The sequence below is a fragment of the Brachyistius frenatus genome, unplaced genomic scaffold (assembly GCF_029030835.1).
Source record: "Brachyistius frenatus isolate BFR_SWC_R1_liver_20210118 unplaced genomic scaffold, ASM2903083v1 Contig_28, whole genome shotgun sequence".
NCBI classification, from domain to species: Eukaryota; Metazoa; Chordata; class Actinopteri; family Embiotocidae; genus Brachyistius; species Brachyistius frenatus.
The window spans coordinates 4,564,747-4,616,457 of record NW_027210627.1 but is presented as its reverse complement, the minus strand read 5'-3'; the positions used below and the strand labels follow the sequence as shown (position 1 = coordinate 4,616,457).

The following is a 51,711-nucleotide window of genomic DNA, read 5'->3' as shown; positions in this document are numbered from 1 at the left end:
TTACTTCTTGGCCTAACAGTAAGCATACAATATTCCAAGTTCCCTTAAGCAAGCAAAATACTTATAATGCGGTTTGTTATGTAAAATCTTAACAGTTTCTTGTATTGAGAAGATAAACATAATAGTCAAAATGTTTTTTTTTAAAGATTTTTCAACATCTCTGTTGGAAGCCTTTGCAAAACGTGCGTTTCATACTGGTGTTAAAGTTGCAACCTTGTTTCTTTTAACTGAGACAAAGTCAAAATGGTGACATTTTACATAAATAAAGAATATGCAATATAGCAATTAGATTGTCCCTGCTATCAAATAGATTTATGTAACAGAACTTTCTACTGCTATAGTCTGCATATGCCTGAGAAGAACCTATTCATTTGTATATTTATTGAAAATAAATGTAACCTAGAGGCATATTTTCTCTGTCCTACTCCAAACAATGCATAATCAAATTTATAATTGTCTGCATTAATATTTTTTGAGATCAGAAAAAAGGTAAGCAGGTTTTTTTTTTTACACAATGTACTAAGCTAATGGACACAAGTGTTATTAAGCAAAATTGCTTTAAAAGTTTTTTCTCAATATCCAGACCCACACCGTTCAGCAATATCAGGAAATCAAAAAAAGTAAACATAATTTGTCAGTAACGCATGTAGTCTAACTTGGTTGAGGTTAAAAATTATGATTATTTTGTCTCTTAATCTCATTTGAATGTACGACAGCACCAGTGTTGTCAGTCTCTCAGACCGAGTAAAACAGAAAGGAGGGAAAAAAAAAAAAAGAGTGAAGACACAAAGATAGATTGAGAAAGAGAGGAAGCGAAAAGGGGGCAAGAATCTACCAGCAGAAGACAGACTCGCAATTAATCATAAATTCCTGGCTGTCTATAAGTGAGGCCAAAGTGCTCTCTCTGTTTTGAAGCCTTTGTCCTCAATTACTTGGATCTGCTCTTAATGGCTGTTTATCATAGACTAGTACCAGTAAATGTCGAAATAAAAGGGCCTTTGTATTTAATGTACTCTCTCTCTAAGTGGTTTACTTAACCTCACCGACCCCTATTTAGAGATTTTGTGATACTTCATTCTTACAGAATATCCTGATGACACGAGTTTTTATTTGCCAGAAAATGTCATAATCAGAGTGAAAACTGCTGCAGTCTGTGATTTTTAAGTCCATTCATTTTTGTGTCCGTGTGTGTTGCAGTGCTTGAGCCGCATGCATTGTCGTTGAGTTTTCTCTACTTTTTTTTTTTAAACCACTAGTCAGTTTCAAATAGCACATGTGGTGGTACACACGATATGTGATGAAAAATCTGCCTTACTTCCTCTTATCGTTGAAGTATTGAGGCAGTTGATAAGAAATTGTCAGGGGACTATTATTGGAATGCATGATCTTATTTTAACTCAATGTAGCAATGTTTCATAAGTAACTTTGCATGTGTACATAAGTTACTTAACACATGTTGCGTGAGTTAAATACGTTAAGTTATATAAGTAACTGCTATTTAAAGGAAATCCCAGCTGAGTTTGGTTTTCAAACAGACTTGAACACCGGCCGTCCAGTTCGAAGTCCTGTGTTTGTATCGTCATTTATTGTGACATCACCAATTGGTTTCTGAGCTGCCATTTTGAAGCCTTGAATTTGGCATTTTGGCTATCTTGGTTTTTTTGGGAGCCAGAAGTGAGAATAGTTGGACAAGCTGCAGGGGTAAGTGGTGGATCTGACTCCATCTATAACTGTCAACCTGAAAACACTACACAAGCCCAACTGTGTCGGAACCTGACAGCACCCCTGTCAATCAAATCGACACGCCCCAAAAATATACCTCTCCTTGAGGCCGAATATTGAATAATGGAATTATTTTCAGAATGATCACCAGAACACTAATGAGCAAATTTAGCGAATGACTCCAAAATTTTGGGACTTTGTATTTCATGACAATTTCAAAGGGAGCCTGCAGAGCAACACGATTTTAGGAGCCAACCCCCAGTGGCTCTCAGTGGCATTGCACGTCAAGACACGTCCGCATTGGCTTTACTTTTCTATGGTTCCGTCCAACCAAGCCTGACCTCCTCCCTATTTGTACATTATTACTCTTTGCACTTTATCACACGATCTCTGTTACGTGACCTTCTTCACCCCTGGTCAAACATGTGTGTACTTTTCATGCATAGGCAAGTCAAAACGTGGTACTGACACGGCGTCCTCTACTGGACTTACAAGTGTATTACAGATTTTGGTGTGAATTTAGTTTCACTCCCACCTGCTGTTTGTGCACTGGGGGCTTCTTCTGGTAACTCATCAAATAAAATTCACATAGTAACTCACTGAAAATATTTTTTTTTTTAAAGTCCGATAGAAACTGACTTGTAGTTAATATAATTTTTATTATGTATATTTTTTGTATATTTTACTATTTTTATTTCAGCTATGGTTATTTCTGCTTAGTGTTCTCCATTAGATAGCAGCCTTTTCATTGTACATTTAAAAAAAACAAAAACAAAAACAAAAAAACATTAATTGCTTGGTGCCGTTCACTGAATTTCTTTTCTTTTGCCCTGATGAAAATTATTTTTGACTGAAATCAGTGGCAATGAGTTTAATTTGTCTGTTTGTAACACAATGGTGCCAGAACATAATCCTTTTTCCTGTTTACTTGCCTGATAGAAAAGTGTTTTGCTTTGTATGAAGTTAAACAGTCACATAATCCTGTTCACAAATAATCTAAGTGCTCGGTTAAATAGATGTTCACGATGATGTAAGCATGTACGACCTGCTTTGTTTTTGTACTACTTTAAAATGCATTTCGAACCGAGGATACTTCGCTGTGAGTTTGGGATAGGGTCATACAAGACAAACTCCTCCAAACTATACAGTGAAAACGCAGCAACAGGGCATTAGGTTCTGGAGAGCAACTAATCAGGCTGAACCATCCTGTTTTTTGTATCCCATTTCTGCGGAAAAAGATCAAGCTTTCTTCACCTGCTGTTCAAACATAAATCTTGCAGCACTCGTGTCATGTCAAGTGTTTCATTAGACAACTTTCCTCAGAAATGGGATTAAGTCTGTGACATGTTAAAGAGCGGCATGACTGCTGTATGTCAACATGTTTCTGAAGAAGAAACAACTGTAGCTTGTCAGTAGAATAAGAAGATTGAAGTTAAAGTGAGTCTGTGTTAATTACTGTGCAGCCATCTGGCCATCTGTGTTTGTGTATTTCATTCTTCATGATGTTTTAGATGATTAGAATGATAATGTCACATATTTAGCTCTATCGAAATTAAATAACAACACAGCAATGTACCATGCAATGTTTACTTTTTGACTTGCGTCAGGCCAGCAACAATTTGTGTGGAAACGTATATGTGTGCGTCTGCGGTTGTGTGTGTGTGTGTGCATGTTTATATAATAGGGGTTTTAGTTGATTTCACAACATCACTGAAACACTGCCATTTCACACCTTTATTGCGACAAGTGTGAATGAATGAACATGTCGACACAAGGACTCATTTTGCATCTGAATCAGAATGTTCTCTTCTCTGGACGTGAACCTTTCACATGGAAAACAAGGTCAAATTACTTCTTCTTTGTCATTAATTGCTGGTTATTATCCTCTTTTGGTTGATCTCCGCTCTGTTTAAATAACATACAGACCCTGGAGCGGTCAGGACTCGCCGTGTGAGCCAGCCTGCATGCAGTGATGCTGGTAATCACATAAGCGATGCTGCGGCTCTTCTTTGAAAGTCCGATTGTGTGTGTGCCAATGTGTGTGTGGAAATCTGTACTGTAGAACAAACAAGGACTGTTGCTCTGGGCTATGCCGTGGTTGCACGTTAATTAAACCAGTTGTCAATCATGTCAAAAGTTTTCGAATTTTCTCATTAATAATCTTCACTGGCAGACACACAGAAACAGGTACCGCCATGTTTACATGTTTGCTTTTGTTTTTAGTCAACTGGTATTTAAAGTTAATTAATATAACTATCATGGTTTTCAAATAATATGTGATAAAGAGACGCCATACATAAATAAAAAAGAGATGTTCAAAAGGACCTGAGGACAGTCATGACTATTCTGAATAGATCTAAGGGAAATTAGACCTGATCCAAAACATGGTTAACTTGAACAGACCTTCTTGAGGGACAATAACTGTCAACAGCACAATGGAAGCCAACAATTACCAAGGAGTCATGGTATGAAATAGTCAAAACACTTGTTTTTTTCTGCACGTCACACTCACTGTAGTGCCTCAGAAAAAAAGAAAATCCTCCGCCTGGCGATCGTGACGCACCAGCTGATCAGGGCCTATTGTGTGGTTTTCTCAGACCCACTTGAGTATAAAACATATTATGACACAATACTGCCCAAACTGAACAGAGCAGATATATATGTGAGGAGACACCTTCACCGACATGCTTACATTGGTTGGTATGTTGTTTACTGCTTGGTTAGTTTTGGCGCACAAACAAAAGTCAGATGGGGGTCAATGCTGATTGATTAAAGTTTAACCTTTAAAGGCTGCTACATCACCCTGAGGTCTATATGCCCATGAGGATGCAACAACTGGAAACAGTCCTCGATGCAGTCTGGCCAGACCCTTATATTCAGGCAGAAATTTGGGCTTGATAATATTTGGCTAGCAGGTGTCACCAAATGTGTTTTTCAAACTTTGCTTTTCTGCACTGTAAGGTCTTTGTCTCTGATCTAACCTACCTGAACATGATTCTATCACTGGCTAAAAGTTGAAAAGCTATTAAAAGAATATGTGCTAAATCCTGCAGAAGGGCCTTTTGGAATTAGAAGCAGACGTAGACAGGCCCAGACACCCACCGGCTGAGAATTTGTTTGGAATTCATGTCTCCGAGGAAAATGTGAAGCAGGGTGCCTCAAATCATCAGATTTTTGATAGCTTCTTTTACTCTTCTTTCACTCTCCGTTAACCCTCTGCTTGTTGTTACTTTCTCTTTCTGTGCGTTGTTTGTCTCTCTCACTCGCTCAATTTCTTTGCCCAGTTTTAGAGGCATGATATTTTGCTCGTATTACCAAGAAAGAAAACGCAACTTTAACAAATATCAACATGACATTTGCAATATCCACATTTCATTGACTAAATGCGGTCTTTCGTTAGTGTATTTAAGGACATGTGGACAGCCTTCCAGCTTGTTTGAATGCAGCTTGTGTTACCATCAGCATAGTGTACTGATAATGACTTCTTGTGCGCTGGTGTTTCACATACGTGTCTCTAAATAGATCCAGGGATGTTTCAGAGATGACACACCTTGATTTGGGTATGCTGCGGCTCCTAAAATCTCAGCCCTATTTTACCGAACAGCAGGAACGATAAGGTGTGGCCGATATGAACTGTAACAAGGGCATGTTGGACACACACAGTTGGAGAAATGCTCGACATGTACAACCACACAGATGTAAAGGGATATATTCACATGAAATTGCACTGGACAAAGTCACTCCCAAACAAATGACCACATTAAGAGCACACAAGCTGACTGTTGGTAAAAGTTATATGCTTTCAAACTACATAGAACAATACTGTTCACACACACATGCACACAAACTTATACAAATTGCCCTGCATTGAAGACATCTCTGGGTGTTGGGGTGTACAGCTGGTATTGATATCAAGGCGTGCTGGGGTGTGCAGGTTTCGTCGCACGCCACCCATTCTGTGTGTGTGTGTGTGTTACCCTTCCTAATGAATCCCATTCACTGAATCATGTGATATGGAGTTGGCAGTGTTGACGGTGGTGACTGCACGCTCACAGCCTTCCAGCTCTTAGAAATAAAAGTCCTTTCGCTTAGTCTCCACACACCATGCAAAGGATGGAATATTCTTTTTTTTTTTTTTTTCTTAAACGCTCTCACAGTCGTGTTTTGTTCACTATAGAAGACATTCATTTCCTGGTGAATTAGCCTAGCTCTAACCATAACTCCAATTTGCCTGATTGTAACCTTAACCTTAATCTAAATCTAATCTCACTCTAACCGTTGACCAAATCTTCCTACTTAAATATGATTCGTTTTATGAAGACTTGCTTTTTGCGAATAGTTTTATGTCCCAAAAACATGAATAAAATGTTACTCACATGGACTCACACAAATACAGCCCCAAGTGTTTCATCTTTCATCCTGACAGAATTTTGCCTTTCAAATCATCGAGGTCCCCAACGATTCCTACTGCTTGCTTGTTATGTTCAGGCTGTATTGATTGGATGGTAATGCTGATTTGTTGGTTGGTCCACCCCTTTGAACCAGACTGAGTTATCTTAACAACTAATGGATTTTGGTAATCGACTGACTTTTGCTCTCGCACAATCCGCTGGTTGACATTTGTGGATTTGACTGAAATGAGTGAAATATTTCACCAACTATTGCACTGATTGTCATAAAATTTTGTGTATGACCAAATACGGACAAAAGCAATGATATCCCCAACACAATCTGCTTTACATTGTGGTTGGCGCTAGTTACCACATGTTTACATGCTACGATGCTATATTAGCGTGTTGAACATCTCAAGTAAACATGTAAACTTCAGCACGCTGGTGTTAATTTGTGAGAAAGTTGCCTCAGAGCTAATGTTGCTGTAAATGCTTTGTCTGGTTTCTTATTGTCAACAAATCCCAAGAAAAGACCAATATTCAGCAAGACCATCTTCAACACCCCTCAAGATCTTTTGTTCCTACTTGAGATTTCTATAAAAAGGCTCGTTAATTTCCTGAAACAGCTGGGCAGTGTGGTTTTGTAGTAAAACCTTACCAAACAGGAGTAAACTGAATTTAATAAGTGCTTTTTTCCAGCTAAAGATAAACAGACATTTGGGACAATTATGAGTATCCACCACAGCAAATATGTGGGCTTGACACAAAATAAACTGAAAAGCTCATGTTGTTGGAACATGTCACTTGTACGGTGTGTCATGTAATAGGTTTTAGACAACTATAGAGGCACAGAGCAGTATGCTTTATTAGGCTTTGGCTAGCAGGATTTTTTTTTTTTTTAGGAGCATCAGTTTATACATTGTTGTAGTTTTGTGTTGCTTAAAATTGGAAAAAGAATGATTATTACAATCCTTGTTTTGCAAACTTTAACAGCAAAAATATACTAATTCTACAGTGACAGTCAATGGTACACAAATGTACAATAAAAACAAAGAAAAAGAATAATTAAGACGTGTGTAGCAACGTCTACTTATTTCATTCCAGTGAGGTGATTTCATAACAGCTCTTTTCTTGGAGAGAGAATGACATTAGCCGAGAACAGAGTGTTGAGCTGAGGGTGAGAACGGTGCTCAAGCCACTGGGGAGGACATACGATCAATTTGCAGTTGTGGTTGGACATGCCTTTAGTCAGAAGTGTTAAGCTCTGCACCCAAAATAAACCAGCAGCTGTGGTGTGTGTGAGTGTGCGACTGTGTGAATGCATGTGCATGAGAGAGAAATAGCCATCCTCTCAGCACCACAAATCCAGTGACGCTTGAGATTGTAGTAATGAACCAGGACAGAGTAGAAATTGCTTTCATCCTGTTCCATGCTGCTGAGATATTGACTGACTGGGTGCAGACGCTGATGTCTGGAGGAATAGGTGGATGGAAAGTAGATTATTTCACTGGACGCACTGCCATTTATTCCTCGTCGTTGTCCTTCAATTGATTGTGAAGGACATGAGGATGTCCATTAAAGAGTATGTCAAGAATATAGTGTTGTGTAATATATAGATATTAGTTTCATGCATATATTTTCACTGTGAGGGAATTTTTGAAAGTGGAAAGCCTGTGATGCCCGTGTGAATAAGATAGATAGCTCAATCAACAAGGTCCTGAACGCAGTAATGTTCATGGAGCAAGTGGACACAATAGCTTTTACAACGTTGAATTTTTAGGGAACAGAGTAGTCAGAAGGTGTTAAATCTGTAGGGGTGGTACAGAAGGGCGATTGTAATTGGGAAACTTGCAGGTGAGCGGGTGCGTTGTCAAGCTGTAGAACCGGAGTGCAATGGCACCACAGTTCAGGTTGTTTGCATTGAATGTTTTTGTGTTCAATCTTTTTAATTGAATAGAATACAGCTGAAAGGCACAGTCTGACATAATTAGTCTATTGGGAATAGACTAATATTGACTTTACTGCCAGTAGTTTTATATTTAGTTGACAAAGAGGAAAGTGGTAATAGAAAATTATAAACTTGTCGCTTTAACAATCAAGTCAAAGAGTGAAAGAAAGTTTCAGTCATGTGTTTTAAATTTTGGCAATGGAACTGTTTAAAGTATAGATTTTTCTACAGGCCTACGCATCTGATATTGGAAAATAACTGAAATGACTCTCTGCTCTGCATTTTGGTAACATTTTATGCAAACCAGACTTAAATAAAAGTCCAAGCAATCTAAAGTAAAACTCCTCTTTTGCTTTTACATGTTATTGTAGATATCCGGGAGACGGCGTTCGTTTATGCCATCACGGCTGCTGGCGTGACGCACGCTGTGACCCAGGCCTGCAGTATGGGAGACCTGCTGCAGTGCGGCTGTGAGGCGACCAGGAACAGAGCACCTCCGAGGCCACCTTCAACCCCCTCCACTGGGGACGGGGTTAAGTGGGAGTGGGGCGGCTGCGGAGACGATGTGGAGTTTGGCTATGAAAAGTCAAAACAGTTTATGGACGCCAAGAGGAGAAGGGGCAAGAGCGACATCAGAACGCTCATTGACCTGCACAATAACGAGGCCGGGAGGCTGGTAAGAGATAATTTCACAGGTTTCCGTTTACATTTTGTGGAATACAACATAATGCATGTGTTAAATTTTTTTTATTATATCTGCTACTGTGTTCAACACAGGTCTGATGTTTCACTGTAGGTGTTTCACTAAAGGTGTTGCTTGTCCTTTGGAATGTTCCTTCATTCCACAAACACGCAAAAGAGAAAGACATTGCCTCCAGCCATATATGTGTCGTGCCGTAAGCTGATATTCTAACAAGAATCAGGTTTCTGAAACAAAAAAACAAGAGCGTGCCACACATTTTGCTTTTGAGCCTGAGAGCAGGTAGCTTCTAACATTTCCACAGTCCCTGTAGAAGTTTAACGTTCTTCTTTGTTGCTTGGGTGAACACTGAGTGAGTTATGGCTGTGATAATTCAACATGCTACCAAAAGAGCGGAGATTAAGTTGCAACTTTATCAGATGAATTAATTTATAATACCTCTTAGTACGTCTTTCAGAAGATGCTTTACTTTATAGCTATCATTATTTTGTTGATCTCCGCTTGTTGTAGCTCAGAAATGTTGACACATGTGCAAGCGTCACATGGAGACACTAAGCTCACTTTGGTTGGGGTCAAAAGCAGGTAGAGAGGAAGAGGGGAGGAGGAGGATTTTTGGGATGTAGTCCAAACCATTTGAACATTAGAAGAAACCTACACACAAATTCCCAGAAGATGAGAAATAAGCACGCTGTGATGTGCCCAAATGTCTGTCTACTTGTATACACATTTTGTATGCGTGTGTTTGCATGTGTGTGTGTGTGTGTGTGTGTGTGTGTGTGTGTGTGTGTGTGTGTGTGTGTGTGTGTGTGTGTGTGTGTGTGTGTGTGTGTGTGTGTGTGTGTGTGTGTGCGTGCGTGCGTGCGTGCGTGTGTGTGTGTGTGTGTGTGTGTGTGCGTGTGTGTGTGTGTGTGTGTGTGCGTGCGTGTGTGTGTGTGTGTGTGTGTGTGTGTGTGTGTGTGTGTGTGTGTGTGTGTGTGTGTGCGCGAATCTGTGTCTGTGTGTCTGTGTGTCTGTGTGTCTGTGTGTGTGTGTGTGTGTGATGGGTTAATTATGTGCAGTATAAGTGAATGATCTGTTGTCAAGGCTTGTTAGATGTAGGAAGGCCAGAGGCAACATTGAGGGGAAGGGGGGTTGGGGAGTTAAATTCCTTCTGAATAGCGTCTGCTTTTATCTTACCTATCTATCAGTGCGTGTGTGTGTGTGTGTGTGTGTGTGTGTGTGTGTGTGTGTGTGTGTGTGTGTGTGTGTGTGTGTGTGTGTGTGTGTGTGTGTGTGTGTGTGTGTGTGTGTGTGTGTGTGTGTGTGTGTGTGTGCATGATCTGGTGGCTTTGTCTGTGATATATCATGAAAACACAATAATAAATTATTCTTTAGTGAGCTTGTCATTTGTCAAAAGCAGTCCTGCTTCACTTCAGGGTAAAAGTTCTGTCCCTTTTTTCTCCCCCTGTGTGATTAACCCTCTCTCTCTCTCTACTTTTTTTTTTTTTTCACCTGTTTGCCCTCCTTCACCTCTCTTTCCCCCTCCACCACCCAAAACCCTACATCCACACCTTCTCCACACTTTCCCCTGCTAGGCAGTAAAGCTCTACATGCGGACTGAGTGCAAGTGCCATGGACTGTCGGGCTCGTGCACCTTGCGCACGTGCTGGAAAAAGATGCCTCATTTCCGCGAGGTAGGCGACCGCCTGCTGGAGCGCTTCAACGGCGCCTCCAAGGTAATGGGCGGCAACGACGGCAAGACCCTAATCCCTGTCGGCCAGAACATAAAGCCGCCAGATAAGCAGGATCTGATCTACTCAGACGAGTCTCCAGATTTCTGCCTCGCAAATCGGAAAACAGGTTCACTGGGAACAAGGGGGCGCATGTGCAACAGCACGGCCATGGACATCAGCGGCTGTGATTTGTTGTGCTGCGAGCGAGGCTACCGGGAGGAAACGGTGGTGTTTGAGGAGAACTGCTTGTGTCGTTTCCACTGGTGTTGTGTTGTCCAGTGCAAGAAGTGTTTGGTACGAAAAGAGCTGAGTCTCTGTCACTGATGAACTGTGGTTGAGAGCAGTCTAATTACTAATTATTACTACTTCTGTTACTTTTCGAGGATCTTGCTTTAGTTTGGCTACTGTGAAAGAAGGAAAGGATTTAGACTGTCATGGTAATCCTTCATATTTTTGTTTTTCACAGTATGATAATGTCCTGAAAATCTTTCCCTTCAAATACTAGTCAGTCTTTTTTGGCTCCCAGAATAATTTAAAACATGAGTGCTACTGGCCAAAAGTTCAAAAGATGCCACATGCCAACAACGTCAGAAAGCCAAATACTGTATGTTCCTTTTCTGAACTACCTATTTTTATATTTCTTGTTTATACAAAAAAAGGACCAAAGAATGTTCCATTTCAGTTAAAAAAGAGGCCCTATGCATGTTCAATCTAGGTTTGACTAACTATATAGTTTGTATGTCTTCTCCCGTCGACTACCTGTTCAACAACACAGCTCAGTGTGAATCTAAAACCAAAGAGGGTTAGGCATCAACATATAGTGATGTGCCTGATTTACCCAATTTTATAAACTGACTACTCATCTAAAAGGGCTACACTGACTATGATTAAACCTTTTAAGCCTAAAATAAAAAAAATAAAAAAATTGTACTCTGTTATTTAAAGTCCTTGAGAGACATTGTTTTTATTTTGGTTTTATTTCTCCAATATGCTGTAAAATCATATATTAAGGATCTCAGTAAGGCCCAAATTCTAGTACTTTCATTTTACTTTGACATGTGAGTTCACAGTATAAGTGTTATCTAACAGTGTAATCATATTCTTGATTATGCATTACCAAAAATCAGATCATCTTTACATTTTAACCACCCCACAATACTAAAATCTTTAAAAACGTTGTTATAAATCTGTTTTTAATAGAACATGAACACACACACACAAAAAAAGATAAAGACACTGGTCTTGACTCTTTTTTTTTCTGCTACTGTGTCAAAATTACTTAAAAAACAAAGGGAAATGGAATCACATTATTATATTTGAAGAATGCTGTCAACACCGTGCTTTACCTGCCAGCAGAGACTCTTATTTATGTAAAGATATGATGACAAGACTACTCACTTCCAACTCTCTCAGAGGCACTTTGGATACAACAGCTGCCGCGGACTTCCTCAACAGCTTGGCAATAAAACCTTCTGGGGTAAATAAAGAGAAACCTTTATTTCCGTGACTTTGTTTGGCATCAAGAAAATGTACATGATGTATTTTGTTTATCTATTATGATATACAGGGCTAATAATGCACTTTGGATGTTAGCTTTTATTTGATACTGTAAGTGCATGTGTATGTGTGTGTGTGTGTGTGTGTGTGTGTGTGTGTGTGTGTGTGTGTGTGTGTGTGTGTGTGCGTGCGTGCGTGCGTGCGTGCGTGCGTGCGTGCGTGCGTGCGTGTGTATGTGAGAGAGCGAAAGTATGTGTGACTCTGTGTTTGTGCAGGTTGGCCAGTTATCACCATATCCTTCAGTTGACAGTAATTTTGTATGTATCTTTATTTAGTTGCTGTCTGATGTAAAACTGCATTATGCTGGTTATTGAAAGCACACTGTTTGTCGACGCTCTGTCTCCGACTGGGACAGACAAGATCTTTTTATTGTTGTTCATTTTCGGGGGACGTATGTTTCCCATAAACCTATCATGTCATCTCATTTACACTTTTAACTTTTATTATCCAACAATGTACAGTAGTATACTGAACTGTAACAGCATTGCTTCAACTTGTTCTGTTTTGGTCTTTTGAGTCAGCTTGTTTTGATCTCTCACATGGTGGTCTACAGTATCATGACTCAGATCTGGATGATGTTCCCAAAGTCTGTTACTGTTCTATGTGACAACATTTGCAGAGCCTAAATCAAAATGATCAACTTTGTTATTGACTATTGATTATTCTGCCATGAAAGACCTTTTTTTTTTGTCCAAATGTTATTGTTTGCAGTAACTTCAGGTCATGATAACAACTGCATCTTAAACTGAGATTTTTAATGCATATTTTAAGACAGAATATCACTTCTTTTCTTTTTTTTTTATCAGAACAAGGACAAAGTTTAATTTTTTTGCACTTAGGATATACAATTAAAAAGCAAAGAAGAAAAACAGAAAGAAAATGAAAGTGGGACTAAGAAAGCAAATTGAAATGAACTATAAAGGCATTTTTAGCAAAATAGAAATGTGGCAGAAGTGACAGTTTAACAACACTAGGTAAAAGCTTATGGCTGGAGTGTGAATAAAATGCTAGAGGGCTTTTTGTTTGAAACAGATACAGGAATTTGTGGCGTTCAACCGACCAATGGTATAACTTGACATTTGCGTATACAACTGGCTCGCTGTGGTGCTCCAGCCCAAACATTTCACTGACACTAACTACTACTAAACCAAACCCATCCATATCCAGCAATCCAACACAAGTCATCTGTTTGTCATTTATTTAAATGCTGTTTGTCATATGTTGCTTTTGGTTTCCTTCTGCTCTCCATCCTTGTATTCTTCAGAAATCATTTCATATTTGGATGTTACACTGCAATTTCATTAAACATAAATGTTTCAAAGTGACTACAGCGACTCACATTCAAAACATGAAAAAATTCACATTCTACAACGTATTTTCTCTGTAAGCAGTAGATGCTTATATTAGATTTTGAGAGCTGCCTTTTGATAATTAAATAGTGTTACATGTTGCAATGTATTTGGATAATGAATTTAACTATGTTGACATATTTAGGTGAACTAAAAACACTTAAATACCTAAAACACTTCATTTAAATTCCAATATCATGTTTTCCCATCAGGACTCCTCCCACCGTATTTATGTGAGTTGTACAAGCTTTCTTCATTTTATTTTCATTCTGCAGGCTCCAGGTCTTGGAGGCCAAGATAGGTTTTGACTTCTGTGATGATTATTGCCAAACTACATCCTTTCTGCACCTCTGTCTCGATTAGATCATTTCTGCCACTCTGCAAGAAGAGGTATTGTTTTGAGGTATTTATGCTGTAGAAATGAAAAGACAAGTGGGGGGAAAAAGAAAAGTGGGCCTGTATTAGTTTGAGCTGCACAAGTTGACACAAGTTCATATTTTCCAGGAATTTGTGTGTAGCACTTGAGCCAGAAGTTGTGTTTAAGACATGGAGGGGTAGGCCAAAGAGGAGGAAAATGCCATGGGGCATTCATCTCCTTCTCGAACTCTTGTGCCCTCTCCTCTCCTCTCCTCTCCTCTCCTCTCCTCTCCTCTCCTCTCCTCTCCTCTCCTCTCCTCTCCTCTCCTCTCCTCTCCTCTCCTCTCCTCTCCTCTCTCTCCTCTCCTCTCCTCTCTCTCCTCTCTAACCTGTGCAGGCATTCAGTACTGCATGGGCAAAGCCAGAGAAAATAGACAAATGAGCAGATAGATTTATTGGAGCATTGGTATAAATATAGTTGCCTGTCGACATCTGTGTGCATGTGGGTGCATGTGTGTGTGTGTGTGTGTGTGTGTGTGTGTGTGTGTGTGTGTGTGTGTGTGTGTGTGTGTGTGTGTGTGTGTGTGTGTGTGTGTGTGTGTGTGTGTGTGTGTGTGTGTGTGTGTGTGTGTGTGTGTGTGTGTGTGTGGCCAGGTTAGAATGGGTGTATTTTTCCATGTGTCCCTCAGAGCGCGAAATAATGCCTGAGGAATGTATCGTCGCTAACAGGGATGAGTTTTGGTCTCCACCTACATTGACTGTACTTGCACAAATACATATAAAGCCTCGCACAAAGCATTAATGAAGGGTTGCCACGGTTAATGGACCTACAGTGTTACTCTGCAGACAGTCATTCCTGTAGATCAGTCAGCAAAATAGTGTCCTGTCATTGCTGAACTTCTACTGTAGAGTCTTGGTGGTCTTCTGACTATATTCACCATGCATATACTGTTCAAAATGTGTGTTTACTTGCAGTAAAACAAAAGGAGGGCTAGAACATAGATAAAAGGTATGATATTATATAAAAGTGAAAATTTAATGGGCCACTAGAGGGAAATGAGCGACATGGTCGGAAAAATTGATGAGGAAGATAACGAAAGTGAGAAAGAAACACAGACAGAGAACTTCGAGGTAACCTGACACTATAATGCTCCTCCATTTGTGCGAACTCTCCTCCGATCCTCTATCAATCTAGCAGTGAGATGTTGCCAACACAAAAGGGCAGAGCAACTCAGTGTGGGGTTTCATCTGATACCAATGACTGTAATTACAGGAGTGGGAGAGACAGACTCACAGAGACAAACACGTTTAATACAAAATGAAGCAATATCGCTTCTTTTAAGATGAAATATGCACTAAAAGTATAATTCATCATGATTTCAAAATACGGACGTGCACGTTTCACATATTCTCACATTTGCGCACATCCCCATCAATGCACACACACATCTATGTTGGCTGAGTGTATTTGGAAGAGACAGTGATCTTTATGAGTTAATGCAGGCCCTGGAGGTGGTGGCTCAGCTGCTGCTTAAGTTCCACAGCCCACCCAACAAGGCTGCTTGTGCTAAGAGATTTAATAGTCCATCTCGTTCACAACATCACATCTTCACCATTTAGGCAAAGCTTGCCTCAGGATGCCTAAATGACATTTACTGTACAACAAAACACATCAGGAGGATTTGACTTGACTTATCTTGCACAGGGTTGGTCCTGAACATGAGCTGAGTGCAGCGCTAAGCCAGATAAATTGCTCTGCAGATAAAGCCCGGAGCTAGGGTAGTTTCATTTTAGACTGTATTTTGGCAAAATGGCCCGACTCCTTGAGAAATATACTATATGAGAAAATATGAGTGCTTTCCTTGAGGAACCTGTCATCATTGCAACATCCTGAAACAACACTCGCTGCCTTGAGAAAGACTCACTGACCCACATCATTGTCGTGGGTGGATAAACATTGAGATGACCTCGCAATGTACTCATCTTTCTCCTTCACCCCCACTCCCCTAAATCTCCCATACCTCTGTTTCTCTCTCTTCTTCTCTCTCCATCAGACACACACACACACACACACACACACACACACACACACACACACACACACACACACACACACACACACACACACACACACACACACACACACACACACAGTGCTGCTTGTGATTGTGTCGTTTATCAAACTCTCTAACAGTCTCTCTGCCCCACATCCTCTCCTTCTTCTCTGTTATCTCTGGTTGTGAAAACATGGCTGCCAGAAGTTGGTGGGAAACGGGGGGTCTTTTGTGGCTGCTTTGGCTCATGATCTGTTCCTGTGTGAAGACGGGGGCCGGCCTCTTTCTCTGTAAGACTGTGATAACTGTAATAATGGTTGTTTGTACGACGACGGTCAGGGAATGCAATGATGGAAACAGACGACAAAAGTGTGGTCAACCTGTGATGAGTATACAGCATCTGTAACATGCCAGTGGAGTAGATAGGTGAGCAAGAAGGGCCCAGAGCTCAAGACAATTCTAAACCGCAACAAAGTGCAGCTGCATCTGTCCAGTACAACGTCCCATTACTGTGAACCCTCGCTATAACGCGGTTCACCTTTCACGGTCTCGCTGCTTCACGGATTTGCATCGTGCATTGAAATCACATTACGACTATATGTAACGTAGATATATTTAATGTCCAGTTCTATTTATTTCAATTGTAAAATAAAGGTTACTACTTCACGGATTTCGCCTATCACGGTTTCTATTTGGAACGTAACCCCCGCGAAAAACGAGGGTTCACTGTACTGTCAAATACTGAATGTTCAGTTCTATTTAGATCCAGTACGGTAATAATACAGTAGAACAGGTCCATGCAGTTACATCTGTTCTGCAGAATACTACACAGTGGATATGCTGAACGGAGATTTAGATTCATTTTAGTGTTTGGACACAAGATGGCGTCCTTGGAGTAGAAAGCTGATTTACTCAATGGTGTTCCTCCCTTCTCTGGATTCACGGATTTCACTAAAAGGACTGATGACGATTAATAAATATTATCATGTATTAGCTAAAGTGACTTAGAGGAAACTGCAATTAAGTAAAATATAGCAAGTACAGCACAGCATATATAAAATAATTAAAATAAAAGAATAGAAGGAAATATGGTGCAACACATACATTTCATCCGCTGTGTTTGGTTTATGGTAAAAGTGAGTGCCATTTGTTGCTTTGATCGCATTTTTTGCTCCATTTTTTTCATTGACATTTTTAGTTTAGTAACCCATATAATTATCCAGTTGTTCCTTATACGGTCGTTCTCCTCTGAAGCAATGATAAGGATTAAGGACACATTCTTGGACCCGCTGCGACTGCTACCTTGCATACCTCCCGAGTTGAATTACACACTCACAGAAACACACATTAAGCATGCAAACAAACACACACATGCACACACACACACAAACACACACACACACACACACACACACACACACACACACACACACACACACACACACACACACACACACACACACACACACACACACACACACACACACACACACACGGACACAAACATTTTGAGACAACAATAGCATGCAAACATGTCGTAATCATCCTAAATTAGGGATACCCAGGGGTAAGTGAGGCAATAAGGAAAACAAGCACACCTGATTCTTCAAGCAAAAAGGTTTGTTGTGTGTGTGTGTGTGTGTGTGTGTGTGTGTGTGTGTGTGTGTGTGTGTGTGTGTGTGTGTGTGTGTGTGTGTGTGTGTGTGTGTGTGTGTGTGTGTGTGTGTGTGTGTGCGCATAAATCCCTGCTCCATATTGCATTTGTGCATGTATCTGTTTTAACACCGGCATGTTTTCACTCTCCTATACATGCTCCTGCTTTTCCAACACTCTTACTGAGTCGGCTCCTTAGTTTCAGATTAGGGAACAAAACATATTATTAACACGGGTCAGAATATAGTGCATGAAAACGATTTTGTTCCCATGCGCTATATTCTTGATGGGGCTTCTGCACTGCTATGGTGTATCAAGCAGCTGTTTGAGACCATGTTTTTTAGCTCAAGCGATAAAGTTTCCTTTTTGGCCATAAGTTTGTAGTGAAGAAAGAGGAAATCAGAGAGGAATGAGGTTCTACAAAGGTTGTGAATGGGGCTGAGGACATCATGGTGTGCAAAACTTTGTTTCTTATTGTACTAATGGTTCCTTTTTGACACCTCTTATCAAGTTTGGGGAACAAAATAAGTAGAATTACAGAAGTAAGCTAACTCATCAATCTATTATTGTGACCCCATTAAAATGCCATGTGGGCTGGTCATTACTAACGTACTGTATGCTGTGCACCGAATCGTGGTTCGAAGCCACTAAATAAATAAAGTTCTGAGTTGCAGCCCAAAGTTACCCAAGATATCACATGTCAGGCTATATGTTGGTGAAAATATCTAGGTTTCCGATTGATGGCACATTCATGTAAGAAAATTTGATTAGAATAAGATAGGTGTGTTCATTCCTGATGGAGAAAGTGCAGAAATATAAATCAATTATTAAAGCATTAAAAAGTGAAAATCCATAAAAGCCTGTACAGTATTTGAATATTTAGAACTACCTGATAGTGTTTCGCAGTGATTAATTGCATGATTCAGTAATGTTAAAGCAACACAGGGGAAAACTGTATGTTAAGGGATCAAAATAATAATAATTAAAAAAAAATGACATAGGTACCTTTAGACTTAATCTTTTACTTTCTCCCTTTCCCCAAAAATATTTTCTTTTCCATTCTCCAGAAGAAAAAAAAGATTTGCATCCCACGCTGGTGCCTGTTTTTTTTTTTTTTATTTAAAGGATCATCTGTGAAGTTATATCTTCCCTCCGGCATCTGTAAGTTCTGTGAATCTGGGATCATCTGAAATGATGCCCGTTCTCACTAGCCTTGGATATTTTTTTCCCCCACAAAGACCGGTTAATTAGTTCAAACCACACAGTCTCGGACTGGGATTGTGACACAGATACAAAACATTACAGCGAGAGATAACTTTGTTTCTCTTCTAATAACATGCAGGTGTTACTGGTACTGCACCGCTACAACACACGTTAGATCTATGACAAAGCACGAGTGGGTAAAATAAAGTGAGATAAAGTGAAAGACAGAATACTTAAGATGATATTAAATGGCAAGTGTGGTAAAACATAAAATCAGATCCCTGCTGGTTTAAAATGATATCCTTTTTCTCGTGTAGGATAAAGCCATACGATGTTATGCTGTTGCTTCAGTCAAAGTGTTCAAAAGGACTCAGAAAGAAGGAAAATGATGTCATGTGTGTGGTGAAAGGTGAGCAAAAATACTTGAATATGAGTATTTTATGTTTTCAACGTTCACTTTTTCAAACCAGGACTTTCAGTCATATGCGATCGATATCTATTGCAGATTGTTTAACAGGGAGCCTTGTCATTTGTCCCAGCATGATATAATTGCACAGCTGTTCCTTCCTTTGTGCTGTTTGTCCTCCCTTGTCTGCTCTCCACATTTCACACAAAATCACTCACAAAACATGTGTCCCTTCATGCAAAAAAATATACAAACACTCATGTGCCTCATGCAATCACACTGTTTTTCTGCCCATCTTTCTGTCTTCTGCACTCTCGCAAACACACACACGGAGCCAAGACGTTGCTTGTTAGAAGTTTGTTACAAGAGTTGAGCCTTGTAATTGACTAACCTCTGCTCTGCCGCGTTCCTCTGCTTTACTCATTTTCATCGGCTCAGTCCAAAACTCTCCAAGAAATGTGAACTTCACTTGAACTCCCTTGTCAGAGAGACAGTGAGAGCGAGGGTGTGACAAACATAACTAATGTTAGTTAATATACTGAACAGTTTACTGTCAGTGTTATTTGGTCCATGTGCTGAGGTAAAGAATGAAGACGCAGTAAGAGAAGATGAGGGATTTGGCAAAAATAGCCACAAGCTATCTTTAAATGACTATATGTTGTAATTATTCCTGACCTTCTGTCATAAATCCTATCACAGTAAACTACCTTCTACTTAATTTGTGGGCTATCAGAGAGTTTGGGTTCATGATGGTTTTTGGTTCATGATTTGTCCTGTCCATGAATTAAGTGGTGAAAGTAACCAGGACACCTACTCTGCAATTTCTGGGCAGTCTTAATAAGTTCATGGCAGTAAAAAGGTGGAGTTACAGTGGGGTGGGTTGGTGGCTTCAAGCTAATGGCAGCCCATTACTCTCCAGTTCAAAAATGCAATGGAGTGAAGACACAATGGGAACCCTCTACAGTGTAAAAAGTAGTAATATATTACATTTCCATTGACATATCACCTTTGACTTTACAAGCGTGAAAGACGCAATCAGAACAAAGTTGCCATGGTTTTCAACCAAGCATGAAAACAGCCATTCTGTTGACCTTTGCAGTTAACAGGAAGGAAATGATGTGGCTGCCATACACATACACATACATTAAAGAAGCTTTGATTCAATTTAAAGCAATGGCACGACATTTTTGGGAAAGAGCACTTTTTTTTTTAACTTTCTTGCTACTACTTGATTCCACTCTATTTTTTGTAGGTTAAATATGAAGCGACAGCCTGTCACTACTTATTTGAGCTTAGCACAAAGACAGAAGCAGCCTGGCTAGACCGAAGGCAACTAAACCAACCCACCAGCACCTCTAAAGCGCACTAATTACCTAACAAGCTATCACTAAGCTAATGATAACTGGTGAAAGCTTCATATTTACTAGCATACACGAGACCAGTATTGCTCTTATTGTAATTTTGGGCATTTCTTATAAATGTCAAAGTGTTGCTTCTTGTTGGATCAAAACAGTTTCCTACTGTTTTTTTTTATTTTTTTTTTTTTTTTATAGCATTTCCTTTCTTTTAACTACAAACCTCAACTGCATTGGTGCTTGGCAGCTTTAGTCTAATTACTGTACACTTTCACACTTGTTCAGTCAGTTGTGATGTAATAACAGAATTTACGCCAAGCAACTTCGTCTGCATTATGTTTGACAAAAAAAGTTTCCATTTCAGCTAACATATATGCCGAATTTGATATATCTGTAGGCCAGTAGCGCATTATCAGCCGGCCGATACATCAGTAGGGCTCTAAACTAAAAATGCTGCCATTACAACAGTATAGTGGGTATTAATGAACTATCTATCTATCTTATCGTGTAAGTTGTTTTATACAGCAAGTACTAACTACGTGTATAAAGTATTTTAGAGAAAAATAATTTGTGCATCCTTTCAAATGTACAAATACTGCTTACCTTTTAATTACGTCAAACAATATGATCCATTTAACACCTGGAAAAAGGTGTGCAAATGGATTCTTCATTTGCTACGAGTGTTTTTATAATACATGACAATAAAAGTAAAGTTGCATTGCAAAGCATTGACTATTTATTCCAGGGGAAGGTCAATGAATAACTGTATGAAATACATGAACCCAAAATTTTACAAATGGATTTGTCTAGAAGACAAAGAGGAGACGCATAAAGATAAATTCAATAGATTTTACTGCAGTGATTAATCACTGCTATCCCTACCACACTAAAAGTTAACAATGTGATTGCACAAGACCATAAACTATATATTAATGAATGCTGTATGACCTAATGTGTTTACATGGCACTCGCCACTAGACTGTGAAAAGTTAGTCATGTCTCTCCCTGCAGGACAATAAAGATTCACTTTATACACTGCAACCTGACAAAAATACAGCCGCTATTGGGAAACCTCCGTGTTTTAGTTTATTATTGAATTAAATGTTCAGCGGTTTCATATTTCACGTAACAAAGCAAGAAACTGAGCAGTGCAAGATAAAAAAAAAAAAAAAATGTTTTCAAGGGCTACATGAAAATCATGTTAAAACAAAACTCAGGAACAAAACTGGGAACTCTGAAATTAAGCTGGCGGGAGCATTCGACAAAAATAAAGACTTTATGTCTCTAGACACAAGAGTCAAGTTGAGCTGAGAATAGCAATGTAGTGTTTCCCACATCATTTTTAATGAATGTAACGGAGCAGGAATATATTCACTGGTGAACAATGGGAAACAGTTAAAGGTGTGTGAGAGTGTGTGTGTGAGAGAGAAGGATTCTATGGCAAATGACCAGTCCAGATGTGGAAGTTGTCTGAACTATGTTTCTGGATGTGCATGACGTTTGTGCACACAATCTCCTTTTCATGAATATGTAATATGTGTGTCAAAACTGCTGCTGCCTGCTCGGAACTAAACTTGTCTTTTAAATTTGGAAAAATAGGCTTCAAAGTCATCATCGTTGACATGTTTTAAAAACGTTAAAGATTGAATAAAAACAGGTGACAATTTGAATTCCTAATGATATTTACTTAAACCCCGATGATTCAACCGTAGGTAAATCATTTGAGGTTCAATCTGAGCACAAACTTGACAATGAGCCTAAAGTTAGTCATTATAACAATAAAGATAACTGATTACTCATGATACGTCACACTTTGTCAGGAATTGTACCAGCTGTCTCATCATTTCTACTGCTAAGACAATATTTTAACTTCCTTTTACATAGTTCTGACTCACATTCTTCGTCATTCTTTATATCTATTTAAATAGCACTTTTTTATCTCAGAAATTTTTACTTGACTTGAGCATTTTTATCTTCATCAAAACTACATTTTACATGATCTTTCTCTGTTATCAATAGACTTCAATACATTCTAGCCTGTTTTACAGTACAGAAAAAAACCTCTTGGCACCTTTTCCTAATTCGGTTTATGGGACTGCTTAATGGTGTTACAATCATTTTCCGCTCTACTGCTGTTTTGGATTCTCTAAGTGGGAAGAGGGGGGTAAAGTATCAGTCATGTTTATAAAGAATTGTGATTCAGACAGCAATGTTATTATCAGTCATTATGAGAGAGACAGGGAGATCCAGATGACTCCATGCAACGTCCTGCTGTAGAACTAATGTCAAAGTCACATAACCACTAAGTCTACTCGCAATCCAGCTTTCCTTACATGCCTTGAAATAATTAAGCACAAATTTGCCATCCCTGCCAAATCTTCCAGATCAGGGTGCTGTTATAAATCCCTCTGGGAGAAAATTTGATGTGGGATTGTTTCCCTGATCTTCTAAATTTGTGTATGGCAACTTAATTGCGTCTGAACGCTAAACCCGTGTCGTGTTTTACTACTCTGGTGACTCCATGTTGGCAGAATGCTTGCTTCCCTCCACTGGTGGGGGAAAACCTTTTTATTTGTGGTTTCTGAATCTTTATTCTGAGCTACTCATAAAGCACCGAGATGAGTGATATCATGTGGTCTTCATCAACAAGGGAGCTTTTTGTTATACTTTATAGTCATTTAAATAGAAAGATTAAAGACTATGACACACAGGCAAGGTTAGACAGCAATGGGAACCGACAATTTTAACAACGCCTCATTTTTCTTCATACTCTTTGTACTTGCGGATCACGAGGGTTGTCACATTTAACAAATTCAATCTTTGCAAGCCCACATCCTATACACATCTTGAATTGTTTTCAAATAGATACTTGAGATGCTCCCGGTACAGAACATCACGATGTGTTAAAGGGCAAATACAACAGTTGTACACATCAAGTTGAGTTTACTTGTTACTGTTAGTGCTCACCAGCCTGCAAAAACAAAGGGTTTAGTTGGCTCTTATATCTGAGAAAATCATATACTGATGATGTCAGCAGGGGTTACCAGGCGGGGTAGGTCTAATAAAATTATGCTGCTGGTTGCATTATGGGAAGTATAAGGCATTTCAGGACTGGGGATCAAAACCTTTTTGATTTTGACCTTTTATTGTTAATATGTCTCCGGTGAGTCTATTAATTTTATAGAAGTGAAACACAAAATCAGCAGAGTGCCCCTTTAAATTCATCTTGAACCAGTGGGAAAAATAAGCCTGGATGTGCTAAATGATTTTGTCTCTGAAACAGAAAGTTTGAACTAAAGTCATGAGTGAGGTCATTGATTAAAGTATAATGTTAGGAATTAATCTTGATTTGTAGTTACCTAATTCGGTCTCTTCAGGATACAAAAAGCAAATGTGCCCTGTTGTAAAATTCCACACAAGCTGAAAAATCACTAATCTCTAAATTGAGAATAAAACAGGCTAAATATCAGTGATAACTTAATGTTCTTTCACCCTAATTATCTCATAAACGTGGATCTACAATTTTCTATACAACTTACAGCTTTCTTATTCTCATCCTTTCTTTCCCCCACTTTATTATCATTTTCATTATCATCATTTTAACTTTAAAAAACCTTAAATCAAGCCCAAAAAGAAAGTTTTTCTACTGTACTACTCTTCTCTTCATCGCCATCCTCCTCCTCGCCATCCCTCCTCCAATGAATATAAATGTTCTCCGTCGCAGAGGGCGCAGGCTAAGTGTTTCTGGTTTCCTTATCTAGAAGGATCTCTATCCTGCTTTAACGAGGCACTTGACCTCCCTCGGCGCTCCCCTACTCCCTGAGTGACGCAAAAAAGTGGGCTGGCGAAGCGCTAAGTGCAGTAGTTTAGAGGACTATCGGTGCGCACCGAAACATACTCAAGCAGACTTCATTTAGAGCGCCTATAGGTCAGCCGTCTCTCTCGGATGTTACACCAACGCAAACACCTTGTTGGCGGAGATACCGGCATGTGTACGGATGTGTCTGAGAGGGAAGACTTTTCCTCAAACTTGTAGCAGCCTCCTTCGTCCAGTAAGTTGGGAGGTTGATGAAACTTTTTCTTGAATGAGTATCCCGCCGCTGGCTGGCACATCTGGATTCGGGACAGTCGGAGCTGTCAAGTCCAGCGCGAAGTTTCAGCCGGACCTGACCCCTCCTCTTTTGTTTTTTTCATCGCTGAAGTTTGAGGCGGAATATTGGAATTGTTTGAATCAAAGTTTCCTCTCTTTATTTTTACTACTTTTTTTTATCTATTTATTTTTTTACTCTTTTTTTTTATTGTAAGGCAGAGAAATGGAACACTCTCTCCTCAGAGTGACGTGCGTCTTGGTGATTATCTGTCTCAAAAGGTGAGTTAAATTTATAAGTGATGTCTGAATTTAAACTAGAATAAAGTCCATCTCTGTGCTTATTTAATCCACTTAAAGAGCATGTTTGTCTCTTCACGACTTGTTTCATACATTTTTTTTTTTATCATATCCTCAATTGCAGTAGTTATTAATAGGATTTTGAGAATAAAATTAAATTATGAACTACAACAATAAAGTAATCTTTCATTCATGCAAGTACATGTTAAATAACCCATAGTTTTCAGGCAGCTGTAAAAATAATTAATTTACATAATGAAAAAACAGGCGAGAAATAAAACTATTTTTTTTCTATTGCAATATTATCATCTGTCACAAATGATCTGTTTCTCATTCAGCCCCCTTATTCACAAATAATACTGGCAATTGATAAAAAGTTGCCTTTCATAGAGTCCGTTGTTGCACCAGATCTCAGAGCAGGAAACCCAACAGGTAGCAACAGAAGCCTAACTGAAATTATGATTCACACAGTGCAATGCCACCCTGAAAGTATAGCACCACCACACAAACAAACAACATTTAATGCCATGACATTATCTATTTGTTTTAAATCCAATGCTACTGGCTGCTTTTCAGAAAAAGCAAAAAACCTGGTTTGTGAAAGTTTTTCTTTGATTAAAAAATACAACAAAGTCGTCTAGAAGAGACAACTTAAATTACACGTGTTGACGAAACTATAAAAGCAAGTAATATACAAAGTACTATGTGTGTCTGTGTGTGTCTGTGTGTGTGTGTGTGTGTGTGTGTGTGTGTGTGTGTGTGTGTGTGTGTGTGTGTGTGTGTGTGTGTGTGTGTGTGTGTGTGTGTGTGTGTGTGTGTGTGTGTAACTGCACATGCTTCACTGCACCTGGGTATTTGTGTGTGCATGTCGAGATGTGCTAGAGTATGTGTGTGTGTGTGTGTGTGTGTGTGTGTGTGTGTGTGTGTGTGTGTGTGTGTGTGTGTGTGTGTGTGTGTGTGTGTGTGTGTGTGTGTGTGTGTGTGTGTACGCGCGCTTGCTCAGAACTATGCATGCTCCTGACTGCATGCACGGTTGTGTGTGTTTCAGTCATACAAACACTGAAACACACAACTGGTGTTTTACTTGTAATGATAATGAAAAGACAAGTCGGGCACCTTTCAGCTCTCAAGCTATCATCAGCGCAGCATGTGTTTTCCTTGTTACTGCTGTTACGGTTTCCCTGTGAAGTAGAAAAGAGCTCAGACCGCGCTGTCAGCTGAATTACTATTGTTCACATGATTGATCTGCAACAGAAGCTTCAAAAAGTTGAGGGTAGAGACACACCTTAGAGCCAATAAGATATCATGGGTTAAAGTATTTCCTTGTGATTTTATGAGGCAGGTAAGTAGTTTTTTTTTCTCAGCGTGAGTGTATCCAAAATCTATGTCGACAATGGGCAATCATGCCAACAGATGATGGTCAGGGAACAAAATTAGACTTAAATTAACAAGAAATGCAAACATGTGTGTTTTAAGTGCATGTCTAAATCAACATTTTATTTGTGAAAACCCAATATGATCCAGCAGTCTTCTCTATTCACTCAATGTCAGTAAGCATTGTCTATTTTGTCACCAAACTATTTTGTTTTGGTAACAACTTTGTACGATCATAAACTGTATTAATCTGAAAAACTAAAACAACAGATCTGAGAGAGTGCTTGCCCCTCTAACCGCCAGCATCTGGAGATGGTTTTACAAACGTTAACCCACAGTATTTGTATTTTTGAGGTTTTAAAGGAATCAATTATATGGGGGACCATCAATCAGGGCATCTTTTTGGTACTGTGGGAACTCAGCATGGGGTGACACCCAAGACACTTGAACAGAAACCCTACTAGTCCTAATTAGGCTGTTTTGACCAACAAAAGTGAATACAGCAGAGACAAAAGATTTGAGTTGTGCGTTTGTCTTGTCAATAACCCGACCATGTGCTCCATGCAGGGTAGACTCCAATGAAATCTTGGGCCTGAAGCTCCCCAACATCGACCCTATCCTGAATGCCAACACGGTGTGTCTGACACTGCCAGGTTTGACCAGGCGCCAGCTGGAGGTGTGCATGCGTAACCCAGATGTGACAGCCTCAGCAATCCAGGGAATCCAGATTGCCATCCATGAGTGCCAGCACCAATTCAGAGGTCACCGCTGGAACTGCTCCAGCCTGGAGACCCGCAACAAAATACCCTACGACAGCATAGTCTTTAAAAGAGGTCAGTTTTATGGTCACTCTGCTTTTCAGTTTCTGCCTTTCTTTATCGACATTTTGCATCTCTTCCAGGAGGAATTTGAATTGGGGGAAGCAAAATGATACATTTTCAAAATTATAATATACACATCACTGAATACTTACAAGGCTTTTAAAGGGCTAAAGAGATGGTTTAGTAGGCTACAGAGGTAAAACTTCACCACAGGCAACAAGGCAAAAGTGTGGTCTTCAAACAGACTGTGGTTTTCCACCTCAAACACACTTCAATGAAGTTCCTTGAAAGGATAGGCTTAGAAAGATTACCTGCCACAGAGATACAAAAGGTCCCTAAACAAGAGTTAATATAATATAATTCTTCACACAAGAAAGAGATCATTTTCCCCATAGTTACAATTCATCAATGTTATCTTACAAGGCGTCCTCCAAACGGTCAAGTCATCTCTAGTCACTAGCAGCTAGGTATCTACTTTCTAATCACCGCACTGTCGCTTCTCAATAACCCGTACAAAAGAGCAGGTAGCTTCAAAAGCAGTTAGTCACCTCCAAATTACTAAACCTCATGCAGATCGGTTTTCCCTGATGCTTTGTAGTGTTTGGAGCTTTGGAAGTCAGCCACAAAAGGATGAAAGAGGATCTTTAGAGTTGGGAAGCCTTCAGATGGTCTCATCCCAGGTTATTGACTGGAAAAAAAGGCATACATTTCTTAGCAGCCTGAGCACCTGGATAGCTAGCACATCACAAAATGCGGTTGGTAGTTTGAGTGTTGAGTTTAGTTGCCTTTGATTTCGCAGGAAATGAGGGATACGAGAGTGCTCAAAACAGAATTATTATGAGCCCTCAATCCAAATGTTGTATCCAGCATCTTTGAAGCTGTAGAAAATTCGGAGAAATTAGACTTGAAACTGGCTTTGTTGTGCAATGGCTGAGATGTATATCCTTAATTTAGCTTTGGTAAGTATGAAAACCTGAAGATTATTGCTTTAAGACAGTGGCACTGAATTGTTGTTGTTCCCTCTCATTAAAGAAAGAATAAATAAACAAATAAATAATAATAATTTCTAAAATGTGAAAGGACGTTTCCATAATTTCTTTTCATTTTTAATCTTTGTGCAATAAAATCACAAAACTTTACTTTTTGTGACCCTCGTTGGGGACTATATCCCATCATGCCATTGAACTTATATGAGAAGAAACACCCACTTAATTCCAGTATATGCTTTCACACCAGTGGTCTTACTTTCACTCCTTACTGACTCATTGAAAGGCTGTTTGTCATTATTAGTAGAGGCAGTTGCTGGTTGTCTGGCATCCCTGGTTTGCCTCGGGTGCAGAAACTCCAAACCACTGACATAAACAACCTCTTTAAATCGGATGATTCATCTGTTACATGTTGATACGATCCTCTCTACAGAAGCTAAAAAACTGGATACAAGTTAACATGCTGCAGCCATTATAGCATGCAGCTACTGCAAACGGGCAGCACTTTCAACAGGACATGTTTACTGACGAGGATTAGATAGAATTGTTGAGATTAACCCACGTTTACGGTGTGAATGCTCATAGAAAAAAAATTAGTCTCACACAAGGTGTATGTATACCAAAGTGGTATTTTTGCTTTACAAATCATAAATTGTATCCAATTTATTTATGGTTTTTAAAAGCTTGTGCAGCAAAAAAAAATCCTTCTTATGAAATAGATTCAGATCTGGTGTTGGAAGTTTTCTGCTATTTAATTCCTATATCTGATCTCCTAACAAGTTTTTGTGTAGGCTGCAGGTGTTTTACAATTTAATGTTTGCTTTGATGTCTAATTTTACTGCATCAGATCCTGCTCGGATCCTCTCAGGCTCTGGGATCTCTGTGCTGATGGTCTCTGATAACTTTTATGGGCTGATGTTCATTCCCTGTTTAGCTTGCATTAAAACTAGGCTAAAGATGATGCCAGCCAAGACAAAAATAGAAGAATCGGTCCCCCTCTTTCTGTGTCTGTCTTTCATTTCTCCCTCTCCTTCTCTGTCACTGTGTCTGTGTCCTCCCTCGCTGAGCTGCTCCTAATGCTTTTACTTCCCTTGCCAGTGCAAGTGCTTGTGAATTTGCTCTCAGCACTTTCCCAACTCTCTGCGGCAAAAGCATAAACCTGTTTAGTCGGTTTCTGTAACACAAAGTGACAGTTTCCTTTGAATCTTTAATTCATTTTGCCACTTCCTCTGCCATCAGTTCAGCCGGGCGTGCCACAGCTGGTGAATTATTTGTTAGATTGATTTGCTTCCAGTCTTCCGGGGGCCTGCGTCGTGGAGCCCAGCTCAGAGCGGAGCAAGAGCTAAAACAGCCTTTCTATGTATGAGGATGTGCCTAAGTGCCATCCCTCTCTCCTCTCCCACATGGTGTGGGTCAAGGTGGGCGGGTGGAGGAGGGGTGCAGGTTGCGAGTTTGCAAGTCAAATTTGATATATATAGTCAGTGCATTTTCATAGTTTGTGTACACGCATTTCTTTTGGTATAACTAGACAAAGGAGGAAGTCTGGTGATGTATTATAAAGAGTGACAAAGTCTGAAGGAGGTCAGGGGCAATGGGATGGATCACACACAGAACTGTGCAAGTTAACTTACTTAATGTATTTAACTCACAGAACCTAAGTTATGTAAGTAACATACTTATCTTAACTCAAAGCATAAACCTAAACATGTGGTTTTGCTGCATAGTTTTGCTGCCTGAATCTGAAAAACCTGCAACAGCGTCCCAACTTTAACCACGTGTTTAATATTGTTACCATGATGATGAAGGCCTAACGTGCCTGTCGCCAATATTCCATCATATATGTCGTTGATAATGGCCCACTGAGCCGACCAGGAGGTAGAGGAGGGCCCTGCTAGACGTATCTATGGTCCTGATGACAACTGATAACGCCCATTTATTCAGTGGACTGACAACATTGGAAGCAGGTGAATGTGATAACATGTCAATGTGGTGTTTATAGCTTGTTTTCACAGCCTCCAGTTGGCAGCTTGTAGAGATGATGACTTAGCCTCCTTGCTGTCTGAAAATCATCCAGCATCTGGTCAGCTCACTGCCCCATTCTAAGTTAGAAGACGTTAAAACTGATACCATATAAAAATGCCAGTGAACACGACTTGAGACATAGTAAGAGCACATTTAATTGATTTTAAATGTGACAATTGTGAAAAGTTAGTTCAACTAGTTCTGCCTTGCCCGCAAGTAACTGAGCTAGATTTAGACAAAGCTAAATCAGAGCACTGCGGTCATCATTCTGAATGTGACAATTCCCTGACAATAAACTTTGTACTGTATATAAGTATGCCAGAACTACAGAATGTCTCTTGCAAGGTAGATGGATTTTTTTTTTTTTTTTTTTTTTACTTATGGCTGCCACTGGCTTTTTTAAGCACTCAGTGTTAAGTATGCGAAGGCAAAGAAGTGCAGAATGACGGCAAATGTGTCAAACATTACACCATATCTCCAGGTTTTTTTTTTATATATATATAAATGAGGAAGTAACATCAAACAGTGCTAAAAGGGGCAGATCCAGTTAATAGCTTTTTATTTGACTCTAACAAGCAGCCTGAATCATTTCCCCCTTCAAGCACTGTTCTATAAACCCCTAAGTGGTTTCTTTTCATGTTTTCTTTACAAGTTCCATTATAATCTCCACTGTTTTGTAACGCAGTGAGTGACTGCCAGTGGGGCTGCTTTTATGGAACCTGAGGGCACCTTCACAGGCAGTAAGTTGAGCTCTAACAACAAACAGAGGGTAGCACTGCCAGTGATTCTGTCGCACTTCATCCTTCAATATTCACGGATTCCACAATTGGACATGGATCTTTTTTTTTTGTCACAGAAATATGTCAACATGTATGGAGTGTGTTTATATTTCCAGTGTGTGTGTGGTTTTATGTGTGTGTAACAGAAGTCTACTATAACATCAGTCTCACGAATTACAGATCAGTCATGGTAAGGTTACACTCATTACATGTGCTGCATGCAAGTTAGACTTGCTGTCAAGGAGCAAGGTATGTGTTTAAGTGTAAAGGCAGAAGAAGTCACACATTGCATGGAGAGATTACATGCACGCAGTCATTTAACTACGTCCTCTGCATGCATCCATCTGAGTCCATCTGAGTCAATCCGAAGTGATTACAAGGCAAAAGCAGCAGTATGGCATAATTAGCCCCTCTAAGTTAAACAAGTGTACATTTGGCGGTAGGTTTCCATCAGTATGTACGTCTGAAATGACAAAAGAAAAAAACAATAAAAGGATATAAATACAGTCAGCCAGAAAAGTAAGTCAATGACTAAATGTGCCAGGCGTAGTTAATGGTTACAGTCTAGATTAAAGATCCATGTAAGATGGAGAGAGACTGACAGAGAGACAAGGATACAGAGCCAGGAAAACATCCAATGTGGTTCCGGACTCATGATGTTTAGTGCAGTGCTACCGAACGAATTCAGGAACTATCCGACGACTATTCTACTAACTTGCAGCAGATAGTACATCGAGGCAGACTACAGTGTACAGAGGTACACAGCTGTGTATCTTTATGAGCAGTAGGACAGACAGAAGGAGACACAGCCCTGTTTATTCACAGTGTGTGAGTCCCCTGTGAGTCCTCTGTTGGGAGTGGTGAGGGTCTGTTCACATTCAGCTTCGTCCATAGAGAGAGAACGCAAGTGTTTGGAACACTTAATTGCTATTGTCCCAGATGCATCCTCCCGTTTTATGAGTCTTGGTCTGAGTGCATATAAAAGTGTGAATAAACTATTTTGTACATCATGTATTTTGCAGAAAGTACCAAATTTAAATAGCCATGACGTGCAAACTTACAAAGCATCGTGACACAGGTTGCTATCTGAGAAAGTTAAAGCCCGTCTTTAAAAGCCAGAGTTTTAGGGCAAGGAGAATTTTACATCTTAAAGTTGTATCCAGCACTCTTACAACTTTAATGAGGGGAATGACAAATCTTTGTTGCTATTTATTGTGTTATATTGGTCAAAAACATACTGTATATAAAAATGGACATAGTCTCCAGGTCTAAAAAGTTAATTAAAGCCAATGCGAAAGTGCCTTTAAGTGCAATACCACTACGGACAACTAGGGACTGGCTCCAAAAGACTATTTAAAAAAAACTCAACTTCTTTCAAGAAATGCAAAGTCAATCCATTTTTTATGGTCTCATTTGCTAAATCCACTCATTTTGATCAGTGTTCTTGTGGTCCATTTCAAAATAATTCCATAATTAATTTTATATTAGACCTCATAGGTGGGCAGGCATATTGTCCTCTGGTTCTCAGTCAGATTGAGTCAGATCCACCCCTCAATTCTCCCCAGCTCATCCAAACATTGTTTAAAAAATAAAACTAAAACACCAGACTTCAGGCATCAAAAAGGTAGTTCATAAACCAGTGGGTGACTTCATTGTGGATTCCCACTTCAAAAATAGAAAATGAACACCTGCAAATGGTTTCTTAATCATAGATATGTAAAAATGGATCGCTATCTTGCAAATTCATTTTCCGTCCTCCATTTAGCAGATAATCTTCTTATTTCACTTGACAGGTTCATGACACACATACAATGGTATGTTGTGCCTGCAGGTTATTGAAAATTCTACATCAACTCCATTTCGCAGTATAGCAGTTGTAATGCCTCTACAGCAGCTTCTTAAGAACTCCATGCCACATAGCCAAACACTGACATGGTCCTCATGTCAACTTCTGTCTGGGTTTGAGTGTGATGCTTATGTCATTTAGGCAGTAAAATACTGTGTCAGTTTAAAGAGCATAAATTCCTAATGTCATTATAACTGAAAACATGTCTTAGACTAACCTTTAAAACGACATGTTATAAACTGTATACGTCGCAGTCTTTTCTTTCCCAAACCCTGTTTCCTGATTGTGACACTTTTTTTTACACTGTTTTACTGCCACATTAGCCCAAACAACAACACCACTATATTCTCCCTGTACCCACAGGTTTTAGAGAGAGTGCCTTTGCATACGCCATCGCAGCAGCAGGCGTGGTGCACGCGGTGGCCAACGCCTGCTCAATGGGCAAACTCAAAGCATGTGGCTGTGACGAGAAGCGGCGCGGGGACGAGGAGGCCTTTCGCATCAAGCTGCACCGCTTGCAGCTGGAAGCCATCCACCGAGGGAAGGGTATGGTACACGGTGTCATGGAGCACTTTCCGGCTGACCTGCCGGGGCCCCAGGACTCCTGGGAGTGGGGCGGCTGCAGCCCCGATGTGGAATTCGGAGAGAAGTTCTCGCGGGACTTCCTGGATGCCCGTGAGACCTATAAAGACATCCATGCTCGTATGAGGCTTCATAATAATAGAGTTGGCCGACAGGTGAGTGCAAAGTGAGAGGATGTGTGTTTTCCTAAATGTGCATCACTGCTGCCGTATTTGTCATACCGCGTTGAAAGCTGATTTGTAATTTGGTTCAGTTTGCCACACAACAGTTAGGACTACACCTGGCACTTATAAATATTTTGTAAAACTAATCATTGTGCATTATCTCCTTCTCCTATTACCATCACTATTATGTTATGTTCTATATAATTTATTACACAATTAAACAGGTGGGCAGTGGGTGGGTCGAGTGCCACGGGGTCAGAGATAATGTTACAGTGAGCAGCACAAACTGATTTAACAGGTCGACACGGGACTTTTTCTGCTTGCTGACTTCCAGAGACTGTGTGTGTGTGTGTGTGTGTGTGTGTGTGTGTGTGTGTGTGTGTGTGTGTGTGTGTGTGTGTGTGTGTGTGTGTGTGTGTGTGTGTGTGTGTGTGTGTGTGTGTGTGTGTGTGTGTGTGTGTGTGTGCGTTTTTGCATAAACATGCTCACTCTACAGCTTAAGTCTGTATAAAAATAATAACAATGAATTTCTTTTTTTTTTTTTTATAATTTAAGTCAGTTAGAAATTTATTGTAATACTATTTACTGCAGGAATTTCTGATATGATTTGTTTCAAATGGGAATCGTATCTTATCACAACTACGTGACTGGGTACAAACAGAGACTGAAGAAGTTCAAAACATTTTCTGCAGTACTTTGAAGGTCAACAGTTGTTTTTACCTAATAAGAATTGTTTGAAAAAAAAAACCTTAGCAATGCAGTGGAGTGTGAGGCTGCTACACTGGGTGACACTGTCAGTGTATTTTATTTTATTTTATTTTATGAGATTATAACTGGCTTTACTAGTCGTTGAGTTTTTTTTTTTTTATTATTCAGTTATACTTATTTTATTTTTTTTTACATTTGTGAAATTTGTTCGGATAAATTCTGAAAAACAGATGGAAAAAAACAATAATAATTATTCATTTATGTCTTAATCCACAGATGTAGAGATTACCTCTCAACATGTAGAGTATGTCTGGAACCAGTTTCCATCTAAAGCACTCTCTGAATTACTGCATGTTGTGAGAATGAAGTGGTTTTAATGTCACTTTTGAATTATTTTCAGATTATTTGAGTAAGGAGGCCAGTAAATAAGCAAAATATTCACATGTAGAGGCTCAGTCAGTGGACACAATGTACATTTTGTGTCAGTGTGTTATCATTTGCGCTGTTGTAAGTGGCTGGATTGTTTGCTTGTTTTGTTGTTTATTCAGGAAAACTTCAGTAATTTCTCCAACTCTTTCAGAATATTTAACACATTTACTAATCAGTCTCAGAGAAGGCAAATTGTCAATTTAGATTGAAGGTTTTGTTAAAAAGGTGCTACTAGTCATATCAACCAATCACATCAATCGATCAGGGTGTCAGGACCTCTGAAGTTGACTCTCAGAGTCTTTCACATAGGTTTACTGACGTTTTATTTTATTTGTTCTGTTGCAGTAGTAATTACATAATAACCAGATTGCTATGGATGTCATTGTATAGTGTTATGGACTATCTCTTGTATCTATCCCTGGGTACAATATATATAAGCTCTTGTATTTTAGAAAGTTGATGTAATTTATAACATGTTGAGAAGACTAGCCCTAAAGGTTTTTGCTTTGGACAATTCAAGAGAAAGATGTAAATGGCAGTGATAAGCCATGGCAATGTCCAGCACTGTGGTGGAGCAAAGAAGGGACCATAAATTGCTCATTGTTCCCTGTTTCCTCCTGAGTAATTTGGGCTAGTATCTTTTCATCAGTTTACTTCTGGTTTCCTTGATTATGCAGACAAAACACAAATGTGGAGCGCGTCAGCGGGACTCAGCAACAGCTGGCCTCCCTGTAGTAGCTGCAGTTCGTAGAAAAAAATCATAGACGTGGGACATGGGAGTAAACACGGGTGGAGGCTGACATGACATGATTAGTAATGAATTATTGAGCTAAGCAGAGAGAATCATTTGTCTTTTGAGTCTTCCCCTTTTGAGTTGTAGTAAGTATGGTTATGAAACTCAATAACATACATAGCCACAGTATGCCCATGTGCATGTTGTTTTTAATCTATCTACCTCTTGAGGCCACGGGCTTCCCCATAGTTAAAAATGTCCCAGTAGCAAATTGACTTTGACGGTGTCTCACAGCCAAAACGCCTCAGGTTTGATCCTGTTCTGTCTTTGCTTATCAGTCTGTCTTTTTTCAGCAGTGTATCCTATTGAAATGCAGTTTACATAAACACTGAAACCTTCATGTGAATCGTTGTGGTTTAGATTCATAATAATGTAAAAATGCAAAACAATGGTTTGTAATGAGTAATGACTGAAGCAGTCTGCTGACATAATCAATCACAGTTTCACTGTGCTGTTACAGTACATGCAACCTTATTTTTATATTGGCACCTGGAGATGGTTGTATATCACTGTCACCGACTGACCTTAAATATCCTTTTACAGGGACATAATGACACGGGCACCAATTATCTCATTAGCCAGATATTTAAGTGTCAGTTGTATTATACAGTAGCCGCAACCTCAATGACACTGTGAACGTGATCCAGTATTGTATTAAATAATTACCACAGACAGCAGTTGACAAAAGCCTGGCAATGGAAGACATTGCTGCTCATGTTTTTAAAAACTGACAAGAATCACTGTGAAGTAGTGGAGAGCAGAGTCATAGTCAATATTTTGCTCCTTATTTGGTCCATGAGTCTCTTTGGCAGCATCGTTGGTTAGTGTTTGTGATTTAAATATATAAAGGTAATGAAATGTGCCATTCATTTGTCAAGAGTTCATGTGCAGGACAAGATATGAAAAACAACTTTACGTGTAAATATGACATGACAACATGGGACACTGCTGTGTTAGAGGAGGCCAACTTTCACAGGTACAAATGAAATATCAGTAATATTTATGAAGTGAAATGAAATGATAAAATTGTATTAGGTTACAAACAAGTTAATCTACCCAGGCCAGTTCCTTTTGGCAGGTGAAGTGCCAAACGGAAACTTTGAGAAGAGCAACAGTAGCTCAAAGAAAAACAAACTATAACTGGCACTCCTCAACTTCATTTTAATTTACAGTTTGATCTTTCCAGAAGGATATTTAGAAAGTCTAAGTATTGGCTCTCAGGTTCCTCGCAATAAATTTTGTTTTCAGCGTGCCAGGCTGCAAATGTCTAGCCAAGCAAACAGAGGCATCCATCAATCAAGACAAATTTTAACTAAAATTGATCAACTAATACATTTCACAGAGAATACACCTCATACAATATTGTGGTGATGACTAGCTGGGGCTGAATGACACATAGTGATCAACACTAATTTTGGATTCAAGCCCGATAACCCAGATGACCTTGGTATGGTTTAAAGCTTGAGTCTTTTGCTACTGACTTGTGTGAAATATGTTTTTATTTCTAAATCTGTAGATAGAATAAGGAGAATTTTTATTATGTGGCTGAAATTACAAAATGGGCTAAATATCTTTCATTGAAAATTAGCTTAAAATGAGTAGAATGGGTATAGAGTTAGCTTCGTACCATCGATAAGGAATTTTAAAAAAGGGTCATACTGACTTGTTGCAGCTCACTGCTTTACTGTTTAAGACAACCTTCACATGAGTACATTTTTATTTTGAAACAGTGTGTAATCTAAAAATATATCTGTCCAATCATGTGTTTTACTACCATTTCAGAAATCATCATTTATACTAACACGCCTGAAAAAGGATTTCACATGATCATTCTTCTACACTGGGCATGCCACTCAAAACAGGTGAAAACCAGGTATTTGGTGACCTATTAGATTGTGTGACCAGCAGTGTTGGTTGGGTTTAGGCATGAGGAGTGAGATGGGGAGGGTAAGAATATCAGGCCAGGTCACAGAATCTGATGGGTCAACAAATAGGGTGCAACAGCGATGCTCCATGTAGGACTGATGACGCTGCTGAACAGTCAATTTTGCAAATTGCTTGATTACTAGCCTGCGTCCTGCACATGAAGGCCGTACGAGTCCGAGATATTTGCATGATTTAGACACATAGACAACAAGGTCCGCAACACCTGCACTTATCCGTGTTGATTTAACCACTGGTAGTCAACCCTGATGTTGTTTGCTTTTTTCAAGAAAAGGGTCACGTGATAGGGGAGTGACGAATCAGGAAAGACATGGCGTGACTGATAAGACCCAATCAGGAACCAAACATGGGCGTCTGTTTTACTGTTTTCGCCCATCCAGACAAAAATGTAAGCCCGAAGTTTTCAGAGTAAAATGGAGTCAGCAGCATTTTTTTTTTTTTTAAATCTCCATTTCAGGTATTCCAAAACATCAGAGTAGTGTGAACGCGAGGTGTAAACACAGCAAAAGTTGTGTTTTCAATCAAAGAACTTATGTATTATTGTGGCCTAATAGTTAACGCCTGGCTGAAAAGGAAAAGCAAACGAAGACAGAAAGCAAAAATAAAAAGAGTGTGTGTGTGTGTGTTTGTGTGTGAAGTGGGGAGCAAGGGGTGAAGGATCGAGAAAAGGAGAGAAAGGCAGCACTCCAATGAGTCATCGCAAAGCTGTTACTGTAAAATACCACGCATCTGATGACTTCAAGTGTTACAGAAAGGCGCAACAAAACCCCATTTAGACCTTGCGACACGCAGACACACATGTGCGCACACGGCCCCTATCAAACAGAAACCACTGACAGATGGGGCCTCAAAATAATGCCTACCTTTCCCGTGTGTCCTTCCTCCCACCAACCCACCACTACCTCCCTCCATCCACCCCCGACCCCCACCCCCGCCGCCCCAGTTTCTCCCCCCCACCCCCCTCCACCCCCACCCCTTCAGAGAACTAGTGTTTAAGCAGAGGAATGCGGTGGTTTCTAGCGGGGTGTGCATGTCGCCTCATGCCCACCCCAGGGTTCTCACGACGTCCCGTCTTGTTTTTAGCCCTAATTAGTGTCTGCTGGCAGTTTGGAAACAGATGTTTAAAACCCTGCAAAAGATGTTAGACTTCAAACACCGGGGCGGAAAGTAGAAAGAGATTCGCCCTTCCTTCCCTCCCTCCCGTCTTCCCCTTCTCCTGCTCTGCCTCCTCCAACTTCTCTCCAGCAGAGCTTTGCTACAGAAATAATACTGTACACCATGGCGGGAACAAGAAGTGTATCTACAAATGATGTCATCATATGAATAATGCATATGCAAAGCACAAGTTGGGCCTGCTGCTTCTTTATTTTTAGCAATTTAAAATATTGGTAAGGTGTTATTATGAAAATGCAAAAAATAATTATCAAAAGTCAAAGAGATTTTTTTTGTGAGATTTCAAGCTCTGTTTTGATTATTTTTGTAGATAGTGGTGTTAATTTGGACTGAAGAAAAACACACTATTGCTCAGTGGTAAAAACTGTTTTTAAAGATTCTTACATGTTTAAAGTGGCTGCGTATAAAATGGAAACACGTCACTGAGCAGTAAAATTATTGGAAGCATTTATTTTCACCTGAGCGTTTTTGTCTACTGTTTAAAAGTTCAAACCTCAAAACAAATGCTTGGCACACTTCCTTGTGTTCATGTTGCACAGCTTAGAGCCATGCCGAGGTTCTGTTGAATCCTGTCTGTTCATTAGGCAGGTGGTGACAGTGCTGGCGATGCAATAGTCTGCTGTGTTACTGGCAAGCAACTGCTGGTAATTACAATTTACCATCAGGGCCTGACTTCAGGGGAATAAGAAGAGATGGTGTGCACCTTTGCAGGAAGGAAACTATACATTTCAACTTCTTGTGGTTACACATCTGAGACTGATTCTCTCCAAATCATCATCAATGGTTATTATCATGATGATACTTGTGTCTTTGGTATATTTCACTCTTGGCCATCTTTAACAGTACCTGAGTTGGGGTGCAGGGGCAGCAGTGTGTAGGCTGCAGAAACGTTGTGTCCAACGGTACAGTGCAGTTTTGGGTTTAAAGTCACAATTAACCTGCAGTTAGAGTGTCTTCATCATCTGTAATACAACGCATTTTTAGGGTACGCTGAAATATGAAGGCTGGGTATGGTTACAAAAGGGATCCTTCAGGTCCAATTAGGAATGCTAAAAAATGGGAAATGCATTAGTGAATATGGTGGAATACAACATATTAGAAGACTATAGACCTCTACCCACAACAACTTCACCTGCACCATCGGAGGAGTGAAAGAATGGCACCAGAAAGAGTTTGTGATTAGATCAAGTGGCAACCCGCTGTGACATGAGTCAGACATTTTGGCTGTCACTATCTTGTTTTATTCTGGAGCCAGAAGTGACCATATTTGAATGATCTGCAAAGGAAAGAGAGGTGAATATAACTTGATCTGACCAAAAACTTTAGGACACTATGGCCGGCAACGTAAACCCATCCATCCATTAACTATACCCGCTTTATCCTGAACAGGATCACGGGGGGGCTGGAGCCTATCCCAGCTCACATTGGGTGAAGGCAGGGTACACCCTGAACAGATCGCCAGTCTATCACAGGGCCAACACGTAGAGACAGATGGAAACTTCATGCTCTCATTCACACCTAAGGGCAATTTGTAGAACCACCAATTAACCTGAGACGCATGTTTTTGGATGATGGGAGGAAGACGGAGTACCCGGAGGGAACCCATGGAGGCACAGGGAGAACATGCAAACTCCACACAGAAAGGCCCAGGCCCGGATTTGAACCAGGAACCTGTTTGCTGTGAGGCTTTAGAAAATGACACCATAATGACTGGTGGAAAAAAAATTGTTGACTTTGTATTTCATGAGAGAAGTTGACGCTTTTTGAATGGTAGTTTATGGAGTCAGGTTTTTTGGGGGGAGCCAGCCCCTACTGGCCCTCAGTGGTATTGCAGGGGAACTTCCACATTATTCTCACTTTTCAGACCCGGACACTACATCCATCTTTTTTTATACAGTCTGTGGATTCGATTCAGTCACCTTCGAATCATACTTGGACAAACTAAAAAAACTGGACGAAATGTACACAATTTACTTTGTGTATGTCAAGACCCATCATTACTTAACTGAAAACACACCAAAATGTATTCAAGTCATAATACATTTGAGCAGCACCCCTTCTAGAGTCATCCAAACCAGCAACAGATCCTTTTTATGGTTAATTTAACCATTCAACCATGACAAACTGCTCCTATGACGCTATTCACGTTAATTCATTGACTCAGAACCCACACAAAAAGCAAAATGTGTTTGATCAAAAAATAGAAACATTAGTGCTGGGTTAGTCCTGTGCACCTCAGAGGCCCTTCTCATATCATCAGTGGTGTGCATAGCATTCCTGAGTCCTGACAGTGCAGAGGCAGAGCATTTGATCTGACCTAACATGCACTGAACATGCGCCAGTGCATGCACACACACATGCATGTGCATATGTACACACACATAAACTTGTGCCCACTCCAGCCTTACAACTCTTTCTTTTTTTACGTACATGCGCGCGCGCACACTCGCCCGTAAGTATACACAGAGGCAAATGTTTCTTAGTAAAAGCTCAGCAGGTGGAAGTGCTTATGTTGGTAATAACATTTTATTAGACTCTCTAAACGAGAGCTGTGGACATTGTGTGCAATTAACAGTGAGTACATACTGTGCACATGGACACAGACGCACACACACTCAAATGTAGTATAGCTCTTACTGTATACTGTATGCTCAGTAATTACATGTCATTGTGCTTGCACGTGTGCATGTGTATTTGTCTGCGTACGCTCAACTGTTCTTTTGAAGTGAGGCGTTTGATTTGTTTGAAGTGATGTCTGGGTTTAATGTGTTGCTGTGGGATTTGTTTGTGTGCTTTGATATCGCCTTGGCTTTCTGCTCGGCTTTAAAGAGTCCTGTAGTAGATTTTCTTTGAACTGACAAACTCAAGGCAGCCTGCAGACTAGTCTGCCGTTTATCTGCGAGAAGGGTCGACTGTGGGACAGATAGACGTTAGATTAGGATTTTCCCAAATGCGGTTAGTGACGATGACACAGGGATTGGCCAATGACTAAATTAAAGGCGCCCAAAAAAACAGGGACTAAGTCATAAATTTTTGTTGTGCAATGTAGCTGGTTATGACAAGCAATTAAGTCGCCCAACTTCTGTACTTCCCCATGGTGAACTTACAGTATTCTTTGCATATGGCAAATGTTGCAGAAGTTGTTTATTATTTAAAAAAAAAAATGAAAATCTTCTTGCTTGCATCCATCGTTTTGAAGAGTAGCGTTGGGATCACATATTTGACAATAAAAAACACAATGCAATGCATTTTCGCTAAAGAAGGAAAGGCAAGGTAAAACAAATTTTCATTGCCATCAGATATTTCTAAGTTTTAGTCTGTGCCATACCACAGGGTTGTTCCTGTACTACAGGTCATCATCAACTGCCTCATAACCAATGAATCAGTCCTGACTCAGTCAAATCTTTGTATTCAATGAGGATGACCAAATTGAGTCTAAAAAGTGTGGTAACATTTCACCTTTGGCACACTGCAGTCCGGGATCACAGTATGTGTTGACAGGGCTGCAACAAGCGTGTGCATGCAGGAATTGAAACACTGCCACATTAACTGTTCTAGAAAAAGAAAAAAAAATGTAATTATTAAAAACACTCAAAAAAAATGTGTCATATTGGACACTTAAATTTATTCTAACACAAAATAAAAATGAAATATTGCGTTAAATGACTAAAAAGTGGCTTAATCAGCTATTAATTGTCAGATCTGTACAAAAAAAGAAAAAACAGGACAAAGTTTGTAGTTTATTTCATCCACTCCTTCAGATATCACAGTAGTCTGCTTATACTTTCCCCTGGCCTACTGTATTCTGTAGCTTCCAGTCCTGTAGTCTGCCACCAACATGTTGTATTTGATCTCTGTCTGGGGGTTGTGTTTTATGGATGCCTCTGTCTACTCTCTAAGCCAATTAAAACTTGCCAGATGTTTGTTTCTCACTATGGTCCACCATTGACTTTGAAGCAGTTACATCTCTGTAGTGTATGTGCAGTGTGGGCCAAAGTGTTAGTCATGAGAAAGCATAAATTAACAGGTTTCCATCCTTCCAAATGATAATATTCAATGCAGATTCATTTACCAATTTTATCAGTTCCAAGACTGCATTGCAAGGACTCGAGCGTGCAATGGGTCTCATATTATGGACACTTGTTTTCTCTGAAAACAATCAGCCATTTTCCCTGGTTAACACAGTGACCTACTTCACTCTTCCCAAACCGCGGTTCTAGACCCACGCTGAGTCTCTGGATACATTAACATACGCCATAGTAACTGAAAGTAAGATCGACAATATTTTTACATCTTGCATTGCCAAGACAATCAGTGATGACAGTTTAGATAGGACTGCTGACTGCAATCTAATCTACATGGCTAAAAATGGCAGTGGTGGCTGAGCATAGATAGAGTATCAGTTAGATGGACAGGTGATTTATGATAGCACACGCACACACACACACACACACACACACACACACACACACACACACACACACACACACACACACACACACACACACACACACACACACACACACACACACACACACACACACACACAAACGGTCTTTGTGTATCAAGTGGTGTTGGGACAACAAAGAGATAATCCAAAAATAATCTCTTCCTTCTGTCATCCCCTTGTTCTCACACCTCCCCTCACCACTGAATTTACTGTACCCCCCCCCCAACAATAAATCATTGCATCAGATTTCTTCCTGTTTTCACAGTAAGGAAATAGATTGTAAACACAGACAAAAAGACAGACACACAACATGTATCTGTGTTGTCTCTCTTTCTCGTCTTTGTTACACACAGTCATAGCCGCAGGTACAGATCAAGAAGGAACGGGAAGAAACCAGAAAATCACAACCTTTCATTTGATCATCAATCAACCAGTCGGATTCTTAAAGTGGTCTGGATCTGGAAAAATACAGTTTAATTTTTTTAAAGACAGACTGCAAGTTCATAATTTTAGATCAGTCACCAACTCAAAAAAATACCTCTTTGCAGACTGTCATCTTCTAAAAATAGAATAAATCAATCATTCAATCCTAAAAAAGATACTCTAAGTGAGACTACTTTGAATAAATAAAGGTTAAAAAAGCATTAGAAAAGGCAATGCCATGTATCTGAGCTTCTGTCAGAACATGTCTTTTGACAATCAAAACTCATTTTAACATGCAAAGGGATTTTTACCCTGTTTTTCATTTGAACAAAATGTTCTTAACTAATGCTCTTTTGTCAGATGAATCAGCACTTCACATGTCATACTGACAGACCACTTCTAATATAGCAAGAGCAGACAGCTTCCTCATTTCTTATTACCTGCTGAGGGTCTGATTTGTATCTGTTTGCCTTTCATCTTCATGCCAAAAGAATATTTGACATTTCCCCCAACACACATAAAGCAGTTATTTTCTTTTGTTGAGGTTTTAGGAGCTCACAGTCAGAGGAAAGGGTGTGCAGCATGCCTCGTGCGTTTAATTAATAAATACACCCTGAAAAAAGAACTCAGATGTTAATGCTTTGATGCAGCATTGGCAGATGTGCTGCATTTTAAATTGAGAGCAATTCCCCCATAAATCTAAACAACTGTTGTAAATCTCACCATTCTTTAAAGGTTTGGGCTTCAGCTCAGTAGGAATAAGTTGTAAAGCTAATTGGCTTTGTCTGACAGAATAAATCTAATTTATATGAGGCACTGTACTTTTGTAGTGACACATATTCCATTAGAAACAAAGGGTGCAACTGATCGGTCTGGCACTCCTAAGTCACTGTTTCTGATTTACTTTAGTCATTTGTAAACAATGAGTTAAAATCTTGCTAATGTATGACAATCGTTAGTCAGCAATGGGTCGATTGCAATCAGTTTGTTGATATATTCAGAACTGAATTAATACGTTTAAAGACCAATTCATTACTTCGAAAGATGCACAAGTGTGTCAAATCCTCTGCCACGTTTCCATAACACTTCTTCCTGCCATTTTCTCGCAGCCGCTGCCGTCTCAAAGACATGGAAAGTAAACGATCGCATTTGGGTTCACATAAGTCATTTTATGTAAGTAACGATGCGCACATAAATTCAAGACATTGCATTACTTAAAAGGAGTGTACGTTAGCTTTTGCTTTCTCATGGGACTGGAACACCAGACTCCTGGATGAAAATCCGGTGTATGTCCCATCCAACCAGCCACTTACCAACCCCCTGCCTCCACAGACCTGGTCACTTCTGCTCCATCCCATACCCTCACCTTTGACCCTCCCAGGGTCAAGGTGCTGTGAGTGTCTTTCTGACGCCAACAGCTTTAACAAATGTTAATATTTATTTTTGATGCTCAAATTTCTTTCTTTTTTTACCATTTTACAGCTGCTGCTCTTCTAATGATTGTGTATGGAATCGGAAAATGCTCTTTGACACAGTGTGCATCATGTAATGTGTATGGAAGTTGTAGTAACAGGATTTGGCCACTCTGCCAAAACAGAGTGAGAGCCCAGTGTTTCTAGGAGGATTGACATTAAAGCATTTGATATGGAAGCCAGAAATGCTGCACACCTGACAAGCAATAATTTTGAAGACATGAGAACATCACCATATGCTGTGTCTGCATCAGGAATACGTTCAGTGAACTGCTCTACTCTGACACACATCTACGTAAAAACTTTCTAAACACGCTGCTGTGGGACATAATCTCCAAAAACATTTTGTCTTTCTTTTTCTTCCCCCGCATTGTACATTTGTAAGTAGAAATAACACTCTTTAGCTGTTTTTGCTGTTTCTACTGTTACTTTGAAACCCCTCTGGTGCTGTGAATCCACCATCAAACAGTAGCAATGTGGATGCAATTATGACTCTTAAGGTCAGTTTGTCTCTTTAAGGTTTAAGTGGGCTGGAGCGTTTCATGATTACAGACTTTGCTGTATGTTTAAGGCCAGCACGTTTGTGATTCTGGGGTTGCCTCTGTCCCGATGTAAAAACTGAACCAGAAGCTGCAATCTGAACTCAGTGCAAGTGCTGTTTGAGCTATTATAGTGTTGTTTACTATAAAGCCGTACTGCCTCTAGTACCTACTCGCCACTGATCACAGCCCCTTTAAACTTTCTTTTCAACACTCGGAATAACAGTAGAACTATGTTTATCCAAAAAGCACACTTCTAAGTCACTTTCTGTAATCCTGAAACTGCAAATATTTTGCATTCTTTCGCATAATTATTATAATACACCATCTAAATATGTTTAAGCTACAACACCAGCGTTGCTAACTTTTCATTTTCTCTACTGATCCACATTACTGGAAGGTTTGATGAGTGATGGGAAGATAAACAGATTTACAAAAGTTGTATATAATTAGTCTAAATAATAATAAAAAAAAATAAAAAAAAACAATGTTCACATATTCTAAATATAACTCCTTGAACACATTTTGCACAGTTGCAGAACACAGTATTCCCCCTATCAAACTTTGTAACTTTAGCTGGATGCATCATCTTCCCTGCTTCATAGTTTTTGTGACAATGCCCTCTTTTAATTATTTAATTCTGTAGCTCCTTTCTAAAGTACACATGCTCATTTATAACTTTGGCTGTGTGGTGAACAGGAGGGTTTTCTTTGGCTGCACGCTCCACTTGTTCATTCTGAACAGATGAGTCAAGCGTCGCTCCTTTACTCTGCATTGTTTGCTCAACTGGGAAACCCGCACAGCATGAAATGGTGTGTCATACGCATAATATGCACTTTGCTACATTCAACAACTTGTTCCCTCTCAAAAAGGTTGAACAGAACAAAGAGCCAGAAAAACTGACTCATCTGATCATTGGCAACGATCCCAAATGACCTTGTTTCTGAGATTGTGGGTAACAGGACTGCAACACTCAATAGATGCAAGAAAGGACTCTCGCCGGGCTCTGGTTTTTTTTCTCCTTCTATGCTTCTTCTATGCTTCTTTTTTTTCTCCTTCTATGCTTCTGTTCGTAGTTTTTCCTTTTTAATGGACAAGACTGTAATTAATAATGGAGACCGTTTGACTCAATAATGTCTAAACAGGGGAAATGCACCACTGTATCACACAAGAAGAGTCTACAAGATCAATTCTGCACACACATCTTTTATCTATGCATAGGTACATATCACAATGTACACACAAGTATACATACACACAACAACTCCTTTGCTTGTGTCCATGGTCATGCCTGTATGTCTGCCGTTTTTGTCTCATTCTGTGTGAAGTGAACGACTATGCGGGTGACGCTCATATTTTGCGCGTGTGATAATAATTACCCGTATTGCTATCACATGTGTAGTATGTCCTTAATTGCGCAAGTGTCCAGTCGGTGTGGTTGTGTGTGTGTGTGTGTGTGTCTGTGTGTTGATAGGGGTGGCAGCAATACCATCTGTCAGTAGTCTGGGTGGCCTGGTGTTCCTCTTGGTAATTGGATCTTAAAGTTTAGGACGGGTGATGACTGATAAACACACACATACATACACACGCACATGCTAACAGAGATGGACAGAGCTCATGCCATGTGGGATGTTTTTATGTGTTTTTTTTGTATTCTGTACCAATGAAAAGGGATAAGGAGGTCCATGCAGAGTTGGTCCTTCTCTACTGGGATGTTTCGTGTTAGCACTTGTTTATGCATGCAGGTGCAGACATCAAAAAGCATTCTTTTAGACTTCATAAATGAATTAAATTGTGTGGCTACATTTAGGTCTACAGCCAGCTCAGCTCAGCTCAGCACCTCTGGCTGTTGTTATCCATGTGGTTCCATTGGCCAGCATTAAACCATTACAGTGGAAATGTGAAAATACTGCAATGCTCTGATGCCTAATGTGCCACTAAATGTGGGTCATACTTGGAGTCATTACTTGATGCCAAAAGATGAATAATGACACGACTGTCTGTTTGGGTAATGCCTGCATCCAACGGTGTTATTTGATATCAGCATGTTTAACAACACACTCAGAGTTAGACCACCTGGATTTTCAACGTGGAACCAGTGTTTCTTTAAGGCTGTGTGTGTCATTCAGTATAAAGTGGAACAGCGCCTGGGTTACAAGAGCAAATGAAAAACAATAAATATATGACAGGCAGTCTACAACACCCTGTATCTACATAAATTAAACTTCATATGCAACCAGTAATAAAGAAAGTCATTAATCCTTCTCATTTTCTTTATTTCCGCCTCCTCCTCTCACTCACTCGCCTCTGCTCACTTCCTTACTCCATCCCACTCACTCCTTTTGTCTGTCTGGCCTGTGTTTTTCCCAGGTGGTGCTCGACCACATGAGAAGGAAATGCAAGTGCCACGGGACGTCCGGGAGCTGCCAGCTGAAGACCTGCTGGCAGGTCACTCCAGAGTTCCGGGTGGTGGGCTCAATCCTCAAAGAGCGCTTCCACATCGCCACGCTTATCAAGGCTCACAACCGGAACACTGGACAGCTGGACCACTCCCACCACAACCATCACAACCACCACAACCATCACAACCACCACAACCATCACAACCACCACCACCACACACATCGGCGGCGGCCCAGCATCAACGAACTAGTCTATTTTGAAAAGTCGCCGGATTTTTGCGAGCGGGACCTGGGCTCAGACTCGGCGGGCACGCAGGGCCGGATCTGCAACAAGACCAGTCCTGGCATGGACAACTGTGAGAGTCTGTGCTGCGGGAGGGGCCACAACATCCTGCAGCAGACACGGAGCGAACGTTGCAACTGCAAGTTTCACTGGTGCTGCTATGTGGTCTGCGAAGAGTGCAGGATAACAGAGTGGGTCAGTGTCTGTAAATGAAGAAACACACACCAAAAGACTAAAACTAAGAAAACTAAGAAAAAGAGAGGTTTTTTTCAATCCAGACTTTTACTTTGAAAAGGCAATATGACTGTAATATACGTGCCCCGTTCTTTTTTGCAGTGGACTGCAGTTTTTTTGCAGAAAAGACGAGCAAGGACAGAGTGTGAAGCAGTTGAGCCAACAGAAAGATACGTGTATGTTGGTAAAGAGTGTGCACATGCAGCGTAAGCTGCCACAACTCAGAGAGCTTGGATGTGTACTGCCTTCCTCTTGGGGCCAAGGAACATATTTATATCAGATATATATCTGTTGACTGACATACAGCTGCATGACATTCAAGCGAGCAAGGAGGAAGTTGAAAGTAAGCCGTGGGTTGCAAGCAGAAAGAAAATAAAGTTACGTCATAGCAACAGCAATATAAGATCTGCATGAAATTTTAAAAAAAAAAAACTATATATTTTTCAAACAGAAAATTAGTCCTTCAACCACCAATACTATGACTTATAGTGTCGCATAAATCCAGCCATGTCATACAGAATCAACCATGTCTCCTATCTACTACAAACAGCAACAAATACAGACCTTTTCACTTGTTGACAGCACAAGATTTGGCAAAGCAAAACATATCTGGAGCACTTCAGGATTTTTGTGCCTTTTTTAAGGGCAGTTCAGATGTTTAAGTATTTATTTATACAGTAGCAACTATCATGTTGGACGTGGAATACATCAGGTGACTGTTTGACTCAATTGACATTCTGTTGTCAATATTACTGTTGTATGCATAACGTTAAACTCTGCCAGCAATGATGGTATCTGGCAAGCAATACATTTTCACATTTTAGTAAAAAAAAAAAAAGCCCCACAACAGACTGGACTATTGAAATTGTATGATTGCATTAACAGGCCAAACTTATATAAGAAGTGATGGCCCCTGAAGAAATATTCAAGCAATGCTAAGGGGCTTAATCTAAAGTCAATCAAACGCCTGTTATTAACTGTAACAACTCTAATTGTTGGTGTTGATTCCTGGGATTCCTCATATCAGACCCTCGCAATTTTAAACATTTCCTTTCCTCTAATGCAACATGTTGGGATAAAATTAACACAAACCAGCTTCAGTGTAAAAACAACTACCACGACTGTTGAAAAATCACAGTCTGAAAACCATTGAGCTTGTACCACTGTTTTCAGACCTCCCTAAAACACAGGCCAGATGCATAGTCCCGAATTACACTATCCCAAATGTACCATGTGTGGTCTGTTTTGTGTGTGGTATGTAATGTAAGAGGACCGTCAGAGTGCACAGTAAACCTTCACTTAACAAGTATAGTTTTCATCGTCAACATGATCTGAATGGCACTGTAAATAAAAATGAATGATTCTGCACAAAAAACATCAATAATTTGAAAGTGCCTCAGGAAACTGAGTGCACACGAACCAGCTCGAGTTCCTCTCACTATAAACATCCCAAACTGTCATCAATCAAAGTGTTTCCTGTATTGTGATGCGATGTACTGTGTGCAACACTGTAAGCTTCTTGTACTATATCTACACTCACCTTCACACTTCTTTGATGTGTACGACAGGGATATTCTGATGTCAGCTTCAAAGTATATAACTAAGAACAGTGATATGGATTTCTGCCTATGTACATTTAAAAGATCATATTTTCTCTCAAGAAAAACTTGTATGAGTAAGGCTCCTTATCAGACAGTGTAATTTATTTCAAGCAAATATGTTTCTGTGTTGAAAGCAGAGAAAGTAAAAAAGTCTGGGATTATTTTTCCAGTGTAACAGATTATTTTGATTCTGATAAGTAGTTTGCACATACAGAACTGTGTCCAGGAAAACTCTGGGAAGATATCAGCAATATGCATTTTTTTGTCATGTCATAAATGTAATGTATGTATGTATTTTTATGTTTTAATATGGTTATTATCTAAGTTATTTTGTTTTTGTGGATAACTTAATATTTGTAAGACAATAAAGAGACCATAATATTGAAAGGGGGCTTTAATGTGATGAATAATAAAATACATGAAAACAGTGGAGTTCGTAAAAGAACCCTTTTATGTTTATTTTGTCACGAGCCAGCTGCCATCAGTACACTGATGATGATGAAGTCATTATTTAACTACTTAAATGATACAGTATATTATTGGCTAGAGATCAATCGTTGTCTGCAGTTTCCACTCTATGGAATAACAAATATTCCAACTGGTATTATTACTCTACGAAGTAAAAGAAGAAAAACAGCTTTCTCACAGTATCACCAATCCAAAATTACACATTTACAAACTGATGTTTCAGTCACATAAGGAATCAGGAAAGGTTGTCATGACAAGCCACGGTCAGAAACGTAAAATCTCCGAAATGCTGCATTACAGTAGGTACAGTATGTAACATTTTGAAATCATTCAGCATTATACATTTCCTTCAAAGAATGTTTTCCGATGCAAATTTGTTGTATTTAAATATAATTTCTCTGAGGTAGAGTTGCCATCTCAGGTTAAAATGTATTGCAACAACTTGATCCGTGTTTCTTTAGCCAATATTTGCTTACAAAAGTACAGAATTAAAAGTTTACCAAATTAGCTATTAGCATTTCTTGTTAGCAATGTTAGTCCAGACGACTATCACTGTGCTACTTTGATGCTGAGAACAAATTAAAGACAAAATAATTTAAAGGTTCTGGAGGTATTCAAAGGATTTGTATCATGATTCTGAAGCACATCTAGGTGCGTGAGTTATGATGATCAGAGTAAATGATGATAAATGTGTAACAACAGACCTAAAAATATGTGTATCATTTCTGCGTGTTGAGATTTGACTTGCTATGACTGAGTAGTTGGTCATTTTTGATAAATTTTCCTCGCGCAGTATCATTGCTTCGTTTTCTTTCTCCGTGCCTACCCTCCAACTCTCCTACACCAAAGTTTGAGAAGTGCCTTAAAGTTTTAAAATCTTTGCCGTAATGCAACAATGTGAGATCCCTGCCCAGTAAATACTCATGACTTTCAAACTCCATACTTTTAGCTTGTAGAAAATGCTTTCTGTTATAAATTATGAATCTCTAAACCCAAACCGAGATAATGAAGACATCATCAGAGTTCCTTTTCTGTATGCAAGAAAGCTAGTCGAGATCTGCAGAGCAAACACCTGTTTTCAAGGGCTGAACAACACTGTGACAAAGTCAATTAACTTGATGTGGAAAATCAGTGAAGGGTCCCTTTAAGGTGATATTGCAGACACTATGGACTACTGTTTGCATCTTTGTATGTTATGTAATAGGTTTTTTTTTAATTTGTATCGTTATGATGTAAAAAAAAAAAAATACCTTAAAAAAAGAAAGAAAACATACCTTGTATTTGGCAGAGGTTTGTATTGGGAGGTTGCATCTATATAGTCTGGGAACCAAATGTTTCTTTAAAAAGGACATTATTTTAATAACAGTACTTTTGACTGGACATAGGCTTATTGTTTTAGATAGATAGATAGATAGATAGATAGA

The 51,711-nt window shown here is 39.6% G+C and overlaps 2 protein-coding genes across 2 annotated transcripts; both read left to right on the top strand.

The window, feature by feature from the left end:
• Positions 1 to 8,432: 8,432 nt before the first annotated feature.
• wnt6b (wingless-type MMTV integration site family, member 6b) lies at positions 8,433 to 13,381 on the top strand (the record flags this gene model as incomplete). The annotated part of the gene is made up of 2 exons (XM_069698708.1): positions 8,433 to 8,737; positions 10,336 to 13,381. Coding segments are annotated over 2 exons (767 nt in total), but the record flags the coding sequence as incomplete, so codon positions are not given.
• An 11,330-nt stretch (positions 13,382 to 24,711) lies between these two features.
• Positions 24,712 to 50,217, top strand: wnt10a (wingless-type MMTV integration site family, member 10a). The gene is made up of 4 exons (XM_069698936.1): positions 24,712 to 24,776; positions 26,736 to 27,001; positions 32,986 to 33,359; positions 47,670 to 50,217. Exons 1-4 carry the CDS (start codon positions 24,721 to 24,723, stop codon positions 48,195 to 48,197), a joined length of 1,224 nt encoding a protein of 407 aa, XP_069555037.1. The 5' UTR covers positions 24,712 to 24,720; the 3' UTR covers positions 48,198 to 50,217.
• The last annotated feature ends 1,494 nt before the right edge of the window (positions 50,218 to 51,711 follow it).

Excerpts from the sequence above, each read along its gene's own strand:
- wnt10a (XM_069698936.1), top strand. The coding sequence starts at position 24,721 with ATGGAACACTCTCTCCTCAGAGTGACGTGCGTCTTGGTGATTATCTGT. Across the intron at positions 27,002-32,985 it reads CAGCATAGTCTTTAAAAGAG|GTTTTAGAGAGAGTGCCTTT; the intron begins GTCAGTTTTATG and ends CTGTACCCACAG. Across the intron at positions 33,360-47,669 it reads ATAATAGAGTTGGCCGACAG|GTGGTGCTCGACCACATGAG; the intron begins GTGAGTGCAAAG and ends TGTTTTTCCCAG.